The sequence below is a fragment of the Phaseolus vulgaris genome, chromosome 3 (assembly GCF_000499845.2).
Source record: "Phaseolus vulgaris cultivar G19833 chromosome 3, P. vulgaris v2.0, whole genome shotgun sequence".
NCBI classification, from domain to species: Eukaryota; Viridiplantae; Streptophyta; class Magnoliopsida; order Fabales; family Fabaceae; genus Phaseolus; species Phaseolus vulgaris.
The window spans coordinates 45,885,623-45,944,132 of NC_023757.2; the positions used below are offsets into that span (position 1 = coordinate 45,885,623).

General features: G+C 30.6%; 6 protein-coding genes and 1 pseudogene across 6 annotated transcripts; 6 read left to right on the top strand and 1 right to left on the bottom strand.

Moving 5' to 3' along the window:
• Nucleotides 1–3,209: 3,209 nt before the first annotated feature.
• On the top strand, nucleotides 3,210–19,556 carry LOC137808149 (lon protease homolog 2, peroxisomal-like). The gene is made up of 17 exons (XM_068609111.1): nucleotides 3,210–3,556; nucleotides 4,435–4,547; nucleotides 5,048–5,150; nucleotides 5,645–5,814; nucleotides 6,522–6,613; nucleotides 6,880–7,059; nucleotides 7,143–7,226; nucleotides 7,594–7,721; nucleotides 7,889–8,090; nucleotides 8,181–8,387; nucleotides 14,602–14,732; nucleotides 15,313–15,526; nucleotides 16,011–16,313; nucleotides 16,465–16,659; nucleotides 17,529–17,774; nucleotides 18,686–18,787; nucleotides 19,039–19,556. Exons 1-17 carry the CDS (start codon nucleotides 3,450–3,452, stop codon nucleotides 19,120–19,122), a joined length of 2,661 nt encoding a protein of 886 aa, XP_068465212.1. The 5' UTR covers nucleotides 3,210–3,449; the 3' UTR covers nucleotides 19,123–19,556.
• Nucleotides 19,557–28,175: 8,619 nt separating this feature from the next.
• Nucleotides 28,176–28,983, top strand: LOC137808150 (putative invertase inhibitor). The gene has a single exon (XM_068609112.1). It carries the CDS (start codon nucleotides 28,262–28,264, stop codon nucleotides 28,811–28,813), a length of 552 nt encoding a protein of 183 aa, XP_068465213.1. The 5' UTR covers nucleotides 28,176–28,261; the 3' UTR covers nucleotides 28,814–28,983.
• Nucleotides 28,984–33,395: 4,412 nt separating this feature from the next.
• LOC137805672 (putative invertase inhibitor) lies at nucleotides 33,396–33,854 on the top strand. The gene has a single exon (XM_068605610.1). It carries the CDS (start codon nucleotides 33,396–33,398, stop codon nucleotides 33,852–33,854), a length of 459 nt encoding a protein of 152 aa, XP_068461711.1.
• Nucleotides 33,855–35,595: 1,741 nt separating this feature from the next.
• On the top strand, nucleotides 35,596–36,367 carry LOC137808151 (putative invertase inhibitor; annotated as a pseudogene).
• Nucleotides 36,368–41,504: 5,137 nt separating this feature from the next.
• On the top strand, nucleotides 41,505–46,620 carry LOC137808152 (ras-related protein RABH1b-like). The gene is made up of 6 exons (XM_068609113.1): nucleotides 41,505–41,883; nucleotides 42,731–42,801; nucleotides 44,236–44,324; nucleotides 44,852–44,963; nucleotides 45,812–45,902; nucleotides 46,289–46,620. Exons 1-6 carry the CDS (start codon nucleotides 41,767–41,769, stop codon nucleotides 46,427–46,429), a joined length of 621 nt encoding a protein of 206 aa, XP_068465214.1. The 5' UTR covers nucleotides 41,505–41,766; the 3' UTR covers nucleotides 46,430–46,620.
• A 1,659-nt stretch (nucleotides 46,621–48,279) lies between these two features.
• LOC137808153 (pentatricopeptide repeat-containing protein At3g29230-like) lies at nucleotides 48,280–50,804 on the top strand. Its single transcript, XM_068609114.1, has one exon. The coding sequence runs from the start codon at nucleotides 48,418–48,420 to the stop codon at nucleotides 50,209–50,211; it is 1,794 nt and encodes a 597-aa protein (XP_068465215.1). The 5' UTR covers nucleotides 48,280–48,417; the 3' UTR covers nucleotides 50,212–50,804.
• Nucleotides 50,805–51,493: 689 nt separating this feature from the next.
• Nucleotides 51,494–53,470, bottom strand: LOC137808154 (expansin-like B1). The gene is made up of 5 exons (XM_068609115.1): nucleotides 53,272–53,470; nucleotides 53,079–53,185; nucleotides 52,418–52,599; nucleotides 52,148–52,280; nucleotides 51,494–51,846 (listed from the first exon to the last, which is right to left on the bottom strand). The coding sequence occupies exons 1-5, from the start codon at nucleotides 53,393–53,395 to the stop codon at nucleotides 51,640–51,642; spliced, it is 753 nt and encodes a 250-aa protein (XP_068465216.1). The 5' UTR covers nucleotides 53,396–53,470; the 3' UTR covers nucleotides 51,494–51,639.
• Nucleotides 53,471–58,510: the final 5,040 nt, after the last annotated feature.

Consider the following 58,510-nt stretch of genomic DNA (forward strand, 5'->3'; position numbering starts at 1 on the left):
TTGCGATTGATAATTGAAAGTGTTTTTGATTGAGAATTGAAATGGAATTTGTTTCATATTGAAATGTGAAATTGTAGATATAATAGATGTTGTAGAATGCATGAGTTTGAAATTGAATGAGTTAACGAATGTATTTGAATAGTTTGTTGAATTAATTTAAATGTGATGTTTGATATTAAATGAGATATGTATTTGTGTAAAATTGTGATTTATACATAATATTTTCATGAAAGGAAATACATGTTGAGATTGTTGTTAAAGTGTATTGATTTGTTAGACCAAACCATAATGAAAGGATTGTGACTCTAACGATAAAATAGAATCACATAGATAATTTTATTCAGCTACATTAATTAAATATTATTTGTTTTGCTTGTAAAATTAAAAATGTTACAGTAACATCACAAGAAATAGGCCATAATATTTCTGATTGGATCTGATTTGTGAGCTAAATTCACAAATTTTAATTATATGATAAAATTAAGAATAATTTTGTTTTCAGACATAAATCAATCAATTTATCTACTTTCTCACATGACACAAGTGAAAAAAAACATAAAAAAGGCAATATATATATATATATATATAAAAGAAAACATTTTATTTTTTAGTTAATTTATAGATGTTAATTTTAATTTATAAGAAATTTATAGCAGCAGACAGAAATGGTTGAAAAGATTATTATAAATAGCTAAAAAAATATAAAAATAAAATAAGACTGTTAGTTTAATTTTCTAATAATCACGTGGCGTAAAGGTACATTCACAACTTTACTTTGTCAAAAAAGTTTTTAAAAAATTGTGGTTTTGTTTTGTGATTATCTTTTGTGCATTGATGATGTGGGTGGTGATGACGATAAGAGGTGAGGTAAGCTCCAAAGCATAAATCTGGTAAGACGCATGACAAAGGGAATTTAATATAATATAACGTGGGATTTGAACCAGAAGAAAATTCAGCCTATCAAAATTAATCAAGAAAAATTATAAGAAAGCATTATAATTTTAATTTTAATACTTTGTCGGCATATACAATATTTTTTAGAACATTAATCAATATTTTATGTTATTAATAAACTAAATTTATTTTGGTTATTGTGATTTTTTAAAAAAAATTTTAATGTTTTTTGTCACCTTAAAATACATATTTTAGCATTACACACTTTTAAATCTCAATTTCAAATTTTATGTTACTAAAACCATACTCTTCATATATTTTTATCCATTAATATCTACACTACTTCCATTTAGTTATCCAAAGTTTATGATTATATATATAATTTTTAATTATGATTTTTATTTTTATTCTCCCTCTTCTCATTATTGAATTTCTATCCCTTTTTCATTAATACGAACATATACTATATAACTTTATTTCTTTTATCTAGAAATAATTTAAATATTTTTTAGAAGATGATTTTTTTTTTATCTATCACCAGAAGACTAAAACAATAAAAAATTTAGATTTAAAATAACTGAAATAATATTTATTAATATTATAAAAAAAAATCATTATCAATGTTGTGAAAAGAATATAAGAAAATTGCATAGAAGAAGATGATAAGGAAAATGAATATTATTTTATTATTTTGTGTGTAAGAAATATATAAAGTGTATGAAAACTTTATAATTATGTAGTGATCTTTAATTATGAGATTCTATCATTATCAAATTAAATTAATTGCACATATAGGTGGTGAGTAAATCAATTTATGACTATTGTAATGGTGAGGAGACACTTGTTATTAATTTAGCTGTTGGTGAAAAAGTTTCAAAATAGTCTACGCTTCCATATGATATCCTTTGCGACAAGGTGCGTCTTATATTTGTCGATGTTGACATCTGAGTTGTAATTTATTTTACAGACCCATTTAGCTACAAGGCAGAAAACTCTTTGTTCATTGCTTTTTGCCAATTTGGACCAAGGATACAATGAAAATGCATTGTTCAAATATTTGCTTAAGTGAAACAATAGTTGCGTAACATAGACAACCAAAATTTTTTAGGTGAGAAAGTGAAGGTGAACGATTATATAATATGAGGGCTCGTGTTGTGTTTAAAATGTGTAATAAATTCCAATCCATTGTCAACGCGGATGATCTTTAATAGATGTTTGAAATTGATTTTGTGCAAAATTAATGAATGATTTTAAGAAATGTTGGTTTCAGACTTGCATACAATAATTATGTATAATTTAATAATTATTATTTCTTTAATAAACTATATATATATTTTATATATTTATGCTTGTATAATAAATTTATTTTTTAATATTAGCATAAGTACGGTGGTAAATTATATTAACAAAGTGTAATTGTCTCAGCCACTTACAAAATATTTCTAACCGGGAAAAATAATATTTTTATGTTGTTATATTATATATAAATTTAAATAAGTTATACTAAAATTTTGTTCCAAGCATAAACTTAGTCTTCTACACTTAAGCCGATAGTGATTGCTTATAAGAAATGCTGTCATGGGAACATACACAATTATTCGAGGACAGGGAAGGAAAAAGAGACTGAGAACACATGATTTTATTCTAATATAATAATTAAGAATACAGTATATTATCAACAACTTCATACATATTCTAAATTAAATATGTTCATTTTTTAATTTATTTTTTTAGAAAATGAATTCTGAAATAAATAAGTTTAGTTTAAAAATTAAAATAAAATTTGAGATTTAGGGTTTACAATTTATGTTTATTAAGATATTTTTTTTAAAGTAAATATATTTTGTGAAAAAAATTCCCACAACAGTTTTTATATTGTAAGTTTTATTATTATATGATAAATTATCCCACTTTTATAATATTTTTCTCATAAACTCACCATTTACATAGATTGAAAATTTAACTTTTTTTCTCTAATAAATATTCCATTGTACTTTTTGTCGTGGGATTGGATATCAAAAGTTACTCTTCTGTTTGAACACGTATTTGCGACAACCTACAAATATCTTTTCCAACCACCTAATTTTATCTTAATTAAAAATATTTTATATCATATTTTAAATTATTTAGTTTAAATATGAAATAATTGATATATTTTTAAAAAATTATTCATAACTATATGAAATAAATGTTTACAAAATTACAAATTGTGTCACATTAGTTATAATAATTAGAGGGAATGGCAAATGATTGAAAATTTGTACACGACTGTTATAGATAATACGACATATGGCAGCTAATAAAAAAAGAATAGTACACGTGAATTAATTATAATAAGAAGAAGATAATAGTAGATAGTTGTGAAAAAAAAAGAAGAAATGAAAAGTGGGAGGAAAACAGAGTCAGTTAGTTCCAATCCTTTGTCTGTTTCGAATTGGAATCCGTATTTATTTGCCATCGTTGGTGTCATCTCTTCATCATTCTCTTCTCTTCTCTTCTCTTTTCCTCTCTCACAAATCAATCCAATCGAGGGCCTTTTCCACTGAGTTCCTACCATGGCCGAATCGGTGGAGCTGCCGAGTCGCTTGGCGATTCTCCCTTTCAAGAACAAGGTTCTTTTACCCGGCGCCATCATCAGAATCCGCTGCACTTCCCCTACCAGGTACCTCTCCTTCTCCGTTTCGCCTTCAAGTTTGCATTTAATTAATCCCACATATTAACTTTTATGCCTCCAATTCTTGTTTTGAGTGCTTGTTTCGTTTGATCCGGGTGGAGTTTTTTATTACTAGCATATACAGCTTTGTCTGTTGATATCGTTTCCAGTTTTCTCCTTAATTTAACCTAATCAGTTAAATTACAGTCTCTGAAAGTTATAGAGGTGGCTACTTCAGTTCTCAAATTATAAAAATTAGGCAAACATGGCTGAGTGTTATTTTTTTTTTCTACAAACTTTAATTTGACAAACTAAAATAAATGAATATCTAGGGATGATTGATGGAATTTTTCAGTGAAATTAGACTCCAGAGTTTAATTTGACCAACTAAAATAAGTGAAATTTTTTGGAGAGGATTGATGGGATTTTCGTTTTCAGGAGATAGTTTCAAATACACTCTTTTCAACTCTTGAACGCGTTATTATTGTTAGCTTGGTACTTATTGGTACTTCTAAAGTTATGGGTCCCTCTTAAACACGTTTTTGTTGCCTTGGTATTGGCTAGTGGATACTCTAAGTTATGGGTCCACTTTATATTTGTGTGTCACTAGCTAGCTGTTTGGTGAGTTTAAGTAAATTTCATTTAACAGTAAAGAGTGTGTTACTGACATTGAAATTATGTTTCTAAGGATTATTTTTTCAATTCATATAAAAAAGGATACTTTGTCTATTTAGTATTGTATTTACTTGTTCATTTATAGGTATTTTTGAGTTACCATGGTTTACTCAAAAGATAAATCATTGACTGTACCAAAAAATTCAACTTTTTTTATTTATTTCAGCATGTCTTTAAGCATTACGTGTGACTGTTTTTTTGGTTTACTGAAGTGTGAAGTTGGTTGAACAAGAACTTTGGCAGCGAGAAGAGAAGGGGTTGATTGGCATCCTTCCAGTGCGTGATGCTGCTGAAATTAAGGCAGTAGGTCCTACTGTATCTGAAGGTGATAAACTGTTTTTTTATAAAGTTTAATTTTTATAAACTATTAGTGTAGAAATACTGACACTATCAACCAATAAAAATAAATTATTGACATGACTTTTAAGATAGTTATTATAACATTCAACAATCACACTTCTTTATCATGGATGACAATGGCTGATTGAATATAAAAACCTTTACATTGTTAGGGTAAGAACTATTTACTACTGTATCTGAAGGTGATAAACTGTTTTTTTATAAAATTAATTTTTTATACACTATTAGTGTAGAAATACTGACACTACCAACAATTAAAAATAAATTATTGACATGACTTTTAAGATAGTTATTATGACATTCAACAATCATACTTCTTTATCATGGATGACAATGGGTGTTTGAGTATAAAAACCTTTACTTTGTTAGGGTAAGAACTATTTACTCTTTTTTGTTTCCACCTCGACCAAATAAAACCTGGCTTGCCAATATTAATTTTTATTCCCCTCTTCCTTATAAGCACAGGCACTGATTCTGCAAATCAAAACACAAGAGTTCAAGGCGGTTCATCGGATTCTCATAAGCTTGATACAAAAAGGCAGAATGATGTTGTTCATTGGCACAATAGGTAAGACTCAAATGAATACCTTTTCCTTATAAGTCAAACATTTTTAATAATGTTATACATTGTAACAGTTCATAAGTCCTGTTGTCTTTTTCTTTTTTGCCTGAACTGATGGCTTCTTTTATATTTCTACCTTTAAATTTTGGTAATTACAAAAATGTATAATAATTTTCTAATTCTATTCATTGAACAACTTATGGCCTGTTTAGTTTGAACAAAAGGTTTTCTGTTTTCACTTATGATTACTACTATTAAAATATCACCTTATTTTCAAATATTTGCATGGGAAATTGTGTAACGAACATTTTGGTATTTTCTCCATTTCATATAGAAATTACTAAAAACAATAAACAAAGTGAAAATTTGGTGGAATTTGCGTAAGAACTAGAGAAAACAGAAAATGTATTCTTAAAACAAACTAGCCGTTACTTATCTGATCAAACTTTGTAAAATAAAACCATAAAATTTTGGTTGATTTTTATCAACTTTGGTTCCAGGGGGGTAGCTGCCCGACCATTACATTTATCAAGGGGAGTAGAGAAACCAAGTGGGAGGGTTACATACACGGTTGTGCTTGAAGGTTTGTGCAGATTTAGTGTACAGGAACTGAGCACAAGAGGAATATACCATACTGCAAGGATAACTTCCCTCGAAATGACCAAGACTGGTAAGTTCTTAATACTTTTTCTTCAGAATCAGCTTTTTGTGTAGGAAATCTATATTTTTATAACCTTTTGGTTTTCTTGCTATTTGGTAACATTAAATCAGTAGTTGGATAGTGATGATAAGACGTATTATGTAAGAGTTGTATATCCGCAGTGATGCGCTCCACCAGAAATTTGATATTTTATTGTCTTTAAACAGTTAAATGATTATTTGGAGAACTATGCCTTCCACTTGATGTAATCGTTGTATACTGAAGCTTTTGTTTTCTGGCTGCGAACATTTAATGTTTTGACTTTTTATTGTATACTTCTCATGGGGAAAGGGCATGTGAGTTTGAAAGGTATTAAAGTTCACGTACTAAGAAGTCCATTGAAAGCACCAGGTAGCAGAGTAAATGGTATGGTTTAGTCCTATGAAAGGAGTAGAGGACCATGAAGAACATTGGAGGAAGTTGTTAAAAGGGATCTCATTGGGAATAATTCTCTAAAGATTTGTTTTTTGACTGTCCTCAATGGCATCTTGTAATCCATATAGCTGACATCACTTAATGGATTAAGATTTTTGTTGTTGTTTTCAGCTTAACAGTATGACATTTTAGCATTATGGTAAAAGAGAAAAAAAAGGAATTTTAGACTTGTTTCACGATGATTAAATCATTGATAACATTATATCTGAAGACTTTGAATTGCTTCCATTTTTCTAATCTAGAGCTGGAACAAGTGGAGCAAGATCCAGATTTCATAATGTTGTCTCGCCAATTCAAAGCTACTGCTATGGAGCTTATTTCTGTTTTGGAGTTGGTAAAGCTTTTACCTTCAACACTTGTACTAACATTGACTGAAAAACATAGAATTTCTATTTGAACATTGAGCTCTAGAAACCCTAGGATACTTTAAATATTGGTTGAATATTATCATTATTGTCTATGCTTGCCTAAAATATTTTGGGTTATTGATGTGAACTTCTGTTTTGTAGTTATAAAGTATAAACTATTAATTTTAAGATTTTGGAATTGCCATCCTTTGTGTTTTGTATTAGTAGCTAATAATTCCTTGCTTGTTTATAGAAACAAAAAACTGGTGGAAGGACAAAAGTCCTTTTGGATAACGTTCCAGTTCACAAGTTGGCTGATATATTTGTTGCTAGTTTTGAGATAAGTTTTGAAGAACAATTATCTATGTTGGATTCAGTTGACCCCAAAGTGAGGCTTTCAAAAGCAACTGAGTTAGTTGACAGGCATTTACAGGTGAGTAATAGATTTTACTGATGCTTGACTTGGCTTGGTCTTTTAGCTTCTCTAATTCTACTTGTGCCTGTATATGCCAACAGTCAATTCGTGTGGCTGAGAAAATTACACAAAAGGTTGAAGGACAATTGTCAAAATCTCAGAAAGAATTTCTTTTGCGCCAGCAGGTTAGCTTTCTTGCACCTCTTTTTTTTGATTAATTTGTCATATACAATTTACAAATGCAAGGTATATGTGTTATATTGAGAGAAGTGTTACAACCTACTATAATTCAATTAAATGTTTCAAGACAATAGTTTTTTCAGACTATTATGACAAGTAGGAACTTGTGTGCACAGTATGCATTAGTAGGTAATTTTTCTTTCTTTAATGGCAGTAATATATATAAATATGTAGGAAAATAACAGTTTATTTTGTGTCGTTATAAATAAATCTTGACTGGCAATGCTGCAAGGGAGCATTTTTCTACTTTCATTTATGTGTGTTAATCTAATTGAAATGTTATTGTTATCTATTTATGTAATATATATTTAGATGAGGGCTATAAAAGAGGAGCTTGGTGATAATGATGATGATGAAGATGACCTGGCTGCTCTAGAAAGAAAGATGCAAAGTGCAAGAATGCCACAAAATATATGGAAACATGCACACAGAGAGTTGAGGTACTTCTCAATGGAAACATAATTAGATATGGTGATGAACTGACATCTTTGTGAGGGAATAACTTGTTACATATGTTCTGCAAAAGGAAAATGATATTATCATAATTTAAGTGCTTTTGTAGGCTTGGATAGACAATCAGTTAATTTTACTATAATTTCGATCTCAGGAGGCTTAAAAAAATGCAGCCGCAGCAACCAGGGTATAACAGTTCAAGGGTTTACCTAGAGCTTCTTGCTGATCTGCCCTGGGAGACGGCTAGCGAAGAGATTGAACTGGACTTAAGAGCTGCACAGAAGCGACTTGATAGTGATCACTATGGTTTAGTGAAGGTTAAGCAAAGGATAATTGAGTACCTGGCAGTTCGCAAGGTTGTCAATCACTTCTTACTATACTTTTCTAGTGTATGTGAAATTTAATGAGTTACTAATTTAAGTGCTTGCTGCATGCATACATTACAGCTTAAACCAGATGCAAGGGGTCCTGTGTTGTGCTTTGTTGGGCCACCAGGTGTTGGGAAAACATCTTTGGCATCTTCTATTGCTGCTGCTTTGGGAAGAAAATTTGTTCGCATATCCCTTGGTGGAGTCAAGGATGAGGCAGATATTAGAGGACATAGGAGAACATATGTTGGAAGCATGCCTGGGCGTCTCATAGATGGTTTAAAGGTTCAACTGAATTATAATTTATGACACTAATTGTAATAGCTTCTGATTTGTTTGACATTTTCAAATACGTGGAGGGAGGTTATTGATAGTTTTAGATTCTGATAGATTGAATGCTTTTATTTTCTTGTATGCTCTTAGCCTTTTGGTTTTCTCCCAGTGAATGAGATGAGACTAGAACTGAGTCAGTATTAGGATAGGATGCATATAGACTAAATCTGAAATTCCAAAATGCTTATACAAAACTGTAGTACATAAAATGCTGTTTCAGTTAGAATATAAAGGGAGATAACAGGAGATTATCGGAGGGACATTTTGTATAGGAGAAAAGCTGCATTTATGAGGATTTGGTTTATATGAATGGAGTTTAGGATTAAATCAGTATTAGTTCTAGTCAATGAGACTTGAGTCAGAATTAGGATGCATCGAGACTAAATCTCTATGAATGTAGTATCAGGACTAATGAATGAGATTAGAACTTAGTCAGAATTAGGAAAACGACATTTATGAGGATTTGATGCGTATGAATGGTGTATTAGGACTGAATTGGTGTTAGTTATAGTGAATGAGACTAGAACTGAATCAGAATTAGGATGCATAGAGACTAAATCTAAGATTCCAAAATGCTCACATAAAACTGTATTACAGAAAATGCTTATTTGTTAGAATAGAAAGGGAGGATAAAAAGGGAGATTAAGTAATTTTTATTATTAAAGGAAAAGAAAGAATAGGGTAAATCCCTTGTGTATATTGAACACATAGGGTTATGTTTATATAAGAAAAAGAAACATATGGGCTAAGCCCATTACATAAATATGAGATATCTAACAATATCTATAATATCTCATAATATCAAATAATATCTAATTATATCTAATAATATCTAACACTCCCCCTCAAGCTGGTGCATATAGATCATATGTACCCAGCTTGTTACAAATGTAATCAATCCTAGGTCCTCGTAAGGGTTTAGTAAAAATATCTGCTAATTGATTATTTGAATTAACAAACTCAGTCTTGATATCTCCTGATATAATCTTTTCTCGAATGAAATGACAATCAATCTCAATATGTTTTGTCCTTTCATGAAAAACTGGATTTGAGCTAATATGAAGAGCAGCCTGATTATCACATATCAGTGTCATTTGAGTAACCTCTCCAAATTGCAATTCTTTAAGTAACTGTTTAAGCCAAATAAGCTCACAAGTAGCCGAGGCCATAGCTCTATATTCTGCTTCTGCACTAGATCTTGCCACAACACTTTGTTTCTTGCTCTTCCAAGAGATCAAGTTATCACCAATGGAGACACAATAACCAGAAGTTGACCTTCTATCAGATGGAGATCCTGCCCAATCAGCATCTGAATAACAAACGACTTTAGTATGGTTATTATGACCATATAACAAACCTTTTCCAGGAGAGCCTTTAATGTACTTCACTATACGAATGACTACATTCCAATGATCTTCACATGGAGAATTAAGAAATTGACTCACCACACTGACTGCAAAGGAAATATCAGGACGAGTAACAGTGAGATAGTTCAATCTTCCAACTAATCTCCTGTACTTCTCAGGATCTGAAAGAGGTTCCCCCTGATTGGGTAGAAGCTTGACGTTGGGATCCATGGGAGTATCAACAGATTTCGAATTCATCAACCCAATTTCCTCCAAAATATCTAATGCGTATTTTCTTTGAGAGATAACAATACCAGTATTGGATTGTGCTACCTCAATCCCCAAGAAATATCTGAGTTTGCCAAGATCTTTGGTCTGAAAGTGTTGACAAAGGTGTTGTTTTACTTGTGAGATGCCATGATGATCACTGCCTGTAAGAACAATGTCATCAACATATACTACAAGATAGATACACCCAGCACTCGAGTGACGATAAAAAACTGAATGATCGCCTTCACTGCGAGTCATACCAAATTGTTGAACAACATTGCTAAATTTTCCAAACCAAGCCCTAGGAGACTGCTTGAGGCCATATAAGGATTTGCGAAGACGACATACCAATCCAGAAGACTCCCCCTGAGCAACAAAACCGGGAGGTTGCTCCATATAAATTTCTTCCTGCAAATCCCCATTAAGAAAAGCATTTTTAACATCCAGTTGATAAAGAGGCCATTGTTGAAGAGCAGCCATAGCTATGAATAAGCGAACAGAGGCCATCTTTGCTACTGGAGAAAAAGTATCACCATAGTCTAAACCAAAAATTTGGGTATAACCCTTAGCCACAAGACGAACTTTGAGACGATCAATAGTACCATCAGGACCAACTTTGATAGCAAAAATCCACCTGCAACCAACAACAGATTTCCTAGATGGTAAAGGAACAAGTTCCCAAGTTCCATTATTCTGAAGCGCATTCATTTCATCAAGCATGGCCTGACGCCAACCAGGATGGGCTAAGGCATCACCTACAGATTTTGGAATGGATACAGAAGAAATAGACGAAAGGCAGGTATAAAAGGGTTGAGATAGTCTATGGTAACTCAAAGCAGTATAATGTGGAGAGGGATTACGAGTAGAACGTATACCTTTACGGATAGCAATAGGAAGATCAGGTTCAACAGTCGGAGGTTCAACTATAGGAGCCGGAGGGGGATGAGGTGTTGGCACCAAAATAGAGTCTGCTGATGGACGATGAGACGGTTGACGACGACTATACACCTGAAGAGTTGGCGGCGGTGGTGAATTGTTAGGTGCACTAGGCACAACAAGAGGAATATTAACTTGATTAGATGAAGAAATTGAAAGAGAAGGACAAGACTTAAAGTAAAGGGAAGATTCACTGAAGGTGACATCTGCTGAAATAAAATAACGGTTTAAAGACGGTGAGAAACATTTATATCCTTTTTGTGATCTAGTGAACCCTAAAAAGACACATTTGTGTGACTTAGGAGATAATTTATCAAGACCAGGACTAAAATTATGAACAAAACATGTGGACCCAAAAACTTTGGGAGGTAAAGAGTGGAGAGGGTCATGTGGAAATAAAATAGAATGAGGAATTTTGTTATCTAAAACTGAAGATGACATGCGATTAATGAGATAACATGCACTAAGAACAGCATCACCCCAAAAACGCTGAGGAACATCACCATGGATTAAAATAGTACGAGTTGTTTCAACAAGATATCTATTCTTGCGCTCAGCTACCCCATTTTGTTGAGGTGTATAAGCACATGAAGGTTGATGAAGAATACCATGAGAAGCCATAAAATTTTTAAAAGAATGAGAAAGATACTCACGTCCATTATCACTGCGCAAAATTCGGATGGAAATTCCAAATTGATTTTTAATTTCATTGTAAAATATTTGAAATATAGAAAACAACTCAGAACGATTTTTCATTAAAAATACCCAAGTACATCTTGAATAATCATCAATAAAAGTAACAAAATACTGAAATCCTAAATTAGACTTAATACGACTTGGTCCCCAAATGTCAGAGTGAACTAAGGCAAAAGGAGATGAAGCACGTCGTGAGACACTACGAGGAAAAGAACTACGAATGTGTTTCCCTAACTGACACGACTCACACGATAAAGTAGACACATTAGACAAACTTGGAACAAGCTGTTGCATCTTGGCAAGACTAGGATGACCCAACCGAGCATGAATGAGAGATGGAGAATCCATAATTGCGCCAACATGTGCAGAGATCTGTAGTTGATAAAGTCCATGAGACTCACATCCGGTGCCAATCATCCGTCCCGAACTCCGGTCCTGTAAAGTAACAGAATCTTTGGTAAAAGAAATAACACAGTCAAGGGAACGAGTGAGACGACTAATGGATAATAAGTTAAATGGAGACCCAGGGACATAAAGAACATTATCAATAGATAAAGATGAAAAAAGATTAATAGTACCAACACCATGTGGATGTACCCTATATCCATTGGCCATGGTAACTGAAGGTAAATAACCCGTAGTAGATAGGGAAGAGAAAAAAGATTTATTACCAGTAATGTGATCAGTGGCACCTGAATCTAGAACCCAAGGGCCATGGGAAGTGGAGTGAGTGAGGCCAACAAAAGATGTACCTGAATGTGCAACAGAAGCCGTGGAACTAGGGTTCTGACGATCCTCATACCATTTAAGAAATTCATTGAAAATAGCAGGCTGGCTTGGGGTATCAATTGAAGTATGGTCCATGGTAGAAGGTTGCACAGGGGCAATTTGAGCAACCGCAACAGATCTAGGAGGACGACCATGTAAGGCATAACATCTGTCAATTTTGTGGCCAAGTTTGCCACAATGGTCACACTTGTGACGCCCTTTGCCCGGCTTGTGAGGGCGAGTACGATCATTATGCTGAGATACTAAAGCAGAAGAGTCATCAACATGAGACGTTATATCAGCGGTGTGTTTACCTGGCACGCGCAAAAGGGTAGAACAAGTGGAAGTAAAATTGGGCACAATAGGAGATCCCAAAATTTGATCACGAACGTGAGAATAATCATCAGGAAGACCATGTAAACCCAATAACATGAAGAACTTGGATCTTTGTTCTAGTTCTTGAGAAGGAGTAGAGGCAGGAGGTAATAACTCATTAAAATCATGAAGAAGAGCATGAATTTTACCTAGATATTCTGCCATTGTACCATCAAGACGTTTGGGAGCAACAATTGTGAGAAGATTTTGACACACACCATAAAGACGTTGAGTATCATTGGTGTATAATAATTTTGCTTGTTCCCAAACTTTTGAACATGTTTCATAGGTACGAAAAATTTGTTTTAAAGATGAGTGAATGGTCGATTTGATAACAATGCATAATTGAGCATCAATTTTCGACCAACGAACAACCTCATTTTCAACAAGAGTAGGATGAGTAAGATGATCATAGGGTTTAGGGTTTGCACCCACTTATATACAATGAAAGGCTCTAATCTCTAGTCGATGTGGGATCTCCAACACACCCCCCTCACGCCGAGACTGCCAACTCGTGCGTGAGACTATATATTATGGGTGGTCCGATAGCGGCCCGATAGCGGGTGGTCTGATAAGCCCAACAAATACTCGTTAGGATAGGCTCGAAATGGCTCTGATACCATATTAAAGGAAAAGAAAGAATAGGGTAAATCCCTTGTGTATATTGAACACATAGGGTTATGTTTATATAGGAAAAAGAAACATATGGGCTAAGCCCATTACATAAATATGAGATATCTAACAATATCTATAATATCTCATAATATCAAATAATATCTAATTATATCTAATAATATCTAACATTTATTTTGGAGGGGCCTCTTGTACAGAATGAAAAAATACATATACGAATAATTGGTGCATATGATTATGACTAGAGTATTAGATCAGATAATTCTGACTTCTTACAATGCATTCTCATTTGAAGAGTTTTAGACATGGTAACAGTAGGACAGGTGGAGTAAGAAACAAAAGAACTGTTATCTAACATGACTTTTGTTTCAACAGAGGATAACGTGAGGGTCATTGTCACTTATGTTGACGAGTTTCAGAAAATCAGATATGCAAATGGAAGGGAGAGCCCTCTTGATCTATTTTTTTTTTTGTTCAATAAACTCTTATATAGTTCATGTGCTTCTTTGTTTCAGGAGGATTTTGTATCCTCCCTTCATGTTATTTTCATGTCTCCTTACAAGTTACAATTTTTTGTAAAGGAGGGAGGCCACTGATATTGAAGGATTGGATTATTAATACGTGGGTTAACAAGTAGTTGCTGTTAATCATTATGATTAGTGAATTCACGTGACAATGTCTGATGCTGGATTAGCGAATCTATGATCATATGATGCTGGATTTTTTGTGTGTGTGTAATTTATAATACTCCAGATAGAGTATGGAATTGAATTAATAGTTTTGATTAGTGAACTCATGTGGTAGTGTTCTTTATTCTCTTATGATGATAATATGATTTAAGGTTTCTTTTTTGCTTTACAATGTAAATATGGTATCTATATAATATATTTGCTAATTAGTGTGTTTGTATGAAATTTAGATAACTTTAGTAATCATATTAACATAATGTTTCATAAGAAATATTTAAAGCTAGGATACTGATTTATTTCTTTCTCGCACATTATAACTGTACTACAAGTCATTAAGGACAAGCATCAAGATTGACCAAACAAAATTGAATATATATATATATATAATTTAGTTGTTGCTGTGTTTTTCTCTCATTGAAAGACTGATAATTTCTTTTCTCATCTAACTTATAGAGAGTAGCTGTTTGCAATCCTGTCATGTTGCTTGATGAAGTTGACAAGACAGGCTCTGATATTCGTGGAGATCCAGCTTCAGCATTGCTAGAGGTTCTTGATCCAGAACAAAATAAATCGTTCAACGATCAGTATCCTTTTCTCTTCAAGATGTGTTCCCTCAATTTGTTCTACTCCCCTGTTAGATGGGATGATATTTTTTCAGTCTCGACATCCTTTCTGATGAAGAATTTTCCCTTACACACCTCACTCAGCTACATAAAAAGCCTTAAGTTGAAAGAATGAATAATGCAATAGCTATCTGATTGGAGGCACCTGTTCTTTTTGCACTTTTACCATCTGGTTGTCTGCCCACATTTGAGTTTTTGTCTAGCATAAACCATATTCTTATTTTGAACTTGATCTAGCTAACTACAATTTATTTTTCTGAAGATTTCACCGTCTTCCTTTCTGAGATTTGATTGTTAAGGATAAGTTAATCTTAATTTAAGTTGATTTTTTTTTGTGTAAGGAAATTGTGTTAATTTATACCCTGATACTTGACCAGAATTGTTCGTTTTTGCCCTTTTGCCACTTCTAATACACATCTCTGAGGTGGATATATCTTATCCTCCTTATTACTGACATGACATCAAATTATTCCTCTCACTATTCACTAATATTTTATCTTGTACTGTAAAAAAATCTGTAGTATTCCTTAACGTCAGTTAGCTATTTGAATGTTCCATTTGATCTATCCAAGGTAATTTTTGTGGCTACAGCAAATAGGTTGCAACCCATTCCTCCCCCACTTCGTGATAGAATGGAAGTAATTGAGCTTCCTGGATATACACCTGAGGAAAAACTCCACATAGCTATGCAGCATTTGATTCCAAGAGTTTTAGACCAACATGGATTGAGTTCTGAGTTTCTTCAGATTCCAGAGGTACTGAATGCTTTTTTATACAAAAATAGTTTCAGAAACATACAAAGTTTCCTTTCATTCAGGGGAAGTGCAAAAAAAAGGGTATAAGAAGACAGACATATGATGTATTATTAATTTACATGGTATAGATAAATGTACGAGTGAGGAATTAATTTTATAATATCCACAACTGTAAATGTTTTTTTCTGTCTTCGCAATTGTTGAAAATTACTGGTTTCTATGTTTTGGTTGTATTGTATCTTACATTTTATTGATTGAATATCTAAAGTCTTTCTTTTACTAATCCTTGCGACTGCATTCTTTCCTTCCACATGGTCATTGTTCTTAGAGGATGCTATTAAACTAATGAAATCATATGTAGCATAATAGTCTGAACTGAAATTACTGTAAAAAAATGTCTCAACTGAAAAACACTTCCTATACCATTTGTGTTCCTAGAAAGCAATTTTGTATAGAAATCTAATTAAGCGTTATTTTGATGTAGGCAATGGTGAAGCTTGTCATTCACAGATATACTAGGGAAGCTGGTGTGAGAAATTTGGAAAGGAATCTAGCTGCCTTGGCTCGAGCTGCTGCAGTAAGAGTTTTAGAGCAAGAGCAAGTAGTTCCATTAAACAAAGGGATGCAAGGACTTACTACACCACTTGTGGAAAACAGACTGGCTGACAGTACTGAAGTTGAGATGGAAGTGATACCTATGGGTGTCAATAGTCGGGACATCACAAACACATTCAGGATTGCCTCTCCATTGGTTGTTGATGAAACTATGCTTGAAAAAGTGCTTGGGGTAATTGATATGCCGTAGCATATTATATGTGTGTTTACAACATTTCTTTGATGTATTACATGTAAATGAAGGCTTGGCTGTGATGTCATTATGAAATATTTTTCACAAGCAAAATTTGAAGGAAACTAATCATCTGATTTCATGTATGCAGCCCCCAAGATTTGATGGTAGTGAGGCTGCTGAACGTGTGGCTACCCCTGGCGTATCTGTTGGGCTAGTTTGGACTTCTTTTGGTGGAGAAGTTCAGTTTGTGGAGGCTACAGCAATGGTTGGGAAGGGTGAACTGCATCTTACCGGACAACTTGGTGATGTAATAAAAGAATCAGCTCAGATTGCTCTAACATGGGTATGCAATCTAATCCAAGTTGCTTAACTCTCCTTGCATCGTGATTGGTTTTATCCTACTATCATCTCAACATGTTTTATTGGACCCGTGGAATAATGGTGTAAGGGACTGTATTTAAAAAATCTATAGCATCTTGTGCATAAAAGTGTATCTATGGTTGTGGTTTGCTAACATTATATCTTGAGGTTTCTTGTTCCTGTTTGGATCCATTAGAAGGTCCTGAGTTTTCCTACAGTAACGTTTAGCTTTTATGGTGTGGTTCTCCCAATATTCTTATCAATTTGTATTTGGTACTGCTTTCCTCCATGTTTGAGTTGCAAATGAGTAGCATGGATGGTGTTGCTAACATTGCTGCTTTTGTTGAGACTAGTCAAAGGGTTAGTTTGTGGTTAGATCACTTTTCTGGGATTTTGGAATGTGGTGAGATGTTAGGATGCCATTGCAGGGTATGAGATTTGAGTTCTATATTAGCAATATGGATTCAATTGGAGGTTTATTAAGTCTTGGCTCTTTAACTCCAACTAGTAGTTTCTGTGATGTGGTTCTCCGAAGATTTTTTTAGTTCCGTTTTTGAAAAAGATGGAATAGGTCTAAACTTTTGAAGCAGAACCCATTAAGTGTGTGACAAAATAAAAAAGAAATCCTATAGTTTGTCTTGCGGTGTGCACAAGTGAAATTTTCTTTTATTTTTTAGCCTTAATTTGGTCATTCAGATTGAAGGTTGTATCAGCATGATATGCTTGTCGTACGCATTGGCTCTCATTTTCTTTTTAAATACATTCCATCAAATTGTTATATATGCTCAACATATGGATTAAATCGGGAATCATTACTTGCTTTTCTTTAACTATAAAAGATTGGTTTTGTAGGTAAGGGCAAGGGCAACTGACCTTAGGCTGGCTGCTGAGGAGGGATTTAATCTTTTGGAGGGCCGTGATGTACATATACATTTTCCTGCAGGTGCTGTACCTAAAGATGGGCCCTCTGCAGGTGTGACTTTGGTCACGGCATTGGTATCACTTTTCAGTCAGCAAAGGGTGAGATCAGACACGGCTATGACTGGAGAGATGACATTGAGGGGTCTAGTTCTACCCGTTGGTGGTGTGAAGGATAAGGTAAAATTCTTATATCTTTTGGACCTTTGTCAACTTTCCGAGATAGGACTATTAACTTAAATAGAATGAATTCAGAGCATAGGCTGAAATTAAGAAACATACTGATGATAAGAACAAAAAATACAGTAAGATGAAAGTAGCACGAAAAATAAGAAATAAAAGTTAAGCACATGTGACCTGAGATGGGTTAATTTGATTTCAAAAAGTTTTTTTACTGTTCTCCATACATACTATTCAATCTGTAACTTGGTTAAATTTTATAATTATTTTTGCCATTCTGCCACACTGTCCACCATACTAGGAGGAAGTTTTGCCTGCTGCCTGTTGCTTGTCATTGGCAACACAGTACACATAATAGTAACCAATCTCAGTTACTGAGATAAAATTTGGTTGTTGTAAGAAGTTAGAATAACCTAGCATAATTATTAATGACTTAATTAACTCTTTGGTCTCATAATATAGAGTGTTTTTATCTGTCCCTGTTTTATTTTTTGTTTGGTTTTGGTTGATCTTAATGTTTTTTACTATGCTCTGTTTCGTTGTTTGTTTGAGTTCAACACATTCCTTTGGGGGAAAGAGATGACAAATATGTGTCTGCGTGAATTGTTTGGGATAGACATAAAGAAAATGGGTGTCTTTTGTGCTTTAAGGCGTGGTGAACTTCATAGCTTATAGAGATTTAATTAACTCTATTGTATTTTTATCAAAAGAAATTAACCAATTACTAGGTAGAATTATATGAACCCAGTTTGCCATTACAAATGGAGTTAATGCCTTTGTATAAGTTATTTTGCCAGTTTTGTGCGGCTTTAAATGTATTAATCGTATCTGATTAAACATATTCAAGAAAGAGATTAAAAAAGATGAAGATTGTAAAAGGTGGTATAAAGTGACATTTTTCATTATTTCAGATATTAGCTGCACATCGTTACGGTATTAAGAGAGTCATCCTGCCTGAAAGGAACTTGAAGGACTTGGTTGAAGTACCATCGTCAGTGCTAGCCAATTTGGAGGTAATTCAACTGCCATGTTTTGCAGTAATGTTGCACATTTTACAGCTATCAGTAGCATGTTTCCTACTAATCTAGACAATTCAACGGTCTTGAAAATTCTCTCTCTATTTTTAAATACTATATTCAAACCTTCAGTAGGCCTTGTATTGGCCTATTTTCATTTTCTACATTTTAATGTTTCTCAATCAGGTCTTATCATCACTGAAATGAAGCACAAAATCACACTTTTCTTTTTTAAACTTCCTTGACAGATTTTGCTTGCCAAACGAGTGGAAGATGTGTTGGAGCATGCTTTTGATGGTGGGTGCCCTTGGAGGCAACACTCAAAGTTATAACAGCATCCTTGATATGAAGGACGTGGTAGTACCCCACCATTGTGTTTCAAATCATTAATGGCTTGTATATCAGTTCAGCATACGGTCCCATTCTGATCTATGGTTCTCCTTTTAACAACGGGGTCGAGTCCAAGTGCGTTGACCCATTCAGCTGGTCGTAATTGAGCAAAATTCAACACTCCAACAATTTGGATGGGAGCTGACATCTCCATATATCATTGAAAATCCACAATGTTAGCATGTAAATGCTTTAGCTTCAGACCAGCTATTGTGGAAGGTGACATCTTTTAAGTGATTTTCAACATCTCCGGCTCACTCTTTTTGTAAATTTTTTTAACTTGTCGCAATGCATACATATATATATATATATATACACACACACACATATATAATTTTTATTATAATGTTGTGCATAGATAATTAACTTCTTCAAACAAGTGTTTCCTCTCTCTTTAACGTGGTTCCTTCTTGCCGCTTTTCAACCCTTTTTCTTTCTTGCGTTTTGATTTGTTTAGTCCGTAAGGCCGAGTTCCGAAATATGCTGTCAACTGCATGTTTGCACAGTGATAGTCTAACTTTGTCCATCTTACTCGTCATTCAGGATGATGGAAGCGGTGCTATGCTCCCTCGTTTCTTCGTAGCCTCTCTGTTTTTTTTCACGTCTATAAAAAACTGCAGTTATTCTTATTTATGCAACAGGCCTTATTGTTATTTTTCTAGTGATTAATAATATAAGAAATAAAAAAAATGAATCATTTTGTGATATTAGAACTGCAAAAAGAAAAAATTATACAATCAATATAATCCACACATGATGTTAATGGGTTTTCATATAAAATGTTCTGGCTATGAGATATGTATTCTATGACTGTAATTATTTCTGAATGATAAAAAAAATACTATCAGTGAAATTTACATATTTTTATATCTATGCTTTGTTATATATGTGCATGTATATATATCACGATAGAAACTATGTGATGTGAGTTATAAATTATACAACACTTCTTATATCAACTTTACCTTTTTTTTCAAATCCAACAATTTAATCATAAAAGATAATTGTAATGAAAGGATAGACATTTTAATTTGAGAAAATATATATAAAAAAGAAAATATAATACAAGAATAAATTATTAAATACATAATTGACTCAGACGAGAATATAATCTAACAAAATATATAAATTCTTAATTAAAATATAAAATGACTTACAACTTAAAATAGTGAAAAAATATATAAAATTAAATTTATGTAATTATTACAAAAATCCTAATTATGCACCTACTTCTAACCCTAATCCTAATACTAACACTAATCCTAATGTACACACTTTTATTTAACTAAAATCTACATAAAAATATGTTTATTTTTTAAATATTTTAAAGATAAGAGTAAATTTGTAATTTTTTTTAAATATTTTAAAAAAATTAAAAATTTCATTACAATCATAACATAATTCACAAAAAATTCAGTAAACTTCTCCCACAAATCCATTTTACATACTTTCATTCAAACAACTTTACTTTCTTCACACTTTTCTTCAAATTCACTCTATCAAATCCTCACATATTCACTCCCTAATCCAAACAAAACATAAAAGTTAACAACTATCATTATAAAAAAAATTATTAAATGGAAATCAATATTAGAGACAAAAAATAATTAGTTACTATATTAACTAAAATAGATATTAAGTTAGAGACTAAAATAGAGAAACCAATAATTTAAATGGTATCTAATTTAGTCAATATATTAACTATTTTTTTGTCTCTAAAGTTAGTTTCTATTTTATGACTTTTGTTGTATTGTATAATGCAAAACATCATAAATTCACACATTATTAAGCATTATCATTTATTATTACACCTCAATAATTACAATTTACATTATGAGTAACGAATAATAAATATTCAACTTAAATAACATGATCATGAAGAATTAATTTCAAATATTAAGTAGGAAAATCTCATGATCGTGTCGTTTGAGTGATAACTCACAAATGTTGAGTGATAATATGAGCAATATAATATATCACTTGATCATCATCCCAATGCTTGAGTGATACTTCAATAGAGAAAAGAGAATTGATGAGGTCTCTTTTTCACTTGTGATAAATCAATGTTTGATTGTTCATGCTTTCATTGGATAGAGAATCAACACCGAGTCTCTATGGTTCAAAATGCTACATAATCACTTGAACAACCTGACTCATCAAACTATTAAATTCCATAACTTATTTCAAAACTTTGTCGATCATCACCATCACTTAAGCGACAACACATTAATTAAGCGATGAGATCAAGAGAGAATTAATATAACATATCATTAATAACCATCCAAATGAGTGTTTGGATAGTAATACTTCATATTTATTATAAATGCTACTATTTGACCAAAATATGGAGTCACAAAAATTAAAATTTTCAATTCCATTTAGCTGCTCTACTTGTTCTTGCAATCAGAATCATAGTTTGGTTAGAAATCAAAATATGGTTATATAACATTGAAACTATACCAACAGTATTAAAATATCCATTGATGTTATTCTAATTCAATCTCAACATTCAATCACTTAAAGGCAAATGAACATTTCAAAAATATCAAGAAATAACTTAAAACATTTAAGTAATTCAACTCTGCTTACTTGACGGTTACTTACTTCCCAAACAATAATAATTGCAAAATAAGAGAAAAAACTAAAATATCCCTAGAAATCCTAGGTTATACCACGTAACCAACCAAAATACTGATAACAAAAATTACACCAACTAAGATAAAAACTTTTCATCTGATTGAACTTGTAAACAGTTAAAATACTCACAAATAAACCAAAAAAAAGGTAGAATCTATTTAGAACAAAGGAGTTTATTCCAAAGCCAATTCTAATTTAGATGAAATTGACCTAGATGCACAAACTTTAAAATCTCTTTGAAAAAAGAATGACTAAAAACTTAGAAACAATATAGAAAAAATAATTTAATGAAATTATAATTTTTTTTATAAATAAATTACTAAATAATTAAAACTTTAATTTATTATTAAATATAACTTCAGAATTTTAACATTTATCATGTTAAAATTATTGATTTTTTAATGAAGAAAAAAAGCTTGTTTTTAAAACATTATAGTTATAAATAAAATTTTCATATTTAATATCTCATAGATTATGATAATTTTTAATACTGCATAATTAATTTTCTTCTAAAGGAATTTAAACAAATAAATCATTTGACTACTTTATCATGATAAACCTTGTTCATGTTAAACACATTAACAAGAAATAAAGTTAAACATGATAACTCTTTTGAATAAGGCACTTCCAGTTTTTGTTAAGCGTGAAGCCGTGAAGCAACTTACCGTTTGCAAGAATCATTTTCAATCACATTTGAAAGACTGACTTGAGGAAAAAAATGTCTCTACACCCATTCTTTTGTATCCCTCTACTCCCCATACTTTCATAGAATTAAATAATATATATTAATTGTATGAGTTCTATAATTCCAATAAAAATAATTTTTAAATAGATAATAATAAAAAATTTATAAATAAGTTATAAATGCTTATTTTTATTTTATTAAAAAGTTTATCTCTATTTTTTCTATATTTTTCTTGAATAGAAAGATAATTAGGATAGCGATGTGTTGTAAAAACACAACTTTCATAAGGTAACAATTATTATAAAAAAAAGTGATAACATTATATAAAAAAGTAAAAAATCCATGAATATTAATTTTATATCCTCAATATTTGATGTAAGAGGAAAGAGAATTCAAGTCCATCTAGTACACTTTAACTTTTAAGAACTCCACCACAAAAAAATTATTATTATTATTATTATTATTATAACTATTATGATTATGATTATGACAATGATTATAATAATAATTATGATTATGATTATTATTAAAAATAATATTAAAAATAATATTAATATTAATATTATTATTATTATTATTAATATACTAATAATGTTACTAATAATAATATATTATTAATAATAATGAATAATATTATTAGTATTATTGGTATTAAAAATAGTAATAATAATAAAATATTATTAAAATAATAATAATAATAATACGAATATTAATAATATCAAAAATATTAATAATAGTATTAATAATATTAATAAAATTAATACTATAATAATAATAATATTATTATTATTTTTAATAAAATATTAATAACATTACTAATCATATTAAAAAATAATGATATTAATATTAATGTTAATATGAATAATAATATTATTATTAATAATATTTTTAATAATTAACTATTATATTGACTAAATTAAATAATGTTTAAGAGATTATAAAATATTATTGATATTTAAAGTAGTTTTTATTATTAAAAAAATATAAATTAATTTTTAATTGATATCTAATTAGTTATCAGGATAATGTAAAATAGTTAATAGTTAAAACCTTATATTAATTTAAAAATTTATTTAATTTTTTTTTAATATAACAAAAAACTACTTTATATATCAGTAATTTTTTAGTTTTTAAAATAGTATTTAATTTAATCAATATAATTATTAATTATTATTTTTAAATTAATTTTTATTTAATGATTTTCTTATTAATTTTAATTTTAAAAAAAAATATTAATTTATATATAATAATTTGAACCTGAATCAATACGTAAATCAAACAATATGAAAAGTTTTAAAACCTTACGTAGTTTGCAAATTAAAAAATCTTTATACAATTTTCAACTTAGAATTAATTAAATTCATCAATCTCAGTTAAATCATAATTTAAATCAAGAGGACAAACCAAAGTCCAGAATATTATAATAAAATCTCCAACACAAGTTAAAATCCTAACCACTCTATTTTCAAATCTTCTAATACCATATATATATATATATTCATCACTTAATCCATTTAAATCTTATAACCTAATATACAAATCACATGTAGGTTAATTTCCCTTAATACATTAGATTAGACTTATACTTTTCTTGATTGATGATAGATGTGCTAAATTTTTACACCCATACGTAGACAAACAAAGAAAAGAGAGTTTGAAATCCAAATAGAATAAAAAACTTATTGTAATCAAAATTTTGTTTGAATTAGTTATGTTTAGTCTTCGCCATCTCCTGGTATGTAGTTTTAGGAAAAAACAATGGCAAATTACTGCAAGAAAATCTTAGATAAAAATGTAGAAAGATATAAAGAACTTATTTTAGAAAGATCTAACTATTACACAGACCAAAAATGATTTTTTATTTATTTTTATGTATAACTTTTTAAACTTAAAATGCAATTATAATTTTCTGCATGAACTTTATCCCTACCACCTAAAAACATGTTATTACTATTTTTAAAAAGTAGAAAAATGCAAAAAGAGTTACGTACAAGGTGATGATAACATAAACAACAGTCTTTATTTCTGTTTGTAGTTAATTTGTTGAATCTTTGTATTTAAAAACAGCTAATCTAACTCTAATTACAAATTACTTGGGAAATTTAACAACACTACTAAAGTGAAAAAACATATAAAAATACAAGGTAGAGTTAAACAAAGTAAATACAGTATTTGATAAATATAATAAACTTTAAATTAGTGGAGTCTCTTCACTTTATAGTGCAAGGTGTGCATATCTCTTCAGACATTAATTAATCTGATCATCACTTCCCAATTTTATCGACAGAATACATTATCCTTCTCTAGTTATATATATAAAAAGGAGGGATAGATAGAAGGAGTGTAACCTCTTTTTTCTTTAAAAGTATGTGGTTTCAGCCTCCTAATGTTAACGTTTACACAACTTTTAGTTATTTTAGTATAATTCATGCATGTGGCTTTTGTAGGGATAAGGGAATCAGAAAATTGTGCATGGGTTACGTGACAAAATTTCCTGTGCCTTCTACTATGACGATTATGGAAAGATTTCCAAAATGAACTCAATCAGAACAGAGAGGCATACACAATGTTAGTTTCAACATAGCTTTCCACTATGGTTTCCTTCATTATTAATCAGGTTTAGCTTCGACATGCCTTTCCACAAAGTTTTATTTGCAGGACAACTTTTTTTAAACTATTTATGGATTATTATTCATAAATTTGGATTTTAACAGTGTGTATGAATTAAGACCTATGAATATCTATTAGTAAGTAAATTCATTATTACACATAGATTATTATCTTCATATCTTTTATTCACAACTAAATTCAATATTATATATAGATTATTACCCATAAATCTACGACTTCTTGTAAATTAAAGAATTATTATAAGAAATTGTTAGTTTAACGACAAAAAATTATTGATGAATTTGTGTTTATCAATAATTTTTTATTATTGACGGATTTTGTCAATGATTTTTTGCACGTTGGTAATTACCGATACATTTTAACAATGGGTATGAAAACTTAAAAAATTAATGCAAATCAATATTTGTTGATAAAGCGCGAAATAATAATATTAATATTAACAATAATAATAAAAATATTAATAATAATAACATAAGAATAACATAAATCATGTCACGATCACTAAAAGTAATTAGAATTTCTCTCATTTATTCAGGGGATGAATTTGACAAATTTGTATTAGTTGGTAATTATTGAAGAATCTAATCTGTTGGTAAATTTTAAGAGGAGCATATTACTAAGGAATTCTATATTGTCGTAATTTTGTCGGTAAAAAAAATTACTAACATAATTTTGATATTATTGACAATTATATAGTTGGTAAAATCAGTTTTTTGATATAAATTATTATCTAATAATAATAATAAAAACAATAATAATTATATAGATTTTCAGATAAAAATAAAAGTAGCATATTATTATATATACACTAATATTAAAATTGTTTTTAAAAAATATTTTCAGTGTTAAATTGTAGGTAAAAATGACTTTGGTGACAAATTTTTAATTAAAAGGAATTTTAAAATGACAATTGTTTTGGAATTGTAATTATATTTATGAAGGCCATTTTACATTCATTCTTTTTAATTCTATCATAAATTTTTATTTTATTTTTCTTTTCCTTCTTTCCGATGCTTAAATGATATACAAGAACATGCTAAGTAGAAGGAGAGATATTGGTAGAACACCCACTAACTCTACTTAAAAATCTAATTATGATTTGATTCCTTCATTGCATACTATTTTTATACATATTCATTTCTAATCTACTTCCTATACGCATCTCACCATGGCTGCTTCAAATTACGGGTTTTATTTTTATCTTTATTTTTATAAATATGTCTATATCTAGCCTCAGGCCTATGACAACCCTACATCATACATTCTCTAGCCTTGTTATTGCATTTACTAAGATTCTTACATTAGCATCATCCTTATATCATCCAAATACTTCTATTGAAAGTATTTATACGAAAGTGTTGATACTGTTGGACGTAGATGGATTCGTCTAAATTCACAAAATATGTAAGAAATGACAACTTTTTAATTAGTAAATTAATTTTTACATTTATTTTAAATTTGTATAAGTTATTTATCCTGTGTCAACATGTGACGTTTTCTATATAATAAAAAAAATAAATTTGGAGATAGTTCAGAAACATTTAAGTTGGTAAAAAGCTTATACCGAGATGTGAGGAAGATGTGTGCTAATAATGTTGAATATTTGTAATACACACAAACAATAGAAATAGAAAAGATACTCTTTACAAATTAATAAAATAATATTTTAATTATATTTAATTTAATTTTTAATTATAAATATTATTATAATATGGTGTTATGTTTGAATAGATATGATCAGCATAAAACCTTTAAACCTATCTATATCAACTCTACACGACAACTCACATCATACATTTTCTAGCCCAGTTGTTGTATTTTATTAAGACTCTTCTACCAATATCATCCTTATATGATTCAAATGCTTCGATTGTGAGTGTTGACATTATTCGACGTAGTTGGATTAGTCTAGATTCAAAAAAATATACAATGACAATATTTTAATTATTAAATCATATATTATATTTCTTTTAAATTGGTATAAGTTACTATAAAAAAAATCATTAAACAAAAATTATTTTTAAAAATAAGAAATAATTAATTACTTGATTAAATTAGATACTATTTTAAAAATTAAAAAAATTATTAATTAATAAATAAAAATTTATTATTAATAGATAGATTTTAATTTGATATTTAATTAGTAACTAAAATATTGGTAATTAATTAAATATTAATTAGAAATTAATTTATAAATTTATTAATAATAAAAATTATTTTATATAATAATATTATTTTAGTAACTAATTATTATTTTTTTATAATTTATTTTTATTCAATATTTTTTTATAGTGTGATCCATTATTCCATCGCACGTGAGATTACCTTGATAATAACATAAAAATTTGAGGATAGTTTGAAAACATATAATTAAGGAGGTAAAAAGTTTAGAACCAGGTGTGACGAAAATTGGTTTAATAAAGATTGTAAGTAAATATTAAAACTCTTAAAACTTGTAAGTAATATTATTCTTAACATACCAGTTTTTTTTTTTTTTTTTTACAAAAGAAAGAACTAACTAGTATTATTTAAAAAGGCTTGAGAATCTAAACTTAAAACTTATAATAAAAAGAATTTGATGCGCACAAGAATAATGCGCTTAATTGATTGAATTTTCTATTCACCAACATTATTACAAATTCCTTTTTTTAAAGTGATTCAAGTTTATTTAACTCATTTCTCTAGTAATTTAGTTCCTTTGCAACAATTGATTTGAAAGATTTGAAAGTTTATTTATCAAAAATATTTGTGGAGTTAGAAAGTTTGTAAAAAAATATTTTAACAATATTGTTAAAATTGTATCTCCCTTCTCATTATATATACACAGAGATTTGCATTCCATAACAGTAATCCTTTTACTTGGAATTTCTCACAGACAAAAAACAAACTAATGAAATTCTCATTAATAATAGTAATATTATAATAATTATAGTAATAATAAATTATAGTAAATTGTAATAAAATAATAATCATAATATTTATCTACGATGAGAATAAGGGAGCAACACCTACTCGATAATATATATATATATATATATAATATGTGATGTGTAGTGGAGATCACATCATAACGGTCTAAACTAAATCTCTTTTCTCACCGATCATAAGAAAAAAAGAAGAAGCTAAGAATGAAATTCGCTTCGTTCTTTCTTGTTTTCTTTATCTTTATCTTTCTCTTCCAAAGTTCAAACAGTTCCGATCTTATCTCTGAATCTTGCAAGGAGGCCTCGAAGAATGATGCAAATTTGAGGTATGATTTCTGTGTTGCATCCCTTAAAGATGCCTCCAAGTTTCAACCAGCAGCCACCAACCTCAAGGGTCTTCTGGATATTTCAATTCAACTTACCAAGTCCAACGGAACCAACACGGTTTCCATGATTACAAAGTTCTTGAAGGAGAAAAGTTTTGATAAATACGCAAAGGTTTGTTTACAAGATTGCTATGATCTTTACTCGGATTCCCTTTCGGATTTAGATGATGCTGTGGTTGCTTTCAAGCATAAGGATTTTGACACGGCTGCTACAAAGCTGAGTGCTTCTTTGGATAACTCTGTTACCTGTGAAGTTCAATTCAAGGATAAGAAAGGTGAAAAGTCTCCTTTAACAAAGGAAAATAAAGTCTATTTCCAACTCAATGTAATATCTCTGGCCTTCATCCAAATGCTTCGTCAACATTCTTGATCAAACTTAAAGCATGTATTTGTCTCATCAAACTAATATTATCATCTTTCTATGCAAAATTCTTTATATGTCGTAATCATGTATTGAGATTGAAATTATAACGTGTAAATTTCTTCCTATGCCAGAAAGGCCTGAACTACTGAAGTTCTTCCCTCATTTTGCACCCAAAATATTATTTTATTCATTCTCTTTTTTAGTTTGCTGGTTTAGGTTGATGTAAGTTTTGATTCTTTCCATTTTTGTTATGGTGATTAATAAAATGAATAAAGTTTGTTTGACACTTTTATTTTCTATACTATATATTAACGAATTAGTTAATTACTTTTGTTTGAAAATAATAAATTTTAAAGATTTAATATAAATTAAGATAATATTTTTTTTTGTCATTTAAAAATGAACAATTAATACAAACTAGTATTTACTTTTTCTTTTAAGTACAAACTAATATTTACTTTTTCATTAAGAATTAAATTTACTCATTTTAAATATTCAAATTTAAATGAGATATTAACATCAGAAATCGGTAATCAATTACAATTTTTAAATTAATAAATCTCGCACATTTTAATTCATTATTATGATTTATAGAAAAAAAATAAAATAGCTAAATAAAATGACAAATATTGTCAAAATGACTCAAGCCCATAAAGTTGAGATCTAAGTCCAAGAGAAATTAACTTAGTTCATGAAATTCTACGGAAGAAATTCAGGAAGAAATTCAAGACTAAGAGTCTCCTAAAAATTATAATTGAAATTTGCTTAGCGTAAGGAAATTCGGCGGAGTTGAGGCTAATAGCACCTCAAACTCTGCACATAAATTCATTTAAGCGTAAGTAAAAATATTGAATAGATTTGATATCAAGAACACCCTCAAATAAGCCATTTTAATATACTTGGGTGCAGGAAAAATACGTTGAGCAGATTTGAGATGTGCTGAGCAAATTAGGTTCGCTTAAACCTAAAGCTCGGATGCTGAGCAAATTTGGGGTAAAGAGCATCCCAAAATCTGTGGCTCAATCCACTTTTGCTTGCGCTGAGCAGATTTGACCGAACATGTAATCTAATACCTAATTTAAACCAAAAATCTAACATTTCTAATAGTTCATATTCATTCTCAAGACCCATTCAAAGTTAATTCAATTAATACAAGCATTCAATGTAGAAATCCAACTCAAAAATGATATTATACCACCATATTTAGATCAAAACTTCCTCCACCTATCAAACCAACATCAAATCTTAGTTTATCTAGTTTTCCACTCTAATTTGCATAATCCTGGTTTATAGACTAATTTCTTATCTATATACAAGTAGTTTCCTTTATCTAAATTGTTTCTCTTTAAAGAAATTTGTAAAACCAAACAGTTAGGTTACTCCAAAATCTAAGAACCTAAAGCAAGTTAGCCAAATATAACATATTTCAGCATGTGGTATAATAAGTTGAGATTATCACTTTTTTCAATTGACCCCACCAAGATTGATGATAAAAATATAGTAAAAATCAGATAACAAGAAATCTTTAAAAATTTACTGTTTGAAAATCTATTTAACTTTTGCTACAATGGCGTAGAGTCAGATTATGAAATAAATGAGATCTGTAGTAAAAAAGTGAAAGAAAAAAAGATGAGAGGTTGTGAAAATAGAGAGATTGAAAAAACGGACTATGCAAATGAGTTGTTACAAACACAAATAAGTTTTTGAATATCATACTTCAAATAAAAGAAAAAAATTATAATTGAGTCACTACAAGAAAATCATGAAATAGAAACCAATTTGTAGAAACCAAAATAATTAGTTGCAATAGTAACTAAATTAGAGACCATTTTAAAAACTAAAAAGAAATTTGATTTCTAAATTAGTTTCTATTATTGTTAAATAATTTCTAAATTGGTATCTAATTAACAACCAAGGTTTTCCTAGCAAATTTAGAAACTAAATAATTGGTAATTAAAACCTTAGTTGCTAATTAGATACCAATTTAGAAACTATTTAACAATAATAGAAAATAATATAAACTAATTTAGAAACCAATTTTTTTTTAGTTTCTAAAATGGTCTCTATTTTAGTTCCTATTGTAACTAATTATTTTGATATCTAAAAATTGGTTTTTATTTCATGATTTTTTTTTAGTGAGTCAGCTGATTTCTGAAAAAATAAATAAATTAGTATTTGCATGGATTTTTTTCTTACCTTACAAGATGGTTATTGAATGTTTCAAGTGTGATTCTTGAAGATACTAGGTCTTTGTTATAATAGAAGTCGAGGAAACATAATTTTAGTGTGAATTGTTACCTTACTCCAATTGTTTTTTATACTTTATCTGAAATTACTATAACAAAATATCAAATAACATTTTCAGTGTATCCACGGTATTAAATAAATATATTACACTTTTTTTTAATTAAATCATTATATTTTAAAATAAAATAAGTAATATTTTTTGTAACTAGTAAAATATACTAATTACATGCATTTAAATATTAAAATTAATATATATATATATAAAATAACTAAATTTAATTTTTTAAGTATACTTAACATTTTATTAACTAAATTCATTGAATTAACTAGTTTTAAAAAAGTAAATTACATTATAATTTTAATTTTAAAAAATTATATTCAAGGATTTCAATTAAATACTATGCATTTACTCAGGATTTTCATTATTATATAAATTTTCATAAAAGGAAAATAATATTGAAATCATTAAAAAATTATTAATTAATTCATTAAAATAGTAGATAAATACAAATTATATATATTTTTTTTCGATAAAAATAAAAGTAACGTATTATTATATATACACTAATATTAAAATTGTCTTTAAAAAAATATTTTCAAATGTAAACTCTGGTTGAGAGTGACTTGGTGAGATTTTTATAATTAAAAAGTTTTTTTAAATGATAATTGTTTTGGAATTTATATTTATGAAAACGATTTAACACTCATTTTCTTTAATTCTATCATAATAAGTTTGTGTTTTCTTTTCTCTTTCACTACCAGAAAATCATGAAAAAGAAACCAATTTTTAGATTAGAGAAAAATAATAATTAGTTACTATAGTGACTAAATTAGAGACCATTTTAGATATTAGACAAATTTTGGTTTCAAAATTAGTTTATATTATTGTTAAATGGTTCCTAATTGTTGTCTAATTAACAACCAAGGTTTTTGCTACCAATTATTTTGCCAAGTCATCTATTTGATGATGCACATTATATTGTCGAAATAATGGACAAAAAAAAATGATTTTATAACCTAAGATCAATGGGTGAAAATTTCAAACCTTCTTCTTCAAGTTCTTAAAATGTCAACGTAGTTAAAGAAAATAAGAGTTTGTGAGGCATGTTATTTGTTGAAAAAGAAGAGTCATATTTGTTAGAGAAGATATGAATTTATGTTGAATTTTTCACTTAGTCACTCATCTTATTTAGTACCACATCCTCTAGGACAAAATATATTTCATCCTTCCGCAATAGAACAACAATGATGATAAATCATGTCTCTAAAGTGAATTTGAACTCACTAATAAGTCTTACATAGCGTCGGTCAGGCCCACACAAACACACCTAACATACACACCTAACATCTAGCATTGATCAAACCTTGTTACACCATGTTATTAATAGTGTTAGGCAAACCCAAACAAATTCGCCATTCCATTAGCATTGGAATGCGTGGGCTAAGCTCTTTTTACCTTCTTTTCTATTTTTTTTTTCAAAATATAATTTGTGTAGTGTCACCCACACAAATTCTCCTAGTGGATTACTCCTTTTTTACATTTTTTAAATATAATTTATGACATGTAGCTAAGTCATCTCTAACTTTATTTTTTATTTTTTTAAAATATAATTTATGGCTTATAGATGGCTAGACCATCTTTATTTTTTTCTTTTTTTAATATAATTTATGATCTAGGTCTCTCTATCATTTAAAAAAAATATTATTTATGTATTGTTAGTCAGATCATACAAATCATGTTCTTGATTTCATATTAATTACATATAAAAATATAATAATGCAAATCAACTAATGCAATTTCCTGATTTCATATTAATTACGTATAAAAATATACAGCTTTTGAATTAAATTTTCTGATTACGTATCAATGACGTATAAATTTTGTGATTACGTATTAATTAAATATAATTTTTCTGAAAATATATTTTAAACATGGAACAATTTATCTATTAATTATAATCTTGGAATGATTTTAGTTTGATATCGTATAGCATGTTTTCGAGTCATATTTATTAACTTGGAATGGTTTTAGTTTGATATCGTATCGCATGCCATATTTATTAACTTGGAATGATTTTAGTTTGATATCGTATCGCATGCCATATTTATTAGTGGATATTTGAAAATAAAGAGTGTTATTTGAACTTTTAAAATGGTATCTCCCTTCTCATTATATATACACAGGGAATTTGCACTGCATGACAGTAATCCTTTGAGTCACAGAATTGATCACAAAGAAAAAGAAAAAGAAAAAGAAAAAGAAATGAAATTCTCAGCATACCTTATTGTTTTCTGTGTGTTTGTCTCTCAATGCTCAGGTGGATCGGTCTCTGAATATTGCATGGAGGCCGCTGAATTTGACCGAAGTTTGAGCTTTGATTTCTGTGTTGCATTCCTGTCGAATTGGCAGCCACCAAGCAGCAACCTGGAAGATTACTGGGTGCATTCAATTGAGTTATTAAAATTGAACGGAACCAACATGGTTTCTTTAATTTCGAAGCTCTTGGAGGACAAAAGCATTGATGAACAGGTGAAGGATGGCCTAAATGGTTGCTTTAATTCTTACAAGGATATCATTGTGGAATTAGATGCTGCTATGGTTGCTTTCAAGGCCAAGGATTTAGACACTGCTGGCGTCAAGCTCAGCGAATCCTTAGATACCCCAATGGCTTGTCAACTGTTATTCGCCAATCCCACAGGGAACAAGTCTCCTTTAACAACGGAGAATGACGCCTACTTCAAACTCAACGTAATACCCATGGTTGTCCTCCAAATCTTAAAGCATCCCTCCTCAAAATAGTTTTCAACATCCTTTTAGGACCTAAAAGTCTTCTATTGGATTCATAGTTCAACATATAACTAACTACTAATAAATTTCATTTAGGATAGGATGGTGATATGTTAACACCACCCTCTCTGTAGAAAACATACACTTTATAAATCAATAAAATAATATTTTAATTATATTTGATTTAGTTTTTAATTTTAAATATTATTATAATGTGGTATCAAAGTATATGTTTTTATGTGTGGTATTAAAGAAATCTTTTCTTTTCATTTATTATTTTTATCTGTTGGTGTTCCCTGATGTAAGCATCTTTTTACTTTCTACGTGGGTAGTGAACTATGTAACACGGATACAGACACTGACACGATACGGATACGGAGACGTATAATCTCTAAAATGTAGAATACGGGGACATGAATCTACATATTATATAATTTTAAATTATATAAATTAAAAATAAATATTTATGTGCAAAAGTATGTTCCATATTCTTTTGGGAGCAGGAAGATATTTTTCATGACTGGTTCAAAAGAATTTGTTCTTATTTTATAATCATAATAAAAATTTATACAATAAATTTGAGTTTTTAGAAAATTATTGTATTTATACCTTTTAAATTGTGTTAGAACCGTGCTAGAATTTTCAAAAATCCAACAAATAGTTTTTTGAATTGAACACTTCACCCGATAAATATCGTAGAGTGTCGACACGGTCCGATACGAATACGCCATTTAATAAGAAGTGTCCGAACCTTTATTATTATCCTATTTCATATTGGCATTAAAAAACATACATTTGACATGGTGTATAATAATATAATAATACTTTTAAATTAAAAAATAAAATAAAATAACACAAATAATCTCTAACTTATTAAATAGGTTAAGAAAATTAAATTATTTTTAATTTGATTTCTAAACTAAAGAGGTCTTTGAATTATGTTAATTTTTTTATTATAGATTCACATATTAAATTATTTTTTATTTGATTCTAAATAAAAAAGACAGGTCTTTGAAATTAGTTTATGTCTGATAGAAAGTAATTGATAGTTTTACAAATCTAAGCGACTAAATTAAACGAAAAAAAATTACTCCATTGAAAATTATTAAAAGGTTATTTTGATATTAACAAAATAATATCTACAATTTAAAAGTTTAAAATAATCTAAAAGAAGCGTAAATTGCCCTTCACTTTATTCTAACCTTTAATGTACGACTTAAAAATATTATCCTTATGAATCAAAAACATAAAGTGTGGTTATATTTAGGAACTCATATGAAAAAGCTTAATTAAGGACTTAAACAACACTTACTTGCACTTTTAGAAATTCTTTTTAATTCTTTCTTTCGAAATGAATGTGATAACAATACATTTCATGGATAAAATGATCTTTCATCCTAAAATAAAAATGTAATTTGTAGAACTATTTGAAAAATCTGAAATAGAATTTAATAAAAAGAAAAAAGGTAGGTTCTTGCACGATCCTTTCGTCCGTACTGAATCTGTCATCACTGTGACCTCACGAAGCTTCCGCAGTTAAAATGGTTCCCACGAAATTACCAACGAACCCTACTATTTCACAGCTGCTGAAAGAGCTAACTAAGTACCCAGAAAACACTCCTCCTAAATAACAAACCAATGTAAATGCTAAAACAGTACTCTCTTGTGATCAAGCAACAAATAAAAAGCCGTTAAGGAAACTTCCTGCTATCCCTTCACGTACGTGAACCATGTATTTATATATAGCTTTGCATGCACCAACAACAATCACAGTCACACACCACTTTCACATACCAAACCAATGATGTTTCACCCTTCTTCCCTGCTCTTCTCTTTCACCCTTTTTTTTTTATTTGTCATCACACTCTCCCTTGAAACAAGCTCCACCTCGATAGTACCCAAGGACATAATCGACCAAACCTGCGAAATATGTTCCAACCAATCTATCATCTTGAGCTATGGCCTATGCTCAACTTCTCTTCCGGTAGTTCCAGTGAGTCACTCTGCAAATCTTGAAGGGTTAGCGCTGGTGGCAATGGAGCTAGCACTAGAGAATGTGACTAGCACGTTGGCAACAATAGAGAAGCTATTGGATAGCACAAGCCTTGATAGCTTTGCTTTGGGGGGCTTAACAGATTGCCTGGAACTGTACTCTGATGCAGCATGGACAATAGTGAACTCCGTGGGGGTTTTCTTGTCTGGGAACTATGATGTAACTAGGACGTGGATGAGTTCAGTTATGGAAGCAGCATCAACATGCCAGCAAGGTTTCACAGAGAGAGGTGAAGTTTCTCCTTTGACACAGGAGAATTATAATCTCTTCCAGTTATGTGGGATTGCGCTTTGCATTATCCATTTGGCTACCCCTACGCACCTTCTGAATTGATCCACGCGTAAATTTGGTCTTCTATCATGTGTTCATCTTTATAAAATGAGACCGTTATATTCGTATCTCAAAATGGATAATAAGAGTGTCAAACATTGTATCTCAAGAGATTAAGGAAGAAGACAGAGATTTATATGTATACTTTTTTTTTTAGTTTTTATTAGAAATTTTTCTTTTAGCAGTGCGACTTTTGAGAAAATTTTGTCATCATGTAAAAAGATTAATCTTTACGTATGTAATAATAATAAATAAATAAAATAAAATTCTTAATGATAGTAAATAATTATTTTTCTTTTTTTTTTCTTTTTTATTCTCTCACTTTCTTTCTAGCACACATTACTGAATGAAAGGTGTATTTATTATAAATTTTTTACTTTTCTTTTTTAACATTTCACCAAAATTTAACTTTTTTAATAGTTTAACTTCTTCCATCTAGTTATACATAAGTTATAACTAATTAAGATACATTTCGATATTCTGTCATTAACTAATTAACGTGATAATATTACTATTTAAACCAAAATAAGGAACACAATTCTATCTCAGACAAATATACATTATTCTTTATTTTTATTTTTTATTAATATATTTAAATTAAACATATAAATATGTTATCTTCTTTGTTTTCTTAAGTGCCATTTAAGTTTTTTTAAGATAAAAAATATTAAATTTTATTGATTTTAATAGAATATTTCTAAGGTTATATTTTATTTTTATTTATTTCTATATAATAATAAACACAATGTCAATTTACGTGTTCCAAACAAAACTATACATATGTATGACACTGTGTGCCAATTCATTACTCAGATAAAGCCATTGAAGACAATCTAAAAAAAATTATATTAAATTATTTAAAAAAAATTGGAAACACACTGAACATTTTAAAAACATACTAACGAAATTAAATTTTACCCTCTTAATATAGAAATTAAAAGGGTAATTAAACTTAAAAATATTTTAAATAATTGGTATTAATAAAAAGAAATATAAATATTAATACATATATAATGAATTTTAATTTATTAGAGATATTTTTTTGCTGGTAGTCTTTTTATCTCTAAATTTAATTGTTAATATGTTGATTTTTGTTAGTGAGATGATTCAATTCTAAGATTCATTCTTTTCCTTCTATTCTTACTATTGAGTTAATCTTATATTTATTTATTTAATAATTATTAAGTTTATTTAACTCTTGCGCGAATAGATTGACCCCAGGGTCCAAAAAATAATTTTCTTAAAGTTTATATAAATAAACAATGAAAGCTTGAAAAATATAAAAGAACTAAAAATTATCCAATAAACCATAAAAAAACTCGACACTTCTAACTTTTTTATATAAGAAATATATATACTAAAAGGAGATCAATATATATTAAAGTGTTCGATTAAGAAATTATTAATATTTTTTAATTAAATACCATATAGTAGCACCTTAAAAGAATAATAGCAAACTGATACTGGGTGAGGCACATGTTCAGCAAAATGGTAATATATTCTTCAGAATAATGCACATGCCTATACTGAGAGCAGTTTGTTGGAGGTTAATCTGATGAGTGCTGATAGGCAAATATTTCAGAATGTGATTGAAGTGGTGAATCATACGAATAATATGCCTCTAATTCAGAGTGATCAGAGGGTCGAAGAGATGCAGAAAATGCAGAACCCTGCTACTGTTGCTCTGGATCAGGATTCACAAGATATACAGCAGCAGAGGTTGAATGTACTGAGTCCTCTGATGAATGACTGTGAAGTGGAAATTGTGCAAGAATCACAGATTTTAGAGGAGCCTGCTACTGATAAGAAGGAGGAAGCACACCAAATTTCTTTGGTTTTGCAGCTGGATACTAAAACTTTATCTAAGTTTTGGGGTGATCGGGTTGATAGAGAAGGTGAAATTGAATTTGATTCTGAGTTGGAAACTCCATTCCAAAAAGTTGTTAAAAAGGAAGGGGAGGCCTCTTAAGAACAAAAATCCCTAGAAGGGTGCTTCAAAAAAGCATGTTCATGGACTTTAAATGCCTGTACTTTAGTGCTAGAGACATAGCAAATAACAACACGAAAAATTGCCTCACAAAAATCTGTAAAGATTCTAATGCGGATTTGGTTTTTATTTCAGAGCCTATTATAAAATAGAGTAGATGTCCTCAAATTATTGGTTCATTTTGTTTTCTGTGAATGTGCAGGGCCAAAAACTTATGTAGCAGTGGTATAAGGTGCCAATACATAAACTGACAGATGAATTCTCTGGGACAATTTGACTGCGCTGCAGCAGAGATTCATGGGGAATCGGGTGGTGCTTGTTGTGTTGTGACTTCAATGCTATTCTTAGTAGTGAAGAAAAAAGAGGAGGTAATGTTCCTAATGCTCTATGATCTATCCTTTGCTGATTTTAAGAATTAGATGAACATAAATGATATGATGGATATTCCTACTCATGAACATGATTTTACTTCGACTTATCGGCGTAAGGGTAAGGGTAAGGGTAATCAACGGATTGATATGAGGATGGACAGAGCAGTTTGCAATGTAACCTGCCTGGATTTATGCAAGAATACAAGTTGTAGTACTTTTGGTAGATGTAACTCTGATCATCACCCAATTCTACTGCAGATGGGGGATTTGGTGTTGCAGAAATATTCTTCTTTTCGTTTCATGGTGTGGTGTGAGAGAGAGGATTGTCAGTAGATTATTCAATCGGTATGGACTCAACATGTTTTTGGTTGTCTAATGCTTGTGCTCCAAAGGAAACTTAAAATTCTTAAGGCTGCTTTGATTGAGTGGAATAAAAGTATTGTGGGTGATGTGCATAGACAAGTGGCTCGGTTACAACAAAATTTGCAATATATACAAAAACAAGTGCAGCAGTTTGGGGGAATCGTAGGATAGGATGCAGCAGAAGAAGCTTGTACAGGAAAAACTTAAGCAGCTTTGCATTTGAAGGAGGTTTTTTGGAAGGAGAAAACTAGTCTTAATTGGTTTGTGCTTTTCTTCTATTTTAAAATTGTATGATAAGGGTATAGTGTTGGAGAATCATGAACAGATTGAGAAGCATATTGTTGATTATTGTAAAGCTTGTATAGTGTTAATACTCAAGTAAAGGAGGATATTACATGTGTCTGATGAGGAATACATTCCTCAACTTGTGTCTGATGAGGAAAATCACATGTTAGCTGCCTTTCCCTCTTTAGAAGACGTGAAGGCTGCAGTTTTTGGTATGAACAAGCATGGAGCTCCTAGTCGTGATGATTTTGGTGTTTTCTTATTAAATTTATTGGCATATAAATGGTAAAGATGTTTATGCAGATATCTTTCAAAGTTTCATGCAAAACTGGATATTCTCTTGTATGAGTTCTTATGTTCTTACCCTAATTCCTAGAATCACCAATGTTGCTAGGTCACTTATTTCTGACCCATTGTTTTAGTTCATTTTCGTTTCACTTATTATTATTGTTTGTAGAATCATAACCAAAAATAAGAATGGTTTTGTAGGAGAACTTTAAAAATTGCAGTGTTATTGCTTCGGAAAAAATGCATTGTTATTGCTTCGGAAGCTATTAATCTTTCAGATAAAAAATATTTAGGTGGTGTGGCTGTCAAAGTGGACATAAAACGGCTTTTGATGCTTTGGATTGGAATGATCTTATTATTGTTTTAAGTGGTTTTGGTTTTGATACTAGATTCTTCAGTTGGATAAAAACGATTCTAAATTCTGGCAGGCTTCTTACGTTGTTATAATGGTGTTCGTCATCTTTCTCCTTTATTGTTCTGCATTGCTGAAGGTCTTGGTAAACTTCTTTTGATGTTGTCTTCCTCTGGTGCCATACAAAGCAGGATAAGGTTAAGCGGTAAATTTGTTCCTTTTCACGTGTTATATGCTGATGATATATCTGAAAAACTTACAAATGTTGTTAAAAAAGTACGATTATGCTTGGGGACAATGGGTGAATAATGAGAAAAGCAATTTCTATACTGCTATGAAAGCTTCACCTCGGTTTGTTAAATCCATTGTGCAAAACCTTGGTTTCTCTAGAGGCAGTGTTCCATTTGTCTATCTTGGTTTGCAGCTTGTGCAGGGAGCATCAAGAGACTTTGCAACATCTTTTTCTGGATTAGCCCTGGTCATTGGTAGTTGTAAGCTTACCAAAAATTTAACGGATAATAATGTTGATGATTTAATTGTTGTCAAATATTTTAATATTAATACACATGCTAAAAACAGGGGGTTGGCATGGTTAAATGCATGCAGATGGCTGCACCAGGTTTGGCTGTCATTTGAAGGCATTAGTACAGAGTATTCAGAGAGTTTTCACAACTCAATAGTAAATTATTTCAGATTATAATTAATAAAAAAAAACCATTCATGTAAAGACAAGAAATTTTAAAAAATTATAATTTTATTATGAATTTCTTAAAATAACATTTTTCATACGAATTAATGAATTTGCTCTTAAATGCATATAAAAGAAGAGCTTTGGAGTAGCAACTTGGTTACGTTGCCATTTATACGAAAAAGAAGAAGATAAAATTATAGCGTTTACACTTAAAAATCATTTATATATTAGTTTCTTTTATCTCTTTTAGTACCTAGGCATTTAAATGAAAAATTAAGAATGATATGTATGAGAAGTAAAAGAGATTAAAATAATATTTATAATAACAAAGTTAGATAATTTTTAAATATGGTATTGTTAAAATTAAGAGGGATGTCTTTCGATTTAGAACATAGTTTAATTAGAAACCGTGATTTCCAGCTTCAATAGCCTGTCTTTTCTGATCTTTCTCCCTTCTCTCTTATATTAAGTTTTTTCCTGTATCTAATCTTCTTTCCATGCCCTCAAAAGTATAAAACATAAAATCTGTATAACTATGAAAACTAAATGAATAATAAATTAGTTAATGATATTTTATAAAACAAAATCTTGAATCTAAGTTGACTTCTTAACGCGTAAATCAAACCCGACACTTTAATTTTAAAAAGTAATTGATCCTAGGCTGTCATTTGTAATTGATTTGTATTAATCGTTTAAATCATAGCCTTGCCGACATGCATTCTACCGGTTCAGACATCCAGCACCAATTGATATTTGATAACTCTTCATCAATTTTTTAAAGTACCAATTAATAAATTATATTATTTGATTTTGGTAAATGAAAATAAATCTAAAGTAATATTTATTTTCTAAAAATTTATCTAAACAGAGCCATAAACACCTTAATTCGTACTCTCAATAAATTGAATATATAAAGTTAAAGTTTATGCAAGATTATTGGTTGACCAGCTAAGAACTAATCCTAAACGATCTTAAAAAAAACATAATAGCGATCTGTTTTCGAAATAATAATATAATAAAAAGAGTTAAGTAACACCAGCACCCACCCATCATAATCAAAACATCACAGTGCTTTTCTTTCTTTGTGAGATTGGCGAAGAGAGAAAAGTAAATCAAATTGTTGAAAGAATTGAATTGGATTCATTGCAGAGTGAACTGTTCCACAAATCTGAGTTGTGCATTGCATTGTGGTTTATTTGTGAGAATGGCGCCAGTGTCGGCTCTCGCAAAGTACAAGCTAGTGTTCTTGGGCGATCAGTCCGTTGGTAAAACCAGCATCATCACTCGCTTCATGTACGACAAATTCGACAACACTTATCAGGTTTTCTTCTTTCAGATCCAATCGTATTTTCACTATTTTTAGCCCAATCTTTCTCCATTTTTTTTATAAAATCAAGAGATCACGGTTTTACTGTGGGATGTGATCATTACTGTGGGAAGAGGATTGGCCATGTTTACGGAATTCAGCTTCCTCGTTTGTTTTTAAGAAAATCATAGTTCAACGACGCCAATGTGTTTTCGGATGTGGAATTCTTTTTATCATTCTCCTTTCACCTTTTGAGTTTTACCGTTTCCCCCTCTTTCCGATACTGATTAGCATGTAGGCATTTGTGATCATTTCACTCCAAAAGTTTGGTGCCTAATGTAATTGTGATTCTGATATGTTTATGTTGAATGATGCAACTCCATTGGAGGAATTAGCATAGGGAGGAGAGTAGCAGAAAACAGTTTCCAGTGAAGCACATGTCTCAAAAACTTGAGCTATATGGAGGTCAAATACTTTAGTTTAGTAGTAAATTATTACCTGTTAGTAGAAAAACTAGGAACTAAATGTAATTAATCTTTGACTGGGTCATTGGATCTATTTACTCAACCTCGGTAGCACCAGTAATGCTACTTCCTTTTCAACCTGCAAATGAAACTAGAGTCCACAGTTTACTATATCCTTTGTTTTCTCTCAATGTGTATCCGTATCTGTACACATTATGAGCAGATATAATTGTAGACAGACATTCACTGAATTGTTTACATTTTTCTTGCATTATGTCTTGTGCATATTCTTGCATTATGTCTTATGCATATTCTTGCATTACGTCCATTTCCATTTTTCCAAATTGAGTCGTTCACAATTTAATAGCTCTCAAAACTTATTTTTGTTTGTAAAACAGGCTACAATTGGTATCGACTTTCTGTCAAAAACTATGTATCTTGAAGATCGAACTGTTAGACTGCAGTTGTGGTAAGATGTTACTTGATCATTTTTTAAAACTCTACTCGGAAGTGTAAGGAATAGTTGCGAAAAGAAAAATGATGGAAAGGGAAGAAAATGCTGTTTCGTCTAGATTTAAATTAGGATGAAAGGGAAGAAGGGGAATGCCAATGCTATTATTTTAACTATCTAATTTTGGCGTTCCTTATTCAGTATAAAGAGATACTGGAATACTAAATTTTGGAATCCTGTAGAGTGAGTAAAGATAACTTCCATGCAAATAAGGGGCAAACAATGTCTCCTTCCCTTCCCTTTTTTATCAACTTTCATCCAATCCTAAAATATGCAAATTACTGAACTGCGCACAAATCATAATTTTGATGTTTATCTTGTTTCTTTTGTATGTTATATATATAATTTTTTATTTCAAGGACTTATTTGCTATATCAGAAAGTGCATTAGTGAAGATAAGATATTTTAAGATCGCTAACATGTTCCTTTCTTCTCTGAAAAAATTTAGAGCCAATTACATTGACACTTCTGATTAGCCAATATTAAACTTATACCCCGCCTTTTTTTAGAACACAAAAAGCCTTCTGAGTTCTATAATGCCATGGCAGTCTCACCCTTCTTTCGTTAGGGAACTGTTTCCAAATATAAGGTCGTCATGTGAGGTACAATTGCTTCTTTAATGCATTTGTCTTTCTCATTGTAGCTAAATTAAAAAATTCAGGAATGTCCGGTTTGAATTGAAGAAACTCCACAAGTGACACACCCATAACTTGATTTGGAGTTATATGAATAATTTTAGACATGAAAATGCATTAAACAGATATTTTAGGTATGAAAATGATATGTAAAACTCATGTGATAACTTTACGTTAACAGACACAGCCCAAAGGAATAGGGAATAGTGAGTGGCCAGCATTATAAAGTCAAAAAAAGGTGAGTGTAATATTACTAAAGGGGGGAAGGTCTCAGAGTAATTTAGTAAAAAATTTATCCATTTACCTTAATCTCATACATACCTTTTAGTCTCACTACAATGTCTATTTGCAATGGCTTCTAAATATTGTTAGCTCTTCTTGTATATTCCTTTGTACATTATAGTATAAAAGCAGGTTTTGAAGTGGATTGATTTTAGCTGAAGATGATGCTGCAAACCATATTATAATCAGCAGCATTTTTTTTTAACACACTAACTTGCAATGTATGAAAAAAAAATAAAAACTAATTAAAAAACCTAAGCGTTAAGAACAAATCAGCAGCATTTGATTTCTTCTGCTTTTGCATATTTGACTTTATTTCAAATATTGATGTACAGTGGCTAACCGGATTGAATTCAATTTGGTTGGCAATTTTTTAGCTTCCATACAAAAGCATGACACTATTGTACTTTAATTGAATTCCTTCAAGTTTTTTTCCTCTCCAAACCTCAGCTTTCTTTTTCATGTGTTGTCACAGGGATACAGCCGGGCAGGAAAGATTTAGAAGTCTTATTCCAAGCTACATTAGGGATTCATCTGTTGCTGTTATTGTTTATGATGTTGCAAGTAAGACACATAGATGTGCTTTCTTTCACCTATTTCCTTCACAATTTATAGTTTCTTGCACATTTTCACCACAACAATTATCAATAGTTATACTTGTTTTCTTTTCTCTTTTTTTTGGTGCCAGTTAATTAAAACGTAGATTTTGAAGAGCTGTGAGTTTGTGATTCATTATTCATTTCTTACTAGGGTGGAAGTGTTATATCTTAGAGGAACATGTACTTGGCTTATTAAAAAAGAACAAAAAAGTTTCACCTTATTTAAGTTATTCCTTTTTCTTTGGTTGGAATGTGAGTGAAATATTTGTTTTTCACATAAAGTGGGTCTGAAGGTTCCTGTGGCAACTAGGTGATACATTATCAGGAACCAGAGCTTCTGAAAAGTAGCTTTCTCTTGCAGCTGCTACTTGTTATTCTTAGACAACATGAATCTCTCTGAACGATTCAAAGAATTTGTGCATATTTTTTGTTCATTGCTCCTAAACATATTGATGGGATGCTTTTTTATTATTTACTATTCTTGTCATATAGGCCGTCAGACTTTCTTAAACACATCAAAGTGGATAGAAGAGGTGCGCAGTGAAAGAGGCAGTGATGTTATTGTTGTTCTTGTTGGGAATAAAACTGATCTTGTGGACAAAAGGTAATTGCTAATCAATGGTAGACTGACTTCATCTGGTACTTTGTACAGGCCTGTTTCATGACATGGCTCTCTTGAAATGTTTTAATGACCTATTTCATATTGATTTTTGGCTAATTATAAATTCAACACCGGGTGAAACTTTGGGCTAGTTTAGTAAAGAAGATATTGTTTGATCAAGGAATGTACACCCTGCACAAATAATCATTTCATTACAATCACTGGCTAGACTGTGGGATGAAACTCAGAACAATACTGTGAGCAATAGATGGAAGTTTATAAAAATTGGTCAATCATATAAAAGAGGATTAGTGTTTCATGGTGAAATGAGTTATGAATTGTTTAAGATCTTGACTACATACCGGGAACAGTTATGGTGCCACTGTTCCCAGCCTTGAATAGTTCCTTGAGAATAAATGACTCACGACAAGTATTTCCCATTAAGATGAAATGAATAACAACTCAAGCTTTAAATTAGGCATATACATCATCACAAACTTATTTTGCAATGCATGAAAGAAAACTAAGAATGTTGTGAGAACTTCATTTACTATTTTAGGCTTTTGTAGCGTGAATGGTTTTACCCGTGAGATGCTTCTTTAATGCTCTGTATGCAGGTTTGAATGTCTTATGAACTGTTTTACATTTTCATTCAGTACATTATTTCTGCCATGCCATTGCTATAGTACAGTGACTAATAATTTATTACAAATATTTATTAATCCCTTATATGCAAATAGTTGCCAATGAAATGCTTGACAATTCACCTTGCATCCTATTACAGGAAAAAAAATGGTTGCCAGAATAATGTATTTTTTGCATTGTCTTTTATTTTATAAATGACACTACAGGCAAGTGTCTACAGAGGAGGGGGAAGCAAAGTCCCGAGAGCTGAACGTTATGTTTATTGAAGCTAGTGCAAAAGCTGGCTTTAATATAAAGGTAAACATCTCCCTTCTTTGCCATAAATATTTAATAACTATCAGCTTGAAATTATCTAGAAAAAAGTTATGCTCACCACTTGGTTGTGAGAAGCATGTATTTTATTGTATTTTTTAATAATTTATCTTGGAAGTCAATAAGATTTTCTTGTATAAAGCCTGTTATTTTGCTTTGGGTGACATGTTTTAAATGGTTCAAATGAGAGATAGTAGTTAAAAGTCCTCCAGACAACGGTTTTTTCTACAAATCAACATAAAACTTTCCTGGAGTTTGCTTCTTGTATGTTGGAATTTAGATATACTTGCCGGCATTTATGATATAAGTATTGCTTTATATGCTTGGTCCAGACATTTTATTGTACTGCTTTATGAAACCTACATTTTTAGGCCCTCTTTCGAAAAATTGCTGCTGCATTACCCGGAATGGAGACACTATCTGCCACAAAACAGGAAGATATGGTCGACGTGAACCTAAGGTCTTCTGGTAACCATGATTCCCAATCTCAGTCGGGTGGATGTGCTTGCTAAATGTGCCTTGTCCTAAAGTTTTGTATCTTTCTGCTTCATGCTATTTATTTGGGAATGTGTTTGCCTCAGTTCTGTAAAGATTCATTAGTCCTTAAGACTTGAACAACTTTATGTGAGAGAAATTACTGAAAACAAGTGGAGAGGTAGCAATGAATGAACTAATATTACACGTATAATTGGTTAGTTGGTTATACATTATTGTTTGGTTTGACTAAAAGACAGAAGTCCACATTGACGCCTTCTACTACTGTTCTTTATCATAACTATGAAAGCTAGCTAGGAATGTATTCAAATTTAGAAGAAACATTCTCAGTTTCCAATCTATCTACTACATTGTGTTACCCAAATTTTAGTTAGTCTGTGAAATTATAAGCCCTGATCATTTTAGTTTATTTAAAAAAAATATTTTTACAAAATAATTATTCACTTTAATGTATAAAAATGTTAATGGTATTTTGTATAGATAAAAAAGACTATCTATAGAAACAGAAGATAAAACTATCAGGCTTTTCATGAATAAAAGAAGGAATTATTCTTTTTTAGCAAGGTTAACATTCTCGAACACCTTGTATTAGTTAAACTTTATTAAAAATTTGATATTTTGGTGGATCTCACTTATAAATTATGAGAAAGAGTTATTAAGTAAGAAATGAGATTTATACAAAATTGATGTTATAGATCTAGCTTCTTCTTTTTTCATTTTTTAGCTGGTTTTTATAGGTATCCTCCCAAGATGTTTGAGATTATTTATCTCCCTCAAATGTGTTATGACCATTTATAAGCTTATTTTCAAACGTGTTCCTTTCTACCGATTTGCGGAAAAGGGACTTCAGGGGTGCCTCTAGCCTTTGCTTTTTTTTACACTGTGCACTTACCTATGTATGCAGATATTCATTTCCTTCTTCATTCTTGCTTGTGGTTCTTTGGTTACTGCGACTTGCGTTCGTGATGTGTGAAGTGCAGTTTAGTGGTATTCATTTGAAGAAAAGTGGTGCTCGTGACACTGCTTTCCTGGTGTTTGCAAGTTTTGTAGGTGTTAAAAGTAAGTTTGCATGAAGTAAGTTTCCATGACTGATAACGAGAAAATGGGAGATGATAAATGAGACACGAAAAGTTTTCGCAAGTGTGCAACATGAACAATCAATGTAACAACATTGAACTCTTCATCTAAACCAAGGATTTATGCAAAAATGACGAATTGGTTCATGACTTGAAGAAAGTACATATATCAACCACCACAACATCAAAAAATCTATATTAAACTAAATATTCTGTTTAATTTCATTTTTATGTCATTCAATCATGTGTATTCCTTTACGAGTATTTATGTCAAATTTCAATTATTCATTAACTACTCATTTAAATATTTTCTTATTAATTTTACTATTATATCTTTCTATTTTACTTCTTTCCAAAAAGATTGTGGTTGTGGATATCAAATTTTTAAAAATTCAATCATTTATTAATGATTTTTTTTATACTTTTTGAGACATTTTTGTATTTTAGGCTTTTAGTTTACGATTTAGATTTAGAATTTCAACACTATTTTTTAATTGATTTTTAATTAAAAAGTAACTAAACTTTTTTAATTTTATAAATTTTTTCAAATTAATAATTCAATTAATTATTTTAATCTTTCTAAAAACAAAATCAAAAACAAGAAATCAACAACAGAAAATCCACAACTTTGGTGTAAATTTCACATAACTAAAATCTTAAATGATATATTCCCAATTTTCTCCACAAAAATCATACTATATATATACACGACTTTTCCAAAATAATTTTTCAAAAAAGTACTTAATTACTCACCTATTTTTGTAATAAAAAAATGTTCTCAACATTCTGGCTAGTTCATATTTGGTCTCTTGCCAATATTACTTCTCACTGGAACAGAGGCAAAAGGTAAGTTACATATATTTAGTGTTTTGTAGTTTTAGAGTGACTGGAACGCCATGTAAGTTAACGGGCAACGCAGGCAAAAGGCAATGACAGTTAGGGGGAAACACGAACAAGTGCTGTTTGCGGCGCTGGAGTCACGGAAGGAGTTGCAGGAGTTGAGGCAGCTTCTGGTCCAACTGGTCGTTTCTGGCCTCTCCCAACACCCTCTCTTCGCCACCTCAGCCATCAAGAAACTGTCTTCCCATTCCCTCACTCTCCCACGCGCCACTTCCTTTTTCGACCATCTCCACCATCCTGATGCGTTTCACTGTAACACCATCATTCGCGCCTACACTCGTAAGTCCGATTTCTCAGCTGCTCTCAGCTTCTACTACCACAGAATGCTCCCTCGTTCCGTCCTTCCCAACCACTACACTTTCCCCCTCTTGATCAAACTTTGTACCGACATTGGGTCGCTCCGAGAAGGGCTAAAGGGTCATGCCCGGATTATTAAATTCGGCTTCGGGTATGATTTGTTCGCACGGAACTCGCTGATTCGGATGTACTCTGTTTTCGGCAGAATAAGACTTGCCCGGATGCTTTTTAACGAAAGTTCTAGGTTGGATTTGGTTAGTTATAACTCCATGGTTGATGGATATGTGAAGAATGGGGAAATCGGTGCTGCTCGTCAGTTGTTTGATGAAATGCCTGAGAGGGATGTTTTAAGTTGGAATTGCATGATTGCGGGGTTCGTGGGGATTGGGGATTTAGATACTGCTAATGAGTTGTTTGAGACAATGCCTGAGAGGGATGTTGTTTCTTGGAATTGCATGATTGATGGGTGTTCGAAGGTTGGGAATGCTTCTCTGGCTGTTGAGTTTTTCAATCGGATGCCTGCGTCTGTTAAGAATGTGGTTTCGTGGAATTCCATGTTGGCGCTGCATGCACGTGTGAAGAATTATGGTGAGTGTTTGAGGCTGTTTGGGAGAATGATGGAAGGAAGAGAGGTAATGCCGAATGAGGCAACCTTAGTGAGTGTGCTCACTGCATGTGCGAGTTTAGGGAGGCTTGGTCTGGGCATGTGGGTTCATTCTTTTATCAGAAGTAACAACATTAAATCTGATGTCTTGCTTTCAACATGTCTGTTGACAATGTATTCAAAATGTGGGGCTATGGATTTGGCCAGGGATGTTTTTTATGAGATGCCGGTCAGAAGCGTTGTGTCATGGAACTCTATGATCATGGGGTATGGATTGCATGGGAATGGGGACAAAGCTCTTGAATTGTTCTTGGAGATGGAGAAGGAAGGTACGCAACCAAATGATGCCACTTTTATCTGTGTGTTATCTGCTTGTACGCATGCCGGAATGGTCATGGAAGGTTGGTGGTACTTTGATCTCATGCGTCGAGTTTACAAAATTGAGCCCAAGGTTGAACACTATGGTTGCATGGTTGATCTTCTGGCTCGAGCTGGTTTGGTGGAAAATTCAGAAGAGCTTATAAGGAAGGTTCCTTTGAAGGCTGGATCTGCAGTATGGGGAGCTCTACTTTCTGGTTGTACGAACCACTTAGAGTCGGAGCTTGGAGAGATTGTAGCTAAGAGACTTATTGAGTTAGAGCCACAGGATATTGGCCCTTATATTCTGCTTTCAAATATGTATGCTGCTCAAGGGAGATGGGATGACGTTGAACGAGTAAGATTGATGATAAAAGAGAAGGGGTTACAGAAAGAAGCAGCGTCCAGCTTGGTTCATCTCGAAGATTTTGAATCTAAATATTTTGCTAAGAATAATTCAGGGTATAGGAAAAGGATAATGCACTCGATGTTGAGTGAATTAGGAACGCAGATGAAATTATCCGTTGGACAATCAATTAAGGAAGACAGTTTCATACCTAGGTAAAGAGCAGAGTCTCTATTTCAAACACTAATGAGAGAGAAACAAAGTGCGAGTTAAGAAATGAGACATGTTATGGATACCAAGGAAAAAGATCCCATAACACATAATAGCAGATGGCACTAAAAACGACCGTGTTGCGGGATGGAGATTCTACGATGGTTCAGATTGGTCCCACCGAAGGTTTTGGGTCTCTGAATTTTCTGGTGAAAGATAATTCATTTATTTGATGAAGAATGACATGCTCCGTCTTTTGGATAATTATAAATTGTCAATCCATAAAACCCACAGTAGAGAATAAATATTTGGAAGATGGATTGTGAAGATGGAATGCATAAGAAGATTTTCATCGACTTTGTTTCTCAAGTGTTGTTGGGTCGTATGGTGCATATATGAAATGGAATTTTAAGGAAAGCCAGTGGCTGGTCGTGGGATGAGAGAATGATAAATCTTTCCAAGACAAGGAACAGACCCACATACAAAGGACATTTATAAAGTACTTACATTTATCTTGTCTCAAAGATACAAATGAGAATTCAAGACTCTGTCTTCACTATTTTCTTAAGATTCATATCTACATCTATTTCTTTCTGTTCAAATGCTTGTAATTTCTATATTTTCTTTATTATATTCATAGCTGTATAATAGTTTATTCGATGTACTCTTGGAAATATCATGAGAATGAATTATTTTTTTAAGCCTTCCAAACTGTCTCTCTGCGCCGCACAAACGCGGGTGCTAGCGCCTGTGTTGTTGGGCGAAGAGCTAGCAAAAAAAAATGTTCGAGGAATTGTTTTCTGAGTTTATTAGACATAATTTTGGAAAATTAATTTATTCTTCTGTTGTATAGTCATTTGTCAGTACTATATTTGCTCCATAAATTGTTAACTTGTTCGAGAGAAATGAAAGCATTACTCCAACTTTAAGCTGCTTGACTTTCCAACATTTGGAAGTTCTTTAGGATGCTAGCCATACTATTTGTAAACCATACCAATGAAATTTATTTCCATTCCTATTAATATTTCATGGCTTATTTTTGCATGCGGAGTTGTAATGTAATGACCGAATCTTTAATGTTTAGTGACAACCTTGTTTATTTCCTATCACAAATTGATAATCGTCTATTCACCTTGTCATTGATTAATGATATGACAATTTCAGTGGCTCAATTGTTGATCGATTGAAAGCTGCAGAGAAACTAAATGATATTTCAACATGCTTGTGAATATGATCGAGATACTTTAAACAATGAAATAACCAGGGAGTAGGGTGACATGTTACAGCAAGATCATAGAATTTCCTCAGTTCTCACTACTTTGGAGAAAAACAAATTATTGGAGGGCAATTAAATAGGGTAAATCGATTGAACTCAATATAATTAACTTATTTTTTATTTCGTTACAGACAAAGCAGATTAATCAGTCATTTCTGCTTCTATTGGTCCACTTGTATCCCTAAGTCGTACGTTTCTCCTGCCTTCCAGTCTTGTGGAATGTCATTAACTGGAACGACCCATGATTCGTCTCCCTCTTCTTCAGCACTAAACAACATCCTCAAAGCCAAAGGTCCACTTGGTGGCGCGGTAGTGGTCCATACTGCCCCGTGACTCCGATCCAGTAACTTGCACACAAAGTTCTGAGTCTGCACTTGGCAAAAAGATATTACACTCACATTACTTTTCATCTATCTAACTGGACCCTACTGATACACCCTTTTAAACTGAATGAAGAGTTGAACCATTCACTGTGTCTTGTCAAATATACTGATGTCTACTAGTTAACTACTGGATAAAAAAATTATAAGCTTCATTATTATAGAAAATCAGTAAAATGATCTTAAATTAAATATTCAATTTTTACCAAGTTCATGACTAAATTACATATTCAGAGATTTGTTAAAAAAAATTCTGATTAACTATTACCACGCGAAGGATAAAGCATACCTCGCAAAGTTGCACAGCAGTTATATCTCTACTTCCTTGTTGAAACCACAAGACAAAACCCAAATAGTGAGGGTTGTTGCTACTCTCATGTATCTTAACTGTAATGTTTTTGTTTGGGTAGCTGCATGAAACCCTGCAGATAAGAAGAGGCTAGTTCAGTCTTTCTAATTTATTGACTACAATCTACGTATAATTAACAAAAAGCAAAGGTTTATGCAGGCATGAATTAAAAAGATTGTTCTATATATATATCTGGAAGAATTATCCCACCGTCTATACTCAATATCAACTATGCCAAGAGCTAATAGAGAAGCAGCTGCATCCTTGTTGATAGCCATCCCACCAAAAGCACGTTGGCTAAGAATGAAGTCAGTGTTAGCACTTGAGCCTTGGTCAGTTATTACTATGGTGACACCATTTCCTGAGCAATAAACACTATTGCTACATCTCACCTGGCCAAAGTAAAATATAATGACAAATATTATTTTCAAACAATGAACTGTAATATAATGTATACTGTTATTTTGCAACGCACTGTTGTAGCATGCCTATTAAGTACAACTAATAAAATAGAGAAATGATACTTTTGACAATAAAATAATGTGAAAATAATTTAAAATTAATAACTTTAGTTTTGAATTTGCCTATACTTTATTGTTATTTTAATATATATCTTGAACTTTTGATGGGTCTGCTCATAATTATAGATTATGAACAAGGATTACCCGGAGGAAAGGTCAAACATAACAAAAAAAAAGTAAAAAGTTGCTTGTAAGTATGAGTATTAAAAAGTGATATATATGTGGCTTTTGCATTAATTAATTATGGTTTCTATCATCAGAAAACATGCATGGTCACATGTAACTAAACTAATCATCCTTTAGGTTGTGGTAATATATACTTAATATTATATATAGCTTGATGAACTCACCTGGTAACAGGCACCACAGCCAACACCATTTCGATAAAGATTAGATGCAGCTGATACATCCCCACCATTAACGGTGGCACCAAAGGAACCAAATCCACATGCACCAACTGCATCAAGTTATAAGAACATTTATATTAGCAAAATCTCATACATCTTTGTATTTTGTTTTCATCAATCAGTTTAATTCTCTCACCGTCTGTGCCATTTTCTTCAGAGTTTGGGTAATATGCTGCACGAGATTGAACAAAGGAAGTATCTGCCAGAGTTTGCATGAAAAGAAAGGTGGCAAGAAGAGGACACAAAAGAGAAAGAGCCATGTGTATGACAGAATTATGAAAGACTAAAAGCAAGGAATAAGATAAGAAGACAAGCTTGGCAATGCAATAGGGAACCGGATTTCTCCTATTTATAGAGAATTTGGTCAATGTTACCAACTTTGACATTCCAAATGTGTAGAATAAAAGTATTCACATTTTGAATAACAGGAATTTTGCTACCTTACGTTGTCTCAGTTACTTGGTTAGACTACCTGCAGTTTGTCTTAATTTGACGAGTAAAGCCACTTTAAATTTTGTATAAAATTAGGATTTGACTACTAATGAAATTGACAGAAGAAATATAAAGTGAAACTTATATATATGCACATTTTTCTCATCTCCACTATTTTTAATGGATGCTACAACTATGCTTCAAAGCTTTTAACAAGCTTCACATAATATACAGTTAAAATGTGAGATGCACAAAAAGGGAAAAACGATTTTCTCAAACAACTATTCTTAAATTGCACATGCTATTTGTTCTCCAATGGAAACCAATTGCTTTAAAGTACCACAATTATGACAACATCTACAATCACTAGCATACTTTTACGTTGGTGATTCTCTGTAATAAAGATGGGTGACAAAGTTATAATCATTTATATATTTATTTTACATTAATTTTAGAATGATCAATATTAGATGTAGTTTTGTTCTTGTTGGAGAACAATGTTGTAATATGAGATATGATTGTTGAGTCTGCTGAAGACAATGAGGAAAAATTCACGTGCAAAAGATTATTCGACGATCAAGTCACTAAGAATATAGAAGAATTATAAGTATATAAGTATATAAGTGAATATAAGAATTGAGTAAATACTCTCTATGAAATTAATATATTTATAGGTTGAGACTTCCCTTCATGCATGTTGGCACGTTTAAGTTGTTTGATGTTTTTTTATTTGAGATAGATAAGGTTGTTGTTCATGTTTAAAAAAACTTCTATATACTAAGAAAATAATGTAAAAGACCTTTCCCTTAAGGAAAATTGTAATATATAAATAAATGATCAATGATATTTCATGAAAAAGAATTATGTAAAGAAATTATTAATAATATTTTATAGGAAGAGTTACTGATTAGTATAATATCATTAATGAATAAAAATAGTAGATACAATGAACAAATATGAATCACTTTTGTTAGTCTTGATTTAACTTAGTTTATGAAATCATGATCACTTCTCGTCAAATACCATGTAAATGAAGATAAGAATCAAGACTCAAAAATTCCTTTATCATTATTAATTTCAATCGATTTTAGTTTATGATTAATCTTATTTTCAACATAGTTTTTGAAACCGATAAAAACAAAATGAAATTTGTGATTTAGAATGCAACAAATATAGCCAAGTACGAAAAAACAGCATAATACTTTGCACCATTGACAGCAGTAAACAAACAGTGTAGGTCTCCATATATATATATAGAGATATAATAGAAAAATTGTTATATATATGTTAGGATAGTTTAGAAATAAAAATAATAAATATTTTAAAATCTAATAAGGAACACTCAAAAAAAGTTGAGAATCTAAATTTGAATTCTTGTATGTGTTCTCAGAGATTGTGTAATAGGTTATCTTTAGTCTCTTTCTACAATTGAATTTGTTCTGATGGGAGAGAAAAACACTAATTCAATTGAAACTGACCTAACAAGAGAATTTCACATATGGATAAACATGTAATTAATATATATATATATTCATTTAATATTTATGATCAGAGACGATCTTAAACTTAGTCCTAAAATGTAATCTTCATATGAAAGCAAAAAAGGACTCAGGTTTTTTTAATTCTTATGTAGTAACTTTTTATAAGATGTTATGTTACTTCTATAGGTAAATTAAAAAAAATTGTTTTATTTTATATCATTATTCAAATTAAAATAAAATAAAAGTTATTATATATAAAGAATAAATATGAATGTACATTTTAATAGAAGGAAACTTTATTAATAATTAGTGACTGCTAGGTGGAGTTGGATGAATAGTTGAAATGAATAATATTCTTCATTAATTTCATTCAAATTTGATTATGATTTATGAGAGACAATTGACATTTGGTGACCTAATAATAGGTAGGCTAGAACCAAAGGTTGAAATGAAAATATGAAGTAGCCTGAAATGGAATATTATTAGGAGAATAGTTGGTCCTTCTGCACTCATTCGCATATTTTAGACTTCCCCACTTGGCCAATGGTATAAGGACCTCCATCTCCATTGGAAGCTGCTTAGAAATATCCATAGGAGTATGTTTGAAGGTACACTACACAGACAGGGACACAACTAATGCAAAAGTAGCAGACCTTTCCTTTTACTAGGTTGTTTCATGCTTATGTCATCACATTCTCAAGACTCATCTCATTATACTTATTTTCAAAAGCTATACATAATTATTATATATAATTATATACAATTAATTTAATAATAAAAAAATTTGATGATTAGTGGATCTTATCTAATTAACTTGTAATTTATACATTTGTATATATTTTCTATACATAAAATAATGTCAACACACAACATATTATTTTTTTTATCATCTTTTTATATATATATTTTTTTATACGACTTAGTTCGGTGTATGGCTTAGTAATGCTAAAAGGGTAGGAGATGATGTGGAAATGAAGAAACACGGCCTCTTTGATGAGCAAGAAGTTTTGGCTAATATAAAATTTACTTTTGTTAAAGAAAATGAAATTATATGAGTTGAACTACTTCATAATTGTTATATGTATCATAAATGATATGTATTTGTAAATAAGCATTGAAAATAATTTTTTAATTGTCCATAATAATTTATAGTGTATAAAGTATCTTGATTTGTATCAAATAAATTATTAAATCCAAAAGGGTGTTAATATATACTTAAGAAATTAAGTGTTTTGTATTAGATTTTTACTACAAGAAATTCCAGAGTTTGCATTTATGAAGGCTATAACCTCATCTGTTTCAAGGATCTATGATTGATTTAAATAGAATGAGTTTTGAATTATCAAACATAAATCCTACTAATTTGAGTTATAATTATGTGAGTTAGGTTGAAAGAATTGATTGTAAGAATGTGGTGATGATTTGAGAAGAAAGAGATTCTTTGTGGTGACAAAGACTGCCACCATGGAAGTCCCTTGGACCCAGCGTGCCATTTGTAATCATTAATTTGAGCTCTGATACATCCAGGGAAAGTTCTCCAACACGCATATTTCTTCTTCTTATCGCTTCATCTAAACCTAACTTTTTCTACACCAACTTCTATACATATTATAAACCTTAGATATTTTATCATAATGCAAGGGCCAAGGCAAGGAAGAAATGGAATTTAAAAGCTTAGGACCATTCCAAGGTGGTCGACAACACCTCATTAGATGCATTTGGTGGAGTTGAGCTCAATCAACACATAATATTCTTCCAATATACTCCTTCAACTTCTTTTCAAGTTTGCTTTCTTCTTCACTTTTTCTTTCTAGTATTTCTTTATCAGAAAAAAAAGTTCATTTCCTAAAAGGTAAAAATTAGTGATTTATTAACAAAAAGGTACAAGTGCCCACCAAATTTGTGAATAAAAATCTGAAGCCTGTACAAATTTATTTTTTGAATTTTTTGTTACTGTCTTGTGTTCGTAAAAGTTATAATTTGGTTTGTGCTCACATGAATGCTGTGAAAAGTTTATTTAGGTGAGAAACAAACAATCAACATCGCACTTTATGTCTCACCATGATACTTAATTTGGTTTTATGGAGTTTAATTAACTTTCATGATTATATATATATATATATATATATATATATATATATATATAACATGTTCTATTATATGTTACTTGTTATACAGTTATGTAGGTTATTGAGAAAGGAAGTTTTACTCCATAAAGGAATGTTGTCTTATAAAGTAATTACCATATTCTACAATTTAAAATTTTAAAAATTGTAAATTTCTAATGACACTTGATATTTAATATTATATTTAATAGTTGATTAACTATTTTAGACATATATTTCGGTTCTTCTCTTTCAAAATATGTCTTTGTAGTCTCTACGACTTTATGTTTTTATAAATACTTAGAGGATATCTTTATTCAATTTTTCCGAACTAATTTTTTTTATTAAATTTTCCCGAACTAATTTTTTTTATTAAATTTTCCCAAAATAACTTGAAAGTAGACTTCTATTAGACATGATATCTTGAGTCTTTTCCATTTCTCATAATATTTCAAATCTTGCTCTGTTCTCCAAACGCATATTTTTATAAGTCTTTTCAATCTTTTAAATCTCTATATTCATAATTATGCAAATCTTGAGTAGATTTATCTTACCTTAATACTTAAGTAACAAAACGTCATTTTTTTACCAAAGAAAACACAAGAATTTTATCATGCAGGATTGTCTTCGGATTATAAAGCAGTATATTCGAATATAAATTTTAAATAATTGTATGGACCAGGTCTCGAAATTTACCAATATACTCCGTGTGCTATCAAACTAATAAGAATTTTAGTTTTAAACAAAGTATTAATGGCAAAATTTGTAGAAGCTTTTACTCGTTGGGTTTTCTATTAATTAAAAATAATTTGCCGAGATTATGGTAGTTCATTCGGCAAATCCAGTATACTGTTTGACTTTTCAAGGTGCAAGAAGTAACAATGGAGGTGCAGGGAGAATTTGTCAAACGAATATGGCCTGTAAAAAATTGGGTCGAGGCAAAGACATGCCCATTTAACAACTCTAGTATATTTTATTTCTAACATGTATATTTTATTTCGGTAAATGCTTCCTACACCCAATCATACCCAACATATAATTTTAATTCCAAAAATGTCCTTTATTTCAGAAATAAAAATCCAGAATTGAAAATAATATATTCCAGAAAAATAAATCCAGAAGTTATTGAGTTTAAGAAATAAAAATCCAAAAAAAAAATCAAAATTTTATTTCAAAAGAAAATTCCAAAATTAAAAGTAATACATTTCGAAAAAAGAGATCAGAAGAGATTATTATGTTCTAGAAATAAAAATCCAAAAAAAAAAAAAGCCCATTCCAAATAAAAAAAATCCGTAATACAAAAAATTTGTTCTGGAAAAAAAATCCAGAACACATATTTTGGAAAAGGGCCTCCTTT

Coding starts and splice junctions, on each gene's coding strand:
- LOC137808149 (XM_068609111.1), top strand. CDS start 3,450: ATGGCCGAATCGGTGGAGCTGCCGAGTCGCTTGGCGATTCTCCCTTTC. Junction 5,815..6,521: donor CCTCGAAATGACCAAGACTG/GTAAGTTCTTAA, acceptor TTTCTAATCTAG/AGCTGGAACAAGTGGAGCAA. Junction 18,788..19,038: donor CAGTGCTAGCCAATTTGGAG/GTAATTCAACTG, acceptor CTTCCTTGACAG/ATTTTGCTTGCCAAACGAGT.
- LOC137808150 (XM_068609112.1), top strand. CDS start 28,262: ATGAAATTCGCTTCGTTCTTTCTTGTTTTCTTTATCTTTATCTTTCTC.
- LOC137805672 (XM_068605610.1), top strand. CDS start 33,396: ATGGAGGCCGCTGAATTTGACCGAAGTTTGAGCTTTGATTTCTGTGTT.
- LOC137808152 (XM_068609113.1), top strand. CDS start 41,767: ATGGCGCCAGTGTCGGCTCTCGCAAAGTACAAGCTAGTGTTCTTGGGC. Junction 42,802..44,235: donor ACTGTTAGACTGCAGTTGTG/GTAAGATGTTAC, acceptor GTGTTGTCACAG/GGATACAGCCGGGCAGGAAA. Junction 44,964..45,811: donor ACTGATCTTGTGGACAAAAG/GTAATTGCTAAT, acceptor ATGACACTACAG/GCAAGTGTCTACAGAGGAGG.
- LOC137808153 (XM_068609114.1), top strand. CDS start 48,418: ATGACAGTTAGGGGGAAACACGAACAAGTGCTGTTTGCGGCGCTGGAG.
- LOC137808154 (XM_068609115.1), bottom strand. CDS start 53,395: ATGGCTCTTTCTCTTTTGTGTCCTCTTCTTGCCACCTTTCTTTTCATG. Junction 52,600..53,078: donor GCTGTGGTGCCTGTTACCAG/GTGAGTTCATCA, acceptor TACTTTGGCCAG/GTGAGATGTAGCAATAGTGT. Junction 51,847..52,147: donor CTGCTGTGCAACTTTGCGAG/GTATGCTTTATC, acceptor TGCCAAGTGCAG/ACTCAGAACTTTGTGTGCAA.